Source organism: Aquarana catesbeiana, linkage group LG08 (genome assembly GCF_042186555.1).
Source record: "Aquarana catesbeiana isolate 2022-GZ linkage group LG08, ASM4218655v1, whole genome shotgun sequence".
In the NCBI taxonomy this organism is placed as follows: Eukaryota; Metazoa; Chordata; class Amphibia; order Anura; family Ranidae; genus Aquarana; species Aquarana catesbeiana.
The window spans coordinates 5,057,829-5,129,917 of record NC_133331.1 but is presented as its reverse complement, the minus strand read 5'-3'; the positions used below and the strand labels follow the sequence as shown (position 1 = coordinate 5,129,917).

The following is a 72,089-nucleotide window of genomic DNA, read 5'->3' as shown; positions in this document are numbered from 1 at the left end:
TTTTTGTTCTAAAAAAAATCCAATAAACTCAATTTTAGTCATACATTTAGGCCAAAATGTATTTGGCCACATGTCTTTGGTAAAAAAAATGTCAATAAGTGTATATTTATTGGTTTGCGCAAAAGTTATAGCGCCTACAAACTAGGGTACATTTTCTGGAATTTACACAGTCTTTAATTTATGACTGCCTATGTCATTTCTTGAGGTGCTAAAATGACAGGGCAGTACAAAACCCCCACAAATGACCCCATTTTGGAAAGTAGACACCCCAAGGAAATTGCTGAGAGGCATGTTGAGCCCATTGAATATTCATTTTTTTTGTCCCAAGTGATTAAATAATGAAAAAAAAAAAAAAAAAAAAAAAAAATTACAAAAAGTTGTCACTAAATGATATATTGCTCACACAGGCCATGGGCCTATGTGGAATTGCACCCCAAAATACATTTAGCTGCTTCTCCTGAGTATGGGGATACCACATGTGTGGGACTTTTTGGGAGCCTAGCCGCATACGGGGCCCCGAAAACCAATCACTGCCTTCAGGATTTCTAAGGGCGTACATTTTTGATTTTACTCCTCACTACCTATCACAGTTTTGAAGGCCATAAAATGCCCAGATGGCACAAACCCCCCCCAAATGACCCCATTTTGGAAAGTAGACACCCCAAGCTATTTGCTGAGAGGCATGTTGAGTCCATGGAATATTTTATATTTTGACACAAGTTGCGGGAAAGTGACAATTTATTTTTTTTTTTTTTTTTTTTTTGCACAAAGTTGTCACTAAATGATATATTGCTCACACAGGTCATGGGCATATGTGGAATTGCACCCCAAAATACATTCTGCTGCTTCTCTTGAGTACGGGGATACCACATGTGTGGGACTTTTTAGGAGCCTAGCCGCGTACGGGACCCCGAAAACCAATCACCGCCTTCAGGATTTCTAAGGGTGTACATTTTTGATTTCACTCTTCACTGCCTATCACAGTTTCGGAGGCCATGGAATGCCCAGGTGGCACAAAACCCCCCCAAATGACCCCATTTTGGAAAGTAGACACCCCAAGCTATTTGCTGAGAGGCATGGTGAGTATTTTGCAGCTCTCATTTGTTTTTGAAAATGAAGAAAGACAAAAAAAAAAATTTTTTTTTTCTTTTTTTAATTTTCAAAACTTTGTGACAAAAAGTGAGGTCTGCAAAATACTCACTATACCTCTCAGCAAATAGCTTGGGGTGTCTACTTTCCAAAATGGGGTCATTTGGGGGGGGTTTGTGCCACCTGGGCATTCCATGGCCTCCGAGACTGTGATAGGCAGTGAAGAGTGAAATCAAAAATTTACGCCCTTAGAAAGCCTGAAGGCGGTGCTTGGTTTTCGGGGTCCCATACGTGGCTAGGCTCCCAAAAAGTCTCACACATGTGGTATCCCCGTACTCAGGAGAAGCAACAGAATGTATTTTGGGGTGTAATTTCACATATTCCCATGGCATGTTTGAGCAATATATCATTTAGTGACAACTTTGTGCAAAAAAAAAAAAAAATAATAATAATTTGTCTCTTTCCCGCAACTTGTGTCACAATATAAAATATTCCATGGACTCGACATGCCTCTCAGCAAATAGCTTGGGGTGTCTACTTTCCAAAATGGGGTCATTTGGGGGGGTTTGAACTGTCCTGGCATTTTATGCACAACATTTAGAAGCTTATGTCACACATCACCCACTCTTCTAACCACTTGAAGACAAAGCCCTTTCTGACACTTTTTGATTACATGAAAAAATTATTTTTTTTTGCAAGAAAATTACTTTGAACCCCCACACATTATATATTTTTTTAAAGCAAATGCCCTACAGATTAAAATGGTGGGTGTTTAATTTTTTTTTTTCACACAGTATTTGCGCAGCGATTTTTCAAACGCATTTTTTGGGGAAAAAACACACTTTTTTACATTTTAATGCACTAAAACACACTATATTGCCCAAATGTTTGATGAAATAAAAAAGATGATCTTAGGCCGAGTACATGGATACCAAACATGACATGCTTTACAATTGCGCACAAACGTGCAGTGACAACAAAATAAATACATTTTTAAAAGCCTTTAAAAGCCTTTACAGGTTACCACTTTAGATTTACAGAGGAGGTCTACTGCTAAAATTACTGCCCTCGATCTGACCGTCGCGGTGATACCTCACATGCATGGTGCAATTGCTGTTTACATTTGACGCCAGACCGACGCTTGCGTTCGCCTTAGCGCGAGAGCAGGGGGGACAGGGGTGCTTTTTTTTTTTTTTTTTTTTTTTCTTTATTATTTTTTTGCTTTTTTATCTTATTTTAAAACTGTTCCTTTCATTTTTTTTTTTTTTAATCATTTTTATTGTTATCTCAGGGAATGTAAATATCCCCTATGATAGCAATAGGTAGTGACAGGTACTCTTTTTTGAAAAAATTGGGGTCTATTAGACCCTAGATTTCTCCTCTGCCCTCAAAGCATCTGACCACACCAAGATCGGTGTGATAAAATGCTTCCCCAATTTCCCAATGGCGCTATTTACATCCGGCGAAATCTAAGTCATAAAATGCTCGTAGCTTCCAGTTTCTTAGGCCATAGAGATGTTTGGAGCCACTCTGGTCTCTGATCAGGTCTATGGTCAGCTGGCTGAATCACCGGCTGCATTCTCAGGTTCCCTGTTGAGACAGGAGAGCCAGAGAAAAACACGGAAGACGGTGGGGGGGGGGGGGGCATTCTCTCCCACTGCTTGTAAAAGCAGTCTAGAGGCTAATTAGCCGCTAGGATTGCTTCTACATGAAAGCCGACTGCTGGCTGAAAAGAATGATACCAAGATGATACCTAAACCTGCAAGCATCATTCTGGTATAACCACTCAAAGTCGTGAATGCTGTACCTGAAGACAAAAATATGGTTAACAATAAAGCACAGTAAACGGTAAAGTATAAAAAATTGCAGACCTGAAAAGCAAACATGATAAAACATAATAACAATAAAACATTGCAGAATAGAATACAGTAAAAAAGAGCAGAACAATAGAGAGAATAGAGAGAGAGAGAATAGAGAGAGAACAATAAAACGACAACTATTATTTTTTATTTTATATTTTTGTTTGTTTTTTTTTTTTTTTTTTTTTACACTTTTTTTGTAACTGTAACTTTTATAACTGTAACCGGTTCCAGGTTCGGGTCTCTCAAAATGCGATGGCATCTTGGGAGACCCTGTGAAAGTGTGTCCTAGTCTGTGCAATGCTGTACCCTACGCTAATACTCAACTAGTGTATGGTAGCGTTCAAAACATTCACCAATGCAAAGACCAGGATTGTCAGGACAGGAGGGACAATAATAGCGGGTGTCACGCCTATATCCGCGCTTGCTGCAGACACAACATCTTTTTTGGGGGGGTTCGTCGGGTAGGGGTACTCGGGAGGACATAAAAATGCCTCTCATGCAGCCGACTGCATTTGGTTGGGGATGTGAATGGGGGAAGTACGGGCGCTGCAGAAGTGGTGGGTTCCCAATTAGGATTGGCGAATGCAGCAGGAAGGGCACTATGGGCATGACGGGCCTGTGTTTGTCTTCTTGGTGGCAGCGGGACACTATTTGTGCTTGCCACCTCACCAGCTTGAACTGCACTTATGGGACTCGCCACGTCACCAAGTGTTACTGCAGTGCTGGTTTGACTACGACCGGGGTGTACTAGGCCGCTGGCGCTTGCCAGTTCACCAAAACGCTACCAAAAAAACTGTTAACGATCGCAGGGATCAGGCCTGACTCTGCGAACGCTGCAGTTATGCATTTAGTGTTTTGTAAGTGACAGTGATCGATCGATCGATACTGCACTTGGGTGGGCTGGGCTGGGCCGGGCGGAGGGGTAAAACGCAGGTGCTAGCAGGTATCTGGGCTGATCCCGCTAACACTGCGTTTTTGGGAACCCTAAACTGCTGGGGACGCCAGTATAGATCTGATCGGATCAGATATTGATCAGTTCAGATACTATACCACTAAGGGAGGTGTACAGTGCGTGCGTGGGTGTTAGCGCTACTGGCACTAACCTGACGCTGCCTGGGGCTGGTGCTTGCCAGTTCACCAAAACGCTACAAAAAAAACTGTTAGCGATCGCAGGGATCAGGCCTGACTCTGCGAACGCTGCAGTTATGCGTTTAGTGTTTTGTAAGTGACAGTGATCGATCGATACTGCACTTGGGTGGGCTGGGCTGGGCCGGGCGGAGGGGTAAAACGCAGGTGCTAGCAGGTATCTGGGTTGATCCCGCTAACACTGCGTTTTTGGGAACCCTAAACTGCTGGGGACGCTAGTATAGATCTGATCGGATCAGATATTGATGCGTTCAGATACTATACCACTAAGGGAGGTGTACGGTGCGTGGGTGTTAGCGGTACTGGCACTAACCTGACGCTGCCTGGGGCTGGTGCTTGCCATTTCACCAAAATGCTACCAAAAAAACTGTTAGCGATCGCAGGGATCAGGCCTGACTCTGCGAACGCTGCAGTTATGCGTTTAGTGTTTTGTAAGGGACAGTGATCGATCGATACTGCACTTGGGTGGGCTGGGCCGAGCTGGGCGGAGGGGCAAAACGCAGGTGCTAGCAGGTATCTGGGCTGATCCCGCTAACACGGTGTTTTTGGGAACCCTAAACTGCTGGGGACGCTAGTATAGATCTGATCGGATCAGATATTGATGCGATCAGATACTATACCACTAAGGGAGGCGTATGCTGCGTGCGTGGGTGTTAGCGGTACTGACGCTAATCTGACGCTGCCTGGGGCGACGCATATCACCGCCGGACGATCAGGGGGCTAAATCTTTATTCGGTAATAAACGGCGGGTGCCCTGACACTATAAAAAATAAACAAACTAACCAGCGTCACACGTAACAGTTATACAGTGATCAGTGGTGAAAGGGTTAACTAGGGGGCAATCAAGGGGTTAAAACATTTATTAGATAGTATATGGGGGTCCCTGTCGCTATAAAACTCTGACGGCGAACCTAAATATTTACGTCCCTAACTAGCATCACCAGCGACACTAATACAGCGATCAGAAAAATGATCGCTTAGCGACACTGGTGACAGGGGGTGATCAAGGGGTTAAAACTTTATTAGGGGGGGTTAGGGGGGTACCCTAGACCTACAGGGGGCCTAACACTCACTGCCCTGACACTGTAACTGTCACAAACTGACACCAATACAGTAATCAGAAAAAAAAAAAAAAAAAAAAAAAAAAAACTGCTGGTGTCAGTTTGTGACAGGGGGGGGGGGGTGATTGGGGGGGGATCGGGGGGCGATCGGGGGGGGGATCGGGGTGTTTAGTGTGCCTGGCATGTTCTACTGTGTGTAGTGTGTTGGTGCACTTACATTGCAGTCTTCTCTCCTCGGCCCGGAACGGAAAATACCGAGCCGAGGAGAGATGACATCATTTCCTCTGCCTCTGTGTACAATACAGAGGCGGGGAAATGATCCCATTGGCTGAGAGCGATCGCGAGGGGGGGGCCACGAATGGATGGCCTCCCCCTCACCTCCGATCGCCGGGGGAGATTTGCCGACCGCCGCAGGCACCGGGGGGGGGTCCGATCGGACCCCCCACCCGCGGGCAGGCAAGGACGTACATATACGTCCTTTTGCCTGCCCGTGCCGCTCTGTCGACGTATATAGTCGTGCGGCGGTCGGCAAGTGGTTAACGATGTCCGCGTGTTCGAAACAAATTTCTTGATCATACATCACGGGACACAGAGTATTCATTACATAGTGGGTTAGATAGGCACCATCGGTGATTGGACACTGGTTAACCCCAATTAAGGAGAATTCCTCCCCTATATAACCCCTCCCATACGGGGAGGACCTCAGTTTTTTCACCAGTGTCTAAGGTGGTTGGTCACGTAAAACATGTGCTGTGAAGAAAGCTCCATTTTGGTCCCTGCGGGGGCTTAAAGGGCTATGCTGACCAGATCCATATCTCAGGCCGATATTTTGACTCCCAAGATGGTATGGTACCCGGGCCTCATCATCCGAAGAAGCGAGGTTTTGCCTGTAAGTCTCTCTTTGGAGGACTGGGCTCTGAGAAAACCAGGCTTGGTGTACTATTAAAACAGTGGCACGAAAGTTTCTGGCAGAGTCTTTTACAGGTCCAGGTAAAGAGGTTTCTCTGAGTAGGAACCCAAAAAACTCTGCAGGTTGGCACAACGCTACCCGCCGTGATGGGTGAAGGCTGGAAACTGTCTGTTCTTAGCAGTTCCTGCGGCGGGGACAGGTAAGAGAAGTTAATCCTATATATATATATATTTACATTATTACATTATATTACAAGTGGATTTTCTTCAATGAGTAGTTCATGTCTTACCTGATTTCCACCACTAGAGGGAGTAAAGAGCAAACTTACGTGCTTTTCAGACACACTCAGTGAAGCTGGTGTCCAATCGTTCCCTTCCTCCACTGCAGGTGTGCGGACGCCAGGTGGCTCATTTAAAAGCCCAGAGCGTTCAGAGCTCTGTAAACAGATGGACACAGAGTTTGGGAAGTGAGCATCTTAAAGTGGTCGGATCCAGGCTAACCTAAGACACCTACTCGGCATCAGGTTTGTGCAGTATTAAGCATATATGTATATTGTGAGACTTTTAGCACAACAGTGATTGCATATGTACTAGTACCTCTGCTTTGTAGCTTGGGACTATGTCTCCTCGTAAGAGGGTCTCGGGGGGAGGTAACAAAGGCACAACAAAGTCACCGCCTGTGTCTAGGGGTCCTAAAGATGCCTGCAGATTACCACCCCCCTTGCAAGACTGGAGCCAGCCTCACAGGATGAGTCATTGCCCCTGTCAGGTTTTGCAGCCTTTCCTAATGTTACAGCCCCAGCGTATGTCACAGAGGATTCCCTTAGGGCTACATTGGAGGGTTTTGAGGGAAGAATTATGAATTTTATTTCAGCTTCCTTAAAAGATAGTGGAAAAAGGGGTAGATCCCCTCCCTCTGCTGCACTTTCTCTTTCAGATGATTCTTCTGACAATGAGGAGAGATCCCTATCCAGAGATAGGGATCAAGAGCAGTCTGAGGATTCAGAGGAAGAGGAGAGAGCTTCTTCCTCTCAGGCGCTCAAGAAGCAGGTCCAGTATTATACTGAACTAGTGCGTTCCACATTTAAAATGCCCTCTGCTGAGGCCGCTACATCTTCTGTTTCTTCCCTGGGGGTCAGAAGGATCCCACAGACTGCGTTTTCCTTTCCAATTCATCCTTTAATGGATAAATTGTTGTATGAGGACTGGGGACATCCCGATAAACTGTTTACTCCTCCTAAAAGGTTTTCTATGCTTTATCCTCTGGAGGAAAGCTTCACCAAGAGGTGAGAGGTCCCATCCGTGGATGCGGCTGTCTCTTGTGTGAATAAAAACCTGACCCGTCCCTTGGACAATGCTCAGGTGTTTAAAGATCCAACTGATAAAAAGCTAGAAACTTTATTAAAAGCCTCTTTCTCCATGGCTGGCGCTGTAGTCCAACCTACAGTCGCAACTGTGGGTTTGTGTCAATTCCTCAAGGAACAGGTTAAGCAGATTCTTGGCCTCCTTCCCAGTGAGGAAGTGGAGAACTATGCAGACCTTCCACAGGTGCTGTGTTTTATGATTGATGCCATCCTGGATTCTGCCCAGCAAGCATCTCGTTTGTCTCTCCTGTTGGTACACATGCTCAGGTCCCTTTGGCTTAAAAGTTGGGCAGCAGAGCTTACATGCAAAAGATATTTAGCTGGCTTCCCATTCAAAGGGGAACGCCTATTTGGGGATGACCTAGATAATTTTATCTAAAAAATTACAGGTGGTAAATCTACACTCCTACCAGTTAAGAGGAGTAAACGTCCACCATTCAAATGGTCTCTTTCCCCTGGAACATCAGGCTCTAAGCAGTGGCGACGGCCTTCCCAATCTACTTTCCGAGGAAAGGCCCAGGGTCACATCCAAGGGCAGAAAAAGGCTTGGGGACAAAAGCCTGCCAAGCAGAGCCCCAAAACATCCCTGTGAAGGGGCGCCCCCACTCGGCCGAGTGGGGGGAAGGCTCCTACAGTTTTCAGGAGCCTGGCAGGAAGAGGTTCAAGACAAGTGGGTGGTCTCTTCAGTATCTCTAGGTTGCAAAATAGAGTTCCTAGAGCTTCCACCAGATCGTTTCCTAAGGTCAATAGTTCCCAAAGATTCAGTAAAGCGAGAACCACTACCACTGGCCTTAGATCGCTTACTATCCCAGGGAGTGATAGTAGAAATGAACCTAAAAGATCAGGGTTCAGGGTTCTACTCGAATCTCTTCACCGTTCCAAAGCCAAATGGAGATGTCAGACCCATCCTAGATCTAAAGGATCTGAATCAGTTTCTACACATTCGACCCTGCCGAATGCAGTCAATTTGTTCGGTGGTCTCCACCCTGCAGGGGGCAGAATTTATGGCATCAATAGATATCAAGGATGCATATCTTCATGTGCTGATTTTTCCCACTCACCAAAGATATCTAAGGTTCGCAGTAGACCAGCGCCATTTCCAGTTTGTGGCCCTTCCTTTCGGTCTCGCTACAGCTCCTTGAATTTTTACAAAAATTCTAGACCCTCTCTTAGCAAATCTAAGAGCTCAGGGCATAAATGTGGTAGCTTATCTAGACGATTTGCTACTCATAGAGCAATCGGTGGCACACCTGAACCGTGCTGTCTTTAAGACAGTAAGACATTTGGAAAGACTAGGCTGAATAATCAACCGAGAAAAGTCTTCTTTGCAACCTTCAACAAGGTTGGAGTATCTAGGCATGATCATAGACACCGCTCAAGGCAGGGTGTTTCTACCAGAGCCAAAGGTCAAGCCCGTAAGAGCTCTAGTCCGCTTAGTATTAAGCAAAAAGAGTCCATCCATTCGGCTATGTATGAGACTGTTAGGAAAGATGGTTGCCACTTTCGAGGCTGTTCCATTTGCCCAGTTTTACTCAAGGTCCCTGCAGAGAAGCATTCTCGCAGCTTGGAACAAAAAGACTCATGCCTTGGATCTTCCGATGTGCCTATCCCCAAGGATACGCAAAAGCCTCAATTGGTGGTTAAGAACCAAAAATCTTTTGAAAGGCAAAGCCTTTCTTCCACTACAATGGAAGATCATAACCACAGATGCCAGTCTGACAGGCTGGGGAGCAGTTCTGGAAGAAACATGCACGCAGGGAAGATGGTCTGCAACTGAGAGACGCTTGCCCATCAATATTCTAGAAATTCAGGCAATTTACTTGGCCCTCATGGACTGGTCTTACAGGCTACAGGGTCATCCTATTTGGATACAATCCGACAATGCCACGGCTGTGGCTTACATCAATCACCAAGGAGGCACCAGAAGTCTGGATGCCCAAAGGGAGGTGAATCGCATTCTTGCATGAGCAGAAAGCCATGTTCCCTGCCTGTCTGCGGTATTCATCCCAGGAGTGGAAAATTGGCAAGCGGATTTCTTAAGCCGCCGGCAATTATGCCCAGGAGAATGATCCCTACACCCCGACATATTCCAAACCATATGTCAAAGGTGGGGAACACCAGATGTGGATCTATTCGCATCCAGATTCAACAGGAAGCTGGACACATTTGTGTCCAGAACAAGGGATGTACTTGCTCAGGGGTCAGATGCTCTGACAATCCCATGGGATCAGTACAATCTAATGTATGCCTTCCCTCCGAACCCACTTCTTCCACGGTTCCTGGGAAGGGTCAAAAGGGAAGCAAAGTCGGTCCTTTTAGTAGCCCCAGCTTGGCCCAGATGACCTTCGTATGCAGAGATCGTAAAGATGGCAGTGGGCAGGCCTTGGGTCCTCCTATTCCAGCCAGATCTGCTCACATGGGGTCCGATTTGCCACCCTGCTTTACGAAGTCTAAATTTGACGGTTTGGCTGGTGAGACCCACATTTTAAAAGACCGTGGGCTCTCGGAGTCAGTCCTTTCCACTCTGGTCAATGCCAGAAAGCCGGCCTCCAGGCTTATTTACTACAAAATCTGGAAGGCATATGTTTCCTGGTGTGAACCCAGGGGATGGCATCCTAGAAGGTATAAGATTAGCAGAATCTTGACCTTTCTTCAGTCAGGCCTAGAAATGAGATTGGCTTTGAGCACTATCAAAGTCCAAATTTCGGCTTTGTCTGTATTTTTTCAGAAACCAATTGCTTCACATTCCCTTGTCCGGGCCTTTATTCAGGGGGCACTGCGGTTGAATCCACCAGTCAAACTTCCAGTATGCCCATGGGATTTGAATTAGGTGTTGTCGGCTTTACAGGGACAACTCTTTAAGCCACTGCACCTGGCTCCTTTAGCGCTTTTGACTAGAAAATTAGTCTTCTTGATAGCCATATCCTCTGCTAGGAGAGTATCAGAATTGGCAGCTTTTTCTTGTAAAGAGCCATATTTAATTATTCACAAGGACAGGATTGTTATGCGTCCTAATCGTTCCTTCTTACCTAAGGTGGTTTCAGGATTCCATTTGAATCAAGATGTAATCCTACCATCCTTTTTTCCAGATCCGCAGTCCGCGGAGGAAAAATCTTTGCACAATCTTGATGTGGTTAGAGCAGTCAGTGTCTATCTGCAGGCAACCGCTCAGATACGGAAAACTAATTGTTCGTTTATTCTGCCGGATGGCCATAAGAAAGGCCAAGCAGTGTCGAAATCCACTCTTTCTAGATGGATTAGACAGGTTATTTTTCAGGCTTATGATATAAAGAGGAAGACTCCTCCTTTTCATGTGAAAGCGCACTCAACAAGGGCTGATAGTGCTTCTTGGGCAGTGCATCACCAGGCCTCCATAGCTCAGATCTGTAAGGCTGCGACTTGGTCTTCAGTCCATACATTCACCAGATTCTATCAGGTGGATGTAAGAGGGCAAGAGGATACCGCCTTCGGGCGCAGTGTACTGCAGGCTGCAGTTTAGTTCCCCTGGTCCTTTTGCAGTCTATATTTTCTGATCTGTATCTCCCTCCCCTCAAATGAGCATTGCTTTGGGACATCCCACTATGTAATGAATACTCTGTGTCCCGTGATGTATGATCAAGAAAATATTATTTTTAAATACAGCTTACCTGTAAAATCCTTTTCGTGAGAATGCATTATGGACGCAGAGCTCCCGCCCTTCTATGGGTTTTACGTGGTTACCTATTGCTTTGCTACAAAACTGAGGTCCTCCCCGTATGGGAGGGGTTATATAGGGGAGGAATTCTCCTTAATTGGGGTTAACCAGTGTCCAATCACCGATGGTGCCTATCAAACCCACTATGTAATGAATACTCCATGTCCCGTGATGTACTCTCAAGAAAAGGATTTTACAGGTAAGCTGTATTTAAAAATTTAAAAATATTTTTTTGCCTGTTCGCATGTTCTGCTGCGAACCGAACAGGGGGGTGTTCGGCTTATCCCTAGTCACCAATGTAAGGGGGATTTACACTCACCACCAATTTAAAGGGGGCTTCTACATGGACCACCAATGTAAGGGTGGATTCGAAACTGTCCACAAATGCATGTTTGGCTTTTTTTAACAATTACCAATATAAAGAGGAGTTTCTACACTGGCCACCAATGCGCTATTCACATGCGCTAAAACTCGGGGTGTTGTGGCACCATGTTCTTTTGAAGAAGGGTTCCACCTCCAATTTGCTTACCTTTGCAGAACAGGCTGATGTTAGGCTGAATGACCACAGTTGTAGGCAGGACTTTCAAGCATGCCCCTTTATCTCCCCAGTGGGCAGCATTCAGCAGAAGTGATGGAAGATATGACTTCAGGGGGACATGATATACATATGATTGCCGCCTCTATTTACATATCAATGCCGTGGTCTGCGGCTATTTACATATCAATGCAGGTTATTTACATGTAAACACAGGGTCTGCAGGTGAGTCATCTGTACACGGCAATAGGGAAGAGCTGGGCAGCAGCAACAGAACTTTAGCCTGAGATATCAGGACACAGCACGGGACTAAAACTTCAAGGCATAAGGGAATTTAAACTGGGATAGTTGGCAAGTATGAGGCAGCTGCTTTGGGCCCAACAACAATGATGGGGCCATGGGCAGCTGCCCATTTTGCCCTGCCTTAAAAACGGTCCTGGACAGGGCCATAGTCTAGCAGACACTGTCGTACTGGATGTGGTCTTCCCCAGGGAGGGGGTAAAGCTGTGCCTGAGAAAGGAACACCACGCAGGAACTTTAAGCTGGAGGATCCCAAGAAGTTGAAGGATAGCTGGGACCTCGTCTGTTTGGTGTCCCATCCAGGAGTTTATTGCTACTTTATCTACTCTACAGCTTGGACCTTAAATTCACAAGATGGCGATTACCTTAAAATTTCTTTACCTGTGAAAACTGAGAGAATGCAGTGACGTCAGGGGTATCATTTGCCCTAAACCTCAGTCAAAGCTGCTAAATAAATTCTCCATAAGCAACATTGTGGAAGTCATTCAATGGATCACCAGTGGTGGGTCAGTGAATGCTTTGGAACTGCTTTGGAACTGATGGAACTGTTCATCCCTAGACAGCCTAGGTGGACCCAAACAGACTCAGTGGATCCTTTGTGGGTGAGCGCTACATTGAAAAACTCAAATACCTTCCAAATTTGTATTGTTCTCTGTATTCCCATATTTCCTGTTTAGTCTGACAAATGGCAAAGACAGACAGGAAGTGAAGAGCAATCCACCCAATGGGGGCACAGACATCAACTAAACCTGACCGAGATCCTATGGGGAAAGGATTGGATAAGGAGTGATATGATAAGTCTGTGGAGAAAGATGAAACCCCCACATACATTAACAAATTAAAGATTTTCAAAAGCCGGACAAATTCACAGGAAGAGACACATTTTCTAATGAAAACAAAGTGTGACTGCAATTATATGTCATCATTTCCTCTGATCTGCTATATAAATACCGGCATATGAAATCTATCTATGCCACCATTGCTTAACCACCTCCTGCCCGCGCTATACCCGAATGATGGCTCCAGCATGGGGCCTTAATTGCCGGCAGAGCGTCAATAGACGTCCTCCCGCACATGAGCTGCCTGCACGCCCTGTGATCACAGAGTCAATGAGACTCGGCTGATCACAGATCTGAGTACGAGGCCGATCCCCTTTATACAATATGCAAACAAAAGAATCTGCACTTTTTTTTCCCTCACGCTGACAGCGTCTTTGGGTGTTTATTGTGCCCATGAAACCTATACCAAAAACATTCTTCCAGATGAAATGATTGAACACCCTCAAAGCTAGGCAGCCTCGAAGTCCTGCAGAGATTCCACATCCCATAAAAACTTAATCAGTGACATCAGCATCAGGGACTTCATAGCTGGTAATCCAGGACTGATTCATTTTTATAAAAGTCAAACGGTCCACAGAGTCTGTGGACAGACGCGTTCTATGATCAATAACGAAACCTCCTGAAGCACTGAATGCCCGTTCTGAAAGCACACTGGATGCAGGGCAGCCCAACAACTCAATAGCATATTGGGCAAGTTCTGGCCAGTGGTCAATTCTCATGACACAGTAAGCCAGTGGATCGTCAGCCGGAAAGCTCTCCATCTCTGTTTTGGCCCCGAGGTAATCGTCCACCATGTGATGCAGACGCTGCCGATGGGATGTGGAAGCTGATAGCCCTGGGCGGCGAGGACTAAAAAAATTCCGAAATGCCTCACTTAGGTTGATGCCTTCTCCAACGCTCCTTTCTTGACCAACGGAAGATTCAAAAGGACATTTTCCACCACACTGTAATCTACTAGAGTCAGGAAAAACGTTCAATAAAATCCTTTTTAATGTATCCTCAAGAGATTTTATCCTCTGCATACTCTGTGGGGACGGGATGAGTTCAGAGACCTTCCCCTTATAACGGTGGTCAAGGAGGGTTGCCAACCAGTAATCATCCTTCTCCTTTATGCCACATATTCTTGGGTCCTTTGGCAGGCTTTGAAGCATGAGGTTGCCCATGCTCCTCGGGGTCACTCAGGATGAGAGCATCTGGAACTTCCTCCTCCAAGCCACGTACTACTCCCAAGGGTCCTGGGGTTGGAAAGCCACCGCTTACAGATTGATGCATGTCTTCCTCTTCTTCACAGCCTATGAAAGTGCCAGAATCCTCCTCCTCATCCTCCTCCCCTCTCCCCTCCTGTGTGTTCTGTGACATAGAAATGATGGTATCTGCATAAAGTGGGCCTTGAGAGGAAAGGAAGTCCTCCTCTTCTACCTGCTGCTCTGCCTCCAGTGCCCTGTCCATAATGCCACGCAGAGTCTGCTCCAGCAGGAACACAACAGAGATTGTGTCACTGATGCATGCACTGTCACTGTTCACCATCCTTGTAGCCTCCCCAAATGGTGACAATACAGTGCATGCATCCTTAATAATCAGCCATTGGTGGAAAAAAAGCAGAGGTGGCCTGAGCCTGTCGTCGTGCCGTACTGACACAAATACTCGTTGACGGCCCTCTGCTGCATGTATAGCCACTGCAGCATTCCCAAAAATGAGTTCCACCTGGTGGGCATGCCACAAATCAGGCGGTCTATGGGCAGGTGGAATTCCCGCTGAATTTCAGCCAACCGAGCACTGGCTGTGTATGACCGCCTGAAATGGCTACATGCTCTTCTGGCCTGCTTTAGTACATCTTGCAATCCAGGGTATGTACTTAGGAAACGCTGCACCACCAAATTGAGGACATGTGGCAGGCATGGCACATGTGTCAACTTTCCCTGTCTAAGGGCAGACAGGAGGTTTGAGCCACTATCAGACACCACCATTCCTGGCTCCTGCTGGTGTGGTGTGGTGTGAACCACCTCTGGGCCTGTTGTCCTTGCAGAGCTGCAAGAATCTCTGCTCCGGTGTGGTTACTGTCCCCTAAACACCAGCTGAAGCACTGCATGGCACCTTTTAGCCTGACTCTGGGAAAAGCCCTTTGAACGCTTAGGGGGTACCTGATGTTCATAGGACAATTCTGTAGAGGAGGGCATGGAGGTGGTGGAGGAGGAGGAGGAGGAGGGGGTAGAGCTCACAGGTCTGGCATCATCACCACCGTCTGTATGGCGGCATGGGGCACAACAAGCTGCAGCACTGAGCCCTGTCCTGTATCCTTTCGAGTTGCAAGCAGCGTTACCCAGTGTGCGGTGAATGAAATATATCATCCCTGCCCATGTGTCAGTAGTAAGGTGAATTTTATGGCTGACTGCCTTGCCCAACGATGCCAGAACATTCCCTTCCATGTGATGGTAGAGAGATGGAACGGTCTTACGTGAAAAGTAGTATCGACTGGTAGCCTGCCACTGTGGTACAGCACATTGTGCAAATTCACAGAAGGGGGCAGAAAGGCAGAAGTTGGAGAGCCAACAGCTTTGACAAGCTTGCAATCAGGCGCTGGGCATGTGGGTGGCAGGGACTGTATTTTTTTTTTCCGCTGCAGAAGATGGGGCAGAGAAATTTGCTGGCTACAGTCTACAGGTGGTGGTGTGCTGCTGGTAGATGAGCTGCTAGGACCTTGGACACTCTGTGCTATAGAATCATCCCTGTCAGTGGAGGCTGCTGAAAGGTAATGACTTGGTATCGCAGAGGCAGACTGAAGTGGGTAAGGAGGAGGAGGGACAGATTTGTGCCCCTTTTGTGTGGCTTTTAGGTGCTCTTGTCAACGGGCTGAGCGGTTGGACGTTAAATGCCTTGTTAGGCATGTGGAACCCAAATGGTTGGTGTTTTTGCCACGTTTGATGTGCCTGTGACACAGTTTGCAGATAGCAACAGTGCGATCTGCTGCAGATGTGCTGAAAAAGGCCTAGACAGCTGAGCTGTGGGAGGTGGGCCAGGAGATAACAGCTGCAGAATGTGATGGAATAGGGTGGCTGCTCTCTACTGTTTCTTGATGCTGACCTCCTTGGGGTTGTGCTGCCTCACCTTCAGTTTCCTCCTCTGCTCTATCTGGCACCCAAGTCCCATCAGTGACCTCATCATCATCATCATCATAATCTCCATCTCCTCCATCTTCATCATTACCACTGGAGACAACTTGGCAATTATAGATAGGCTTTATGTTCGGGTCGAACATGAGTTCGACTCGAATATTGGCTGTTTGCCCGTTTGCCGAACAGCGAACAATTTGGGGTGTTCGCGGCAAATTCGAAAGCCGCGGAACACCCTTTAAAAGTCTATGGGAGAAATCAAAAGTGCTAATTCTCTTGTGTTTTTTAAACTTTTTGACACTTTTTTTGTGAAATGGTAGGGGTACATTTGTACCCCATTACCAATTCACAAAGGGGGGGCCGGGATCTGGGGGTCCCTTTGTTAAAGGGGGCTTCCAGATTCCGATAAGCCCCCCGGCCGCAGACCCCCACAACCCCTGGGCAAGGGTTGTGGGGATGAGGCCCTTCTCCCCATCAACATGGTTTCAAGGTGCTTTGGGGGCTACACCAAAGCACCCTCCCAATGTTGAGGGCATGTGGCCTGGTACGATTCAGGAGAGGTGGCGCTCTCTCCTACCCCCCTATTATACTGCGGCCTGCCAGGTTGTGTGCTCAGACAAGGGTCTGGTATGGATTTTTGGGGGGACCCCACGCCATTTTTAAAAAAAAAATTGGCACGGGGTTCCCCTTAAAATGCATACCAGACCTGAAGGGCCTGGTATGGAACTTAGGGGGACCTGTTGTAGAATCTCATATTAGCCAATGTATTTCATATTATTCATATTGATTTGCTATTGATTTTTTATCAATATAATTATTCAATAAGTAAAGCATCAATTATTAATCTTTAATAATGTATACTGTGTTTTCCAGATTTAGAAAGTCTTAATTTTTAAGTGTTGAACTTTAAATGACCTCTGCTTTATGACAAGTACTTGTACACAGGTGTTCTCGAAAATTTATTAAGATAGTCTACTGGGTGAAAGTTCATTAGGATAGATTCAAGTAATATGGAATTGTCTCAAGTCTGAAATGCATATAAATCAGACAGATAAAGATAAGAAAACAGGTGGTTTAGAAATAGTTAAAGTTATGTACAGTACATTAAATTAAGTTTGACAGGGTCAAACAAATATCTGCTTGTGCCCTCATTAAAACTGTTAAAATACATACATATAGTGAAACATATAACACATCTGGTGGGGTTATTGAAAGTTCATTTTCCCAAATGTCATAAATCTGTAATTCTTGAACTTAGTTAAATCTTATCAAGATGAGAAGAGTTTGATAACTAAGCTGAGTGCCAGACTGCCTCTACACAGGTGTTTTTAATTGGACAAAACCAGTTATAAATCACTTTAATGAACATATAGGAATTTTGGGAATAATTAAGTTTATCTGGTTGTAGAACAGGTGTCAGATTTATGGTTAGTTACATTGACGTAGATCTTAGCGACCAAGCATATGTAAGAGAGATGGTTGAGATAAGACTTATAAAAGGGTATATAAAAGCAAGCTCTACAATTGTTAGACAGACAAATCAGATAGGAGCTCATAAGGCTGAACTCTGTGTATGCTGCCCTATTGCACGGGTCATAGAGGTCAGAACCAATGGGCAAGTATCTGTCCATAACTTGTCTCCTCATACGAGTCAGAGAAGACTTCTTAACTTGTTCCAGAATGTGGTCTCAGGTGAATTTCCCTCACGAACTTGGTCGAGCTGGAACCCAGAACTCTGAGGGGACCAGACCACCGGCCGATCGACTGGTCCCTATCAGGTGACGGGTTCCCAAGTAGTGACAGAAAAGACCCATTCTGGTTCAAGGTGAGAACAATTCACAACTGTTTTAATTTGGTTAGAGGATATAAATACCTATATCTAATCTGATTGCATTGTAAGAAACTGCATAAATTAGACCTGTATCTTGTAATACTTTGAACATAAACCTGTATGTTATCAGCTGTTAATAAACCTGCATTGCTGAAGTTCTGCCTGGTTCGATACTTTACTATTCTACTTCAGACCCCCACGCATTTTTTTTTTAAATTTTGGTTCGGGGTTCCTCTGTGGGTAAATTCCATGCCTTTTTATCAATGAACATTTATGTGTATTGCTGAATTCACTATAGCCGGCGCTAGCGATAGTAGTTTTACATGACTTTTTTTCCCTTTAGAAATGTCATTTTGCTGTCAGACTGTTCTAAACACGGGAAACATGTGCCCCTTTACAGGCATACTATAGACACCCCCCAGGTACGAAATTTAAAGGAATATTACACTTCTATTGTTTCACTTTGAGCATTATTAAAATCACTGCTCCCGAAAAAATGGCCGTTTTTAAAACTTTTTTTTGCATTGATACATGTCCCCTGGGGCAGGACCCAGGTCCCCAAACACTTTTTATGACAATACCATGCATTTAAGCCTTTAAAATTAACAAATTTGATTATTCATGTTCGTGTCCCATAGACTTTAACGGTGTTCGCGTGTTCAAAATAATTTTTTGCCTGTTCGCATGTTCTGGATGCAAACCGAACCGGGGGGTGTTCGGCTCATGCCTATTGGCAATACGCTGCGGCTTGGAGAACATGAATGCCAATTTGTCAACCAGTGTTCCTCCCTCTCTCTAGGCTCATGTTCCTGTTATCCTCAACCTCAGAACCAGCATCTGAATCCAGTAATGGCTGGGCATCATCAAGGAGCAAGTGGCTGATGCTGTGGTCAAATAACTCTGCTGACTCCTTAATGGCTGATGTTAGAGCTATGGCAGAAATAAATGTGGACAAGGAGGCAGGTGTATCCACTCTGGCAACTGCAGGGGACTTCACACTTGTCACTTGCATGCTGTGGCTGGATAGCACGGGCAAACCCACTAAACAGAGGAAATTATGCCCTGCCTGAGGACTGACCACCACGTCCACCTTTGCCTGTGGACACATTTGTTGCTGGCCCCCTTACAGTGCCAAGGGAACGTCTGCCTCTCCTTGTTGTTCTCCCAGACATTATTGGGAGGGAGGGGGCGGTGCTTATAAGCAAATGTAAAGGAGAAGTTGAAATCTGTATGTAGATGCACTTTATTAAATGTAAAGAGGTGTTTAGTGCCCTTTAATTTGAGTACTCACACTACACAGACACACTCCATGGATACAATATAATATACTGCAATATAATGCACCAATTGTACAATGACGCACAGAACTATATGGCGTTAAACTGGCAGTAACGCACAAAACTATATGACGTTAAACTTGTAGTAGTGCACACAGAACTATATGGCGTTAAACTGGCAGTAACGCATGCAAAACTATATAGCATTAAACTGGCAGTAATGCACGCAATGTGATATGGCGTTAAACTGGCAGTAATGCACGCAATACAATATGACGTTTAACTGGCAGTAACGCACACAGAAGTAAATGGCGTTAAACTGGCAGTAACGCACAAAACTATATGGCGTTAAACTTGTAGTAATGCACACAGAACTATATGGCGTTAAACTGGCAATAACACATGCAAAACTATATGGCGTCAAACTGGCAGTAATGCACGCAATACGATATGGCGTTAAACTGGCAGTAATGCACGCAATACAATATGGCATTAAACTGGCAGTAACGCACGCAAAACTATATGGTGTTAAACTGGCAGTAACGCGCGCAAAACTATATGGCGTTAAACTGGCAGTAACGCACGCAATACAATATGGAGTTAAACTGGCAGTAACGCACGCAAAACTTTATGGTGTTAAACTGGCAGTAACGCACGCAATACAATATGGTGTTAAACTGGCAGTAATGCACGAAATACAATATGGCGTTAAACTGGCAGTAACCCATGCAAAACTATATGGTGTTCAACTTGTAGTAACGCACATAGAACTATATGGTGTTAAACTGTCAGTAACGCATGGAAAACTATATGGCGTTAAACTGGCAGTAATGCACGCAATACGATATGGCGTTAAACTGGCAGTAACGCACGCAATACAATATGGCGTTAAACTGGCAGTAATGCACGCAATACAATATGGCATTAAACTGGCAGTAACGCACGCAAAACTATATGGCCTTAAACTGGCAGTAACGCACGCAATACGATATGGCATTAAACTGGCAGTAACGCAATCAAATAGACGGTGTTAAACCGTCACTACACTGAAGCTATCTGAACTGTCCCTACTCTAGCTATATACTAATGTCAAGATTACTGACACGGTCTCACTACACTACACTAAAACTATCTGAGCTGTCCCTACTCTAGCTGCACACTATGAAAAGCTGAATGATGGTCCTCCTCACTACACTCACACTATCCCTAGACTGACATTAAACTAATATTCTACACTGACAATTGAAGCAAATTAGAACAGTATAGCACACTAACTAATAGCACTGAACAGAGCTCTCTTCTATCTCTCTCCACACCAAAATCACACTGAAAATGGCTGCCATTGACAGAATACTTTTATACTGTGGGGCGGGAATGAGCCATGATTGGATAAAGTCATGATGACAGTGTCCAATCATGACTCTGACAGTGCTCTGTGCCCTGATTGGCTGAAGCTTTCACTGCCGCAATGTCTTGTGGTCAGTTCGGGGGGGCCGAACAAACTGTCGAACGACCCATTTGTTCAGCTGTTAAATGAACGTCCAAACAGTGAAAGTTCGGCCCGGGCATAAATTCGGGCCGAACTTTCACTGTTTGGACGTTCGCCCATCCCTAGTGTAGAACACTTTATGTTCCACAAAAGTTCCCGATCTTTTTGCAGGGTCAGGTACATTTTTCACCAATCTATCCCTCAGAGTGGGAGCTCTTTGGTAGACAAACCCTGGCCTGGCTGGTAAGAGTTTGGCCAGAGTGTTGTCTTGTAGAAGAATAGGCCATTTTTTAATATTATATTTCAAATTCCTTGTATTGTCTGTGATAATCGGAAACTAACACCATACTGAATTCATTCTCTTTTTTTGGTTTATCCTTCAAAATCTCCCTCCTGTTCATTGCTTCCAATTGCTTTCCTACTCACTATATTTTCTTTATATCCGTTTGCCACAAATCTCTCTGTCAACAGCTCTGCCTGTTTTGTGTATTCCTTTATATCCTTACAATTTCTGCAGATCCGCATGAAATGGCCCTTGGGTATACCTCCTCGCCATCTGGGATGGTGGCAACTATATGTGGGGATATACCCATTGCGTTCCATATCTATAAAAAAAGTGCGTGTATATAGTTGGTCTGCTTGTCTATATACCACTAAATCCAGGAAGTTGACTTGCTCAGAATTCCATCCTCCGGAAAAGAAGATATGATATCGATTTCGGTTGATCTCCTCTAAGAAGCCTTTCAAGACTTCCTCTGTTCCCCTCCACAGGATAATTACATCATCGATATACCTTTTATATAATGCTATGCCTGGCCTAAATTTGTCATAGATTTCTTCTTGTTCCCACTTAAGAAAATGTTTGCCACACTAGGTGCATACTTTGCACCCATTGCTATGCCTTTATGTTGGCAAAAGTACGATTTATCGTGCCAAAAGTAATTGCTCTTCATGGACAGTTCTAAGGCTTTGATAATAAATTTCTGCTGTGGACCTTCTAGTTCTGATGATCCTTTTAGGACACATTCCACGGCCTCCAAGGCATCATCTTGTCTAATATTTGTGTAGAGGGAATCTACGTCTATTGTGGCGAGAATCATCATCATCTGGAATATGCAGTTCAGTTTTGGGCTCCAATTCACAAAAAGGATATCGGGGAACTGGAGAAAGTGCAGAGAAGGGCAACCAAACTGATAAGAGGCATGGAGGAGCTCAGCTATGAGGAAAGATTAGAGGAACTGACCTCTTGAGAACAGGAGATTAAGGGGGGATATGATCAACATGTATAAATACATAAGGGGGGATATGATCACCATGTATAAATACATAAGGGGGATATGATCTCCATGTATAAATACATAAGGGGGATATGATCACCATGTATAAATACATAAGGGGGATGTGATCTCCATGTATAAATACAGAAAGGGGATATGATCACCATGTATAAATACATAAGGGGGATATGATCTCCATGTATAAATACAGAAAGGGGGATATGATCTCCATCTATAAATACATAAGGGGGATATGATCTCCATGTATAAATACATAAGGGGGGATATGATCTCCATGTATAAATACATAAGGGGGGATATGATCACCATGTATAAATACATAAGGGGGATATGATCTCCATGTATAAATACATAAGGGGGATATGATCTCCATGTATAAATACATAAGGGGGATATGATCACCATGTATAAATACATAAGGGGGATATGATCTCCATGTATAAATACATAAGGGGGATATGATCTCCATGTATAAATACATAAGGGGGATATGATCACCATGTATAAATACATAAGGGGTGATGAGATCACCATGATACACAAGGTGGATATGATCACCATGTATAAATACATAAGGGGATATGATCACTAGGGATAGGCCGAACACCCCCCGGTTCGGTTCGCATCCAGAACATGCGAACAGACTAAAAGTTTGCGCGAACATTTAAACACCATTAAAGTCTATGGGACTCGAACGTGAGAAATTAAAAGTGCGAATTTTAAAGGCTAATATGCAAGTTATTGTCCTAAAGAGTGTTTAGGGACCTGGGTCCTGCCCCAGGGGACATGTATCAATACAAAAGAAAGTTTTAAAAACGGCCGTTTTTCCGGGAGCATTGATTTTAATGATGCTTAAAGTGAAAAAATAAAAGTGAAATATTCCTTTAAATATCGTACCTGGGGGTGTCCATAGTATGCCTGTAAAGGGGCACATGTTTCCTGTGTTTAGAACAGTCTGACAGCGAAAGGACATTTCTAAAGGAAAAAAAGACATGTAAAACTGCTTGCGGCTTTAATGTAATGTCGGGTCCCGGCAATATGGATGAAAATCAGTGAGACAAATGGCATGGGTACCCCCAAGTCCATTACCAGGCCCTTTGGATCTTGTATGGATTTTAAGGGGAACCCCGCTCCCAAATTTAAAAAAGAAAGGCGTTGGGCCCCCAGGCCCTATATACTCTGAACAGCAGTATACAGGCGGTGCAAACAAGACAGGGACTGTAGGTTTGTTCTTATGTAGAATCTGTTTGTAATTGTGAACTGGTACATTTTGTAAGTGTAGATCCAGCTAAAAAATCTATTTTAAAGCTTTTTGGAAAACATAGGGAAGAGTTATCACCCCTGTAACATTGGTTTTGCTGTCTGTGCCCCTGTTCAGAAGATTTCACCTCACTTTCTATCCCAATGAAAATTGGATTTTGAAAATTTGGGTTTTTTAAGGGAAACAAGGATTGGTGATAAATCAGAGGGGGAGACACCTTTTTCTCATATTAACTCTCACAGGAGAGATTTTCCCTTCCTAGGGGTAGATTTCCTCTGACTTCCTGTTGTCTCCCTCCGTTTGTAAGTAGGAGTCGTTTGTACGTAGGAGTCTTTTGTAAGTCGGATGTTTGAAAGTAGGGGCCTGCTCTATATACTCTGCAGAAAATTGGGCCTTAGGTGTTGGTGGTTCCAGAACACTGGAAGCCCTCACAGTTACCCTTCCTGGGCGCTGGAACAGGCTCTGCTGTGAAATATTAGATTTAAAAATTGTAAATACGCGATCCTGTTAAACAGGGGCAGACAAATTGGGCTTTAGGCACTGGTGCTGGTGCCACAACACTGCAACCCCTCACAGATACTCTAGTTGAGTGCAGGAACGAGCCCTACTACAAAATATTACAGCAAAAATTGTAATTACGTGCCCCTATTAAATAGGGACAGAAAAATTGGGCTTTAGGCGCTGGTGGTCGTGCCCAGAACCAAAAATATTCTTAAAAGTTATCAACATCAACATTGCGGAGGAATAGGATAGTCACTTGGCATAACAGGATAGTCAGTCAGCATCAGCATAGGCAGTCTTCAAGGGATCTCACATTCATAAAAAAATTATTCGGTTACGTCAGCATCAGGTGCTTGGTAGCTAGTGATCCAAGACTGATTCATTTTTATGAAGGTTAGCCGATCAACTGAGTTGGTGGACAGACGCACTCTGTGATCGGTTACAAAGCCTACAGCGGCACTGAATGTGCGTTCTAAAAGAACGCTGGATGCAGGACAGGCCAGTAGCTCAATTGCAAATTGTGCAAGCTCTGGCCAGTGATCCATCCTCAAGACCCAGTAACCCAGTGGATTTTCGGTTGTAAAGGTCTCCAAGTCTGATCTTATCAAGATCATAGGTATTCAAGCACTATGTACAACAGACTCTGGCGATGGTTGCTGGAACTGATCATACCTTGGGGCAGCATACTAAAAAATTGTCTAAACGCATTGGTCAGGCAGCCACCTTCTCCACCACTTCTGTGACTGACCGAAGCCTCAGCAACGCGTTGTCCAGGACCAGGAATTTGTACCCTCCCAGGCTCTGGAAATGCGTTGCACAAACCTTTCTGCAAAGCCTCCCAAAGATGTTTCATCCTCTGCTCCCTCTGCGACGGCTAGATAAGTTCCGCCACCCTTCCCTTGTAACATGGATCAAGAAGGGTTGCCAGCCAGTAGTGATCCCTCTCCTTGATCACAAAAATCTGAGGGTCCTTTCGCAGGCTTTGCACGATCAGGGAGGCCATGCAGCGAAGGTTTGCTGAGGCATTCGACCTGGAGTCCTCTGGGTCACTAAGGACGACCTGATCCGCAGCCACCTCCTCCCAGCCACGTACAAGTCCATGGGTTTCTGGGGACTGTACACAATCCCTTGAAGACTGCTGCTGATGTTGAGTGCTAGGCTCCACCTCCATGCTGACACAATTCTCATCCTCCTCCTCCTCTTCCTGTGAGATCGGTGGGCCCGCAGGAATACTGTCTGGATAAAGGGGGCCTTGAGAGGTAAGGAAGTCCTCCTCTTCCTCCCTCTGTTCTGCCTCAAGTGCCCTGTCCATTATTCCACGCACCGTGTGCTCCCACAGGTAGACAAGAAGGACAGTATCACTGATGCATGCACTGTCACTGCTCACCATCCTCGTGGCCTCCTCAAATGGTGACAGGACAATGCATGCATCCTTGATCATGAGCCACTGGCATGGCAAAAAAAGCCAAGCTCCCCTGACCCTGTCCTGGTGCCATACTCGCACAGGTACTTGTTGATGGCCCTCTGCTGTGTGTGCAGCCGCTGCAGCATTGCCAACTTTGAGTTCCACCTGGTGGGCATGTCACAGATGAGGCGGTTCTTGGGCAGGTTGCATTCCTTTTGAAGGTCAGCCAACCGAGCACTGGCATTATATGACCGGCAGAAATGTCCACAGACTTTCCTGGCCTGCCTCAGGATATCCTGTAAGCCCGGGTACCTGCAAAAGAACCGCTGCACCCCAAATTAAGGATGTGAGCCAAACAGGGCACATGGGTGAAGTGTCCCTTTTGGAGGGTGAAAAGGAGGTTGGTGCCATTGTCGCAAACCACCGTCCCTGGCTGAAGCTGGCGTGGCGTCAACCACCTCTGAGCCTGCCCCTGCAGAGCTGACAGAATCTCTGCCTCAGCATGGCTCCTGTCACCTAAGCAGACCAACTCAAGCACCACATGGCATCTTTTTGCCTGAGTGCTTGTGTAGCCTCTAGAATGCCTACAGAGCACCGCTGGTTCTGAGGACAAATCTGCACAGGAAGAGGCCATAGAGGAAGAAGAAGAGGAGGGGAGAGGTGTGGCAGAATCACCACTACCAGCATTTTGGAGGCGTGGTGGCAGAACAAGCTCCAACAATACTGCACCCTGTCCTGCATCCTTCCCAGCTGCCAGCAGGGTTACCCAGTGCTCCGTGAAAGAAAGGTAATGTTCTTGTCCATGCCTGCTGGACCATGAGTCAGTGGTAATATGCACCTTACCGCTGACCGCCCTGTCCAATGAGGCCAAGACATTGCCTTCCACATGTCGGTAGAGAGCCTGAATTGCCTTAAGAGAAAAAAATTGGCATTTGGGAACCTGCCCCTGAGGTACCGCACATTCCACAAATTCTCGAAAGGGGGCAGAGTCTACCAGCTGAAATAGCAGCAGTGCTAGCAATTTAGCCAAACTGGCATTCAGCCACTGAGCATGTGGATGGCTGGGACGGAATTTCTTTCGCCGGTTTAGCAACTGGGGTAGGGATATTTGCCTGCTACAATCGGACATTGGTGTAGCGATAGCAGATTGCCCGCAAGTACTTGGCACACCTAATTCTACACCTTCATTCCTGTCAGTGCTGGTTTCTGAGAAGACTGAAGGTATAGTGGGGTTGGAGATCCCAGCTGATGAGGAGCAAGGAGAGGTCCTTGTTCTTTGGTGTGGGTCTTTTAAGTACTGTTTAAGTACTGTTGCCAATGGACTGCATGGGAGGTCGACATATGCCTGGTCAAGCATGTGGTGCCCAAGTGGCTGCTACTTTGGCCACGCTTGATACGCTTCAGATATATTTCGCAAACAGCAACAGTGCGATCTGCTGCACACGTCTTAAAAAAGGCCCACACCAAAGAACTTTTGGAAAAACGTGTCAGCAGCGCCCTGCACATGCGGAGCTCTGCGGTGTGATGCAGTCGGTTGGCTGCCCTTAAGCTGGCCCCTGGAGGGGATCCTGCCTCATTGGAGATGTGCTTCCTCCTCTCTTCTATCCGGCACCCACGTAGAGTCAGTGATCTCATCGTCCCCTCCCTCCTTGCCACTGGAGCAAACCTGGCAGTATGCTGCAGCTGGGGGTACATGACGGCCAGTTTCGTGTCCTTCTTGGGCACCCCCAATTCTCTCTGGGCTCACGTTACTGCCTTCATCCTCAACCTGGGTAACATCATCAGAGCCTTCAAAACGCTGTGCATCCTCCTGCAGCATGTACCCTACACTGTGGTCGAACAGTTCAGGGGAATCCTCAGGGCATGAATGTGGGGCTAGGGAAGGAGTGACTGATGACATTGAGCCGATGGAAGAGGCCGCTTTGGCAGCTGCATTGGCAGACAAAGTACCCTGAGCCTGGGTGACAGAGGATGAGGAGGATGAGGACGGCTTGGTCATCCATTCTACCAACTCTTCTTCATGTTGTGGCTCAACACGCCCAGCTGCCGAAAAAAAGGACAAGCGTGCAACACGGCCACGTGCTGAGGATGCACCGTGTCCATGACCAGCACTGTTTGCTGTAGACAAAGAGGATGCTTACCCTCTTTTAGTGGCCTGTAGGCGTCTGCCTCTCCTTGGTGGCCTTCCAGATATACTGTACAATTAGATTAGCAAAACAATGCCTGTACTAAAAACAGTACACCAGGCATGGCCTACAGTAAGGTAAAGGCTTGGCTGGACTACAATGCAGTGGATATATATTTTATGAACTGCAGCTCAGTGAGTCACCTGCCTGGCTGAAAGTGCCTTTGATCACGCACTCGAGCAATGGCCTAGTCAGGTATAGGCTTGGCTAGACTAAATATATACAAGCCTGTATATATATATATTAAATGCACTGCAGCTCAGTGAGTCACCTGCCTGGCTGAAGTATATTAGAAACCATACACCAGGAATGGTCTGCAGTGAGATGAAGCTAAACTGTATAATATATATATATATATATATATATATATATATATATATACAAATCCGGGATGTATATATATACTAAATACACTGCAGCTAACTGTCTCGTCCTCCTGCCTGAAGTATATTAGCAACAGTACACCAGGAACGGTATACAGTGTATATATATATATATATATATATATATATATATATACATAGCCGGGATGTATATATATATATATACTAAATACACTGCAGCTATCTAACTGTCTCACCTGCCTGCCTGAAGTATATTAGCAGCAGAACTCCAGGAATTGCCTGCCTGCTCAAACTAAATGAAATGACACTCTCTCTGTCTCTCTCTGAACAAACGCCACCAACACACTACATGAGGCTGACGTGCGGGCAGCCTTATATAGTGTGGGGGCGTGTACTTAACCTCCTGAGCCATAGTTGGCCACAGGCACCCTGCCTGTGGCCAATTATGGCTCTCTTCGCTGACAGCACTGTGATTGGCCAAAGCATGCGGGTCATAGTGCATGCTTGGCCAATCATCAGTCAGCAATGCACTGCGATGACGCAGTGCATTATGGGCCATGACATGCTGATCGAATTTAGTGCGAACGGCCAATAATGTTCGAAATTTGGCGAACAAGCGAACGGCCGATGTTCGAGTTGAACTCATGTTCGACTCGAACAGACAGCCCATCCCGAATGATCACCATGTATAAATACATAAGGGGGGATATGATCTCCATGTATAAATACATAAGGGGGATATGATCTCCATGTATAAATACATAAGGGGGGATATGATCTCCATGTATAAATACATAAGGGGGATATGATCTCCATGTATAAATACATAAGGGGGATATGATCTCCATGTATAAATACATAAGGGGGGATATGATCTCCATGTATAAATATATAAGGGGGATATGATCTCCATGTATAAATACATACGGGGGGATATGATCTCCATGTATAAATACATAAGGGGGATATGATCTCCATGTATAAATACATAAGGGGGATATGATCTCCATGTATAAATACATAAGGGGGGATATGATCTCCATGTATAAATACATAAGGGGGATATGATTTCCATGTATAAATACATAAGGGGGGATATGATCTCCATGTATAAATACATAAGGGGGGATATGATCTCCATGTATAAATACATAAGGGGGGGATATGATCACCATGTATAAATACATAAAAGACTAAATAATATACATTGATTTGGGTTATTTTCACCCAAGAAATGTAGCAGAATATAATACATATTATATAAGAGAATATATTTATGAAGAAAGATTATTTATTTGCAAAATTTTAAAACAGAAACAAAAATAAACACATTTTTTTTTCAAAATTTTCAGTCTTTTTTTTATTTATTTAGCAAAAAATAAAAACCTCAGCAGTGATTTAATACCACCAAAAGAAAGCTCTATTTGTGTGAAAAATAAAAAGGATAAAAATGTCATATGGGTACAGTGTTACATGACCGAGCAATTGTCATTCAAAATGTGACAGCGCTGAAAATTGGCCTGGGCCGGACGGGGGTGAAAGTGACCGGTATTGACGGGGTTAAAAATGTGCTGAGGACTCTCTTTTATTGTGTTGTGTATTGGCGTGCGCACATGTACCCGCAGATCAAAGCTGCCGCCATTTTTTTTTTTTTTTTATGGGATTCGGTGCAGACACATCACCGGGAGTCTTCAGGTGTCTTGTAAAGGAGATGTCTGGACTTCTGGTGTGTTGCTTCCTCTAGGTGAGCCTGCTCTCTGTTTGTGAATTGCTATATATGTCCCATAGTTGGGAACTCAGATAGTTTAGGGTATGGGACCACACTTACCAGAGGTGCCTTCATGCTGCAGTGCGGCTTCTACATGTACAGTATTTACAAATGTATGCAACAATATCCTCTGTTTTGAATCCGAGTGACTGAAATAGATTATTATTATATTATTATTATATTATTATTATCAGGGAATTTTTCTCACAGAATAGGTGTAGGTTCTGCCAACTTCTGAGTCATCACTTGTCTCCGCCCCCTTCCCACCTCCGAGCAATGTCCCTTAGTTCCACCCACTACCCACCTCTCAGTACCGCCCCTTTTGGAGAATATGCAACCAAGTATTAACCACTTAAGGACCGAGCCTCTTTCTGAGATTTGGTGTTTACAAGTTAAAAACATCTTTTTTTGCTAGAAAATTACTTAGAACCCCCAAACATATATATATTTTTTCTAACATCCTAGAGAATAAAATGGCGGTCGTTGCAATACTTTATGTCACACCGTATTTGCGCAGTGGTCCTACAAGCACACTTTTTTTGGGAAAAATACACTTTTTTAATTAAAAAGTAGGACAACAGTAAAGTTAGCCCAATTTTTTTTATATTGTGACAGATAATGGTACGCCGAGTAAATTGATACCCAACATGTCACGCTTCAAAATTGCGCCCGCTCCTGGAATGGCGACAAGCTTTTACCCTTAAAAATCTCCATAGGCGACGTTTAAAAAATTCTACAGGTTGCATGTTTTGAGTTACAGAGGAGGTCTAGGGCTATAATTATTGCTCTCACTCTAACGATCGCGGCAATACCTCACATGTGTGGTTTAAACACCTTTTTCATATGCGGGCGCTACTCAATTATGCGTTCGCTTCTGCGCACGAGTTTGGTGGGACGGGGCGCGTTTACATTTTTATTTTATTTTTTCTTATTTATTTTACCTTTTATTTTTTATTTTTACACTGTTCTTTAAAAAAAAAATGTGTCAAGGAATGTAATAGAAAAAAAACATGACAAGACCTTTTAACCGCTTCCCGACCTGTATATTGCACTTTAAGAGGCGGCTTGCGGGCGTGCCCCCCAGGAAGCTCCGTGACCGTGATCGCGGGTCCCGCAGACCGGATGTCCGTGGGGATAGCCACGATCATCTCACGGTGACGAAGAATGGGGGGATGCTAATGCAAACAAGCATCTCCCCGTTCTACCTAGTGACACTGTCACTGATCTCTGCTCCCTGTAATCGGGAGTGGTGATCAGTGATATTTCACCCACAGCCGCTCCCCCCCACAGTTAGAATCACTCCCTAGGACACACTTAACCCCTACAGCGCCACCTAGAGGTTAACCCCTTCACTGCCAGTGACATTTTTACAGTAATCAATGCAATTTTTTAACACTGATCGCTGTATTAATGCCAATGGTCCCAAAAATGTATCAAAATTGTCCGATGTGTCCGCCATAATGTCACAGTCACGATAAAAATCGCCGCCATTACTAGTAAAAAAAAAAAAATTTATAAAAATGCCATAAAACTATCCCCTATTTTGTAGACGCTATAACTTTTGCGCAAACCAATCAATATACGCTTATTGCGATTTTTTTACCAAAAATAGGTAGAAGAATACGTATCGGCCTAAACTGAGGAACAAATAGAAACACTGGACTAGGTAATGGGATTATTGCGGTGCCAAAAATACAACAGTACAAATACTAAAATTAATTCAATTTATTACAAAAATCATTTAAAAAGAAAGGTACATTTCATAAAGAGTATAAATTACAAAATGGAGCATATGCAGATGTTTACAACCAGTGGATGGAAAGAATCGAACAAATAATCCCTACTAGTTTCGCCAATACATTGGCTTCCTCAGGGGATATAACAGGTTGTAATTCTATAAAAAGAAAATTTCATATTAGTATAACAAAATGTACTAGTTATAATGAAAGACAGCGTCGTGCAGGCTACTAACACGGATGCAGGGAGACTAGACAAATACTGAGGAAGCCAATGTATTGGCAAAACTAGTAGGGATTATTTGTTCGATTCTTTCCATCCACTGGTTGTAAACATCTGCAAAAATGTTATGTGGTCTTTGACCGATGACATAGTAAATGTTAAATTAAAGTCATTTTTATTTATTCTTGATAGATACTGCTCGAGCACATTCATAGGTCCATCCCAGTTGACAAGAATGTCGTCTATGTAGCGATACCACCCCAAAATCTGGGTGGTGTATTGGGTAAGGTCGTCATCTAAAAAAATGGTTTCCTCCCACTCCCCCAGGTACAGGTTGGCATACAATGGGGCACAACGGGTCCCCATCGCTACCCCCTGCACCTGGAGGTAGTGAGAGCCATTGAAAGTAAAGACGTTATGGGTAAGGATGTACTCGAGCAGTGAAACAATGAATTAGTTATATGTAGGGTCAGTGTCTGGGTTTGATTGAAGAATGTGTCGAATGGCTGCTAGTCCCCCGGTCGTGTGGGATCGAACTATATAATGTTTCTACATCAGTTGTTACCAGATAAGCTTGATCTGGCACATATAGTTGATCCAATATTTTTAGAAGGTGATTTGTGTCTTGTACATATGAAGGTAACGAAACCACAAAGGGTCTTAGATATTCATCTACTGCTTTACTTGCGTTGTCACTAATAGACCCAATGCCAGAAATAATTGGTCTGCCTGGAGGGTCTTGAAGGTTTTTATGTATTTTTGGCAGTATATAAAACGTAGGGGTTTTGGGAAAATTCTTTCTGATAAAGGTCCAAGTAGATTTATTGATGGTGTAATTTAGAAAGGCAGAGTCTACCAACATATAAAATTCTTTGTTATATTTGTTTATAATGGTTGCAGGCATGCGACGGTACCAATTGGGATTATTCAAAATTTTCTCACAGATATTTATGTAGTGTTCATTATTTAGAACAACTACGTTTCCACCCTTGTCTGAGGATTTTATAGTGATTTTAGTGTTAGCTGCTAATGATGGCCCTCTCCCGCCGCCGATAAAAGTGATCTTGCAGCGAATCCGCCACAGAGACCACTTTTATCTGAAAGAGGACCGCCCGCTCAAGAAGAGGATAACGGGGTTATGGCAGCTAGCTGCTGCAACGATATTCCTCTGCAAAGTAGCGACGTAAAATGATGGCGGGCGGTCCGTAAGTGGTTAATTGTGATGCTAAGTAATTTATATGGAATGTGCTAATAATAACAAGAAAACCAGTAAAATAGATCCCCTGCAACCGACAATAATAGACCCCCTCTCTCAGCAACAATAGAAACCTTCAGCAACAATAGATCCCCAAGCAACAATAGATCCGAACAGCAAAAATAAATTCCCCCAGCAACAATAGATCCAGCAAATACAGAACCCCTCAACAGCAACAATAGATCTACCAACTCCTACAGTACACTTTCTCAGCAACAATAGATCCCCCACAACAATATAGCCCACCAGCAAGAACAGATCAACTCCAGCAACTATAGACCCCCACTGGCAACAATAGATCTCCTATCAGCCAGTATGAATAAATCTTCTAGCAGCCAGCAACAGTAGACCCCTTCCTAAACTTTCAATCCCTCCCAGCAACCATGAAACCCCAAACAACAAAAAAAAGCCCCCCCAGCAACCATAGACATCCCCAGCAACAATAGACCCCCTCCCCCCGCAACAATAGATGCCCCCAATAACAATAGATCCCCAAACAGCCAACTTTAATAGCACTTTAAGACACCCCAGTACCCCTTGTCATTACATACATTTAGTGCAGGAGGTGCCGGAACTGCGTTCCCCCACGTTCCTGCTGAAAAAAAGCTCTATTTGTTATTATTATTATTATTATTATTATTATTATTTTGGTGGGTAGTATAAATGTATATAAACACTGTATATGTCATTGTTACTTTACATCTGTAGAAGCCAGTTTCCTGACTGTCATGTTTATCCTCTTGCTTCAGTATTATGTGTCCCATGTCCTGAACAAGTAAAGAAATACAGATTTCTGACTTTACAGATACAAAGACTTGTTCCAACTTGGTGATCTGTGGACAGATTGGACAACTTGGAGGGGGGGAGGGGGGTGCACATATACTGATAACACCTATCACCCCAAATGGTCAATAAGCACTAAGCCCTGACGCCATGTGACTTATTCAAGACATACATTATGGCCGCCCTAACACGCAATGATAAGATGTTGAGAAGGCAGTTAATTACAATCACTAATAAAGCTAAAAACGCTAAAATATCTACAAAATCATTTCATACATTATATCGGGGGGCTTTCTTCTTCTTCTGTGGTGCGCTGGTCCTCATTGCCTGGTGGGGATAATACGTTCTCCCTAAATATATTTTGCATGATCTCGCCAATAGACTGTCTCAGCTTCTGCTTCATATCTTTGCCCATGAAGACGTAGAGTATTGGATTGATGCAACTATTGAACATGGCCAGAGCAATTGAGACAAGGTGCAGGATGCCCAGTACCTCATTGTCAGTGTATAGATGGATTACTCCTATGATGTGGTAGGGGGCCCAGGTGATGAAAAACACGACAATAACACTTATTGACATCTTGATGGTTTTTCTACTTACTTCAGAAAATCTGATATCTTTTACTGCAAAAGCCAGATGAATGTAACAGATACAAATGATAATAAGAGGGATCAGAAATCCAAACATTGCAAGTGTAAGATTGAAGGGCTCTCTTATGTGAGGTTCTGAATAGCAGGAGATCCTGTTATGAGAGGTGTCATATATTTTGTAGAAGGCCTCAGGCAGACACATCACACAGGACAACATCCAAATAGCCAAGCATATCATCCACGCCATTTTGATTGTTCGGTGATTTCGGGCCCACACGGGATGGACAACCAGAATCCATCGGTCAACGCTGATAGCCACCAGGGTGAAGACACTGGTACACATGTTAAAGAGGAGGATGAAAGATAACATCTTGCAGAGGACAGGACCGTACAGCCATTCTTGGTAGAAGGACTGCACTACACCGAATGGAAGACACAAGCAGCACATGATATCGGCCAGAGCAAGGTTCCCAAACCAAACAGTGGTCACGGTCCGCTCCATCTTCACTCCAGTAACCCAAAGCACCAGAGCATTTCCGGGAACACCCAAGAGAGTAATGATAGATAAAACCAGGATTGTGAACACATACATCTTGTTTACCTGTAAAGACATCAAGAGTTACTTCATCTGTCTGATTATTACTCAATTCAGGGCTTTTTGTCTGCCATTCCGGCACCTATGGAAGCCTCTTCACCTGGACAGTACGGGTTTTGAATGGGGTTTCCCTTGCCGGTGTCTCCCTCCCCTGCCTGCGCTGTTCGGCGCTCTGCACGAGTCCCCGGCGCTGTGTGAGTTTTGCGGGGCGGTGTTGTGTAAAGGACACAGTGTTGAGATGGGAGTGAGGAACACCTACTACCAAACGCATGTAGGCATAGGACACGCCCCCTGCCACACCCCCTTAAAGGAGAATTAACCCCAAAAAAGGCTTATCAAATCCACAAGGGCTTTTTTTTACCACTAATATTCCTTTATATTGGCTATTAAAAATGTACAAATGCAGCAATTTAGAATTTGGATGAAAGGTTTAGCACTGGGAAACACTTTTTGAAAGATAAAAAGTGCATTTTATATACAACTCTATAGATCAGACCAAAATGAGGGACAAATGAGGAGGAAAGAGGGACAGAGGGACATTGCTCCAAATCAGGGAGTGCCCTCGAAATCAGGGACAGTTGGGAGCTATGGAGTATGTGACCTGTCCGGAGTGCGGTTTGCACAGGCAGAGCCTTCCTGCCACGCAAGCTAAGGGACACGACCGCTGGGTGAGTGCAGAGCTGAGGGTCCATCCTTTCCTTCTCATTGCTTTACTTTCCTGAAGTTCACAGTCCACAAGCTTTCCAGTGTGGGACTTGTCATGCTGGTCTTTCCAGGGACATGGCTGCTGATTGAAGATCGCAGTCTAGTACCCTCTGCAGTCCCATCCTGGCATATTTACCATATTGTCCTGAGCTCACTCAGTAGCCTTTTTTTTATATTTTCTTCTCTATTTGTGAGGTGCCTGTGTATTGCTTTGGATTTTTTTGGGTTGTTTTTGGTAATTAAAAGGAGCTTAAAAGTGTTGTAGAATTCACAGTGCCGCGTTGTGAACAATTTGTATGGGGTTGGGTTCAGTAGAGCTGATTCAGGTTTTTTGATGGAGGTACACTGCCCTACTGACACCACCCACTGTCCAACTGAGTCTGTCCACTGCTCTACTGTCACATCCACTGCTCTACTGACATCGTCCACTGCCCTACTGACACCGTCCACTGCCCTAATGGCATCATCCACTGCCCTACTGTCACGTCCTCTGCCCTACTGACACCGTCCACTGCCCTACTGACACCGTCCACTGCTCTACTGGCACCATCCACTGCGCTACTGACACCATCCACTGCTCTACTGACACCGTCCACTGCCTTACTGTCACATTCACTGTTCTACTGGCATCATCCACTGCCTTACTGTCACATTCACTGCCTTACTGACACCACCCACTGTCCAACTGATTCTGTCCACTGCTCTACTGTCACATCCACTGCTCTACTGGCACCATCCACTGCTCTACTGACATCGTCCACTGCCCTACTGACACCGTCCACTGCCCTAATGGCATCATCCACTGCCCTACTGTCACGTCCTCTGCCCTACTGACACCGTCCACTGCCCTACTGACACCGTCCACTGCTCTACTGGCACCATCCACTGCGCTACTGACACCATCCACTGCTCTACTGACACCGTCCACTGCCTTACTGTCACATTCACTGTTCTACTGGCATCATCCACTGCCTTACTGTCACATTCACTGCCTTACTGACACCACCCACTGTCCAACTGATTCTGTCCACTGCTCTACTGTCACATCCACTGTTCTACTGGCATCATCCACTGCCTTACTGTCACATTCACTGCTTTACTGACACCACCCACTGTCCAACTGAGTCTGTCCACTGCTCTACTGACACCGTCCACTGCCCTACTGACACCGTCCACTGCTCTACTGACACCGTCCACTGCCCTACTGGCATGATCCACTGCCCTACTGTCACGTCCTCTGCCCTACTGACACCGTCCACTGTACTACTGTCACGTCCACTGCTCTACTGGCACCATCCACTGCTCTACTGGCACCATCCACTGCTCTACTGACATCATCCACTGCCCTACTGACACCGTCCACTGCCCTACTGGCATCATCCACTGCCCTACTGTCACGTCCTCTGCCCTACTGACACCGTCCACTGTACTACTGTCACGTCCACTGCTCTACTGGCACCATCCACTGCTCTACTGGCACCATCCACTGCCCTACTGACACCGTCCACTGCTCTACTGACACCGTCCACTGCTCTACTGGCACCATCCACTGCCCTACTGACACCATCCACTGCTCTACTGACACCGTCCACTGCCCTAATGTCACGTCCTCTGCCCTACTGTCATATCCACTGCTCTACTGACACCGACCACTGCCCTACTGACACCGTCCACTGCTCTACTGACACCATCCACTGTCCTACTGACACCGTCCACTGCCCTACTGTCACGTCCACTGCTCTACTGGCACCATCCACTGCCCTACTGACACCGTCCACTGCCCTACTGTCACATTCACTGCTGTACTGGCATCATCCGCTGCCCTACTGTCACGTCCTCTGCCCTATTGTCACATCCACTGCTCTACTGACACCGACTACTACCCTACTGACACCATCCACTGCCCTCCTGACACCGTCCACTGCCCTCCTGACACCGTCCACTGCCCTAATGTCACGTCCTCTGCCCTACTGTCATATCCACTGCTCTACTGACACCGACCACTGCCCTACTGACACCGTCCACTGCTCTACTGACACCATCCACTGTCCTACTGACACCGTCCACTGCCCTACTGTCACGTCCACTGCTCTACTGGCACCATCCACTGCCCTACTGACACCGTCGACTGCCCTACTGTCACATTCACTGCTGTACTGGCATCATCCGCTGCCCTACTGTCACGTCCTCTGCCCTACTGTCACGTCCACTGCCCTATTGTCACATCCACTGCTCTACTGACACCGACTACTACCCTACTGACACCATCCACTGCCCTACTGACACCGTCAACTGCCCTCCTGACACCGTCCACTGCCCTAATGTCACATCCTCTGCCCTACTGTCATATCCACTGCTCTACTGACACCGACCACTGCCCTACTGACACCGTCCACTGCTCTACTAACACCATCCACTGCCCTACTGACACCGTCCACTGCCCTCCTGACACCATCCACTGCCTTACTGACACCATCCACTGCCCTCCTGACACCATCCACTGCCCTCCTGACACCATCCACTGCCCCCCTGACACCGTCCTCTGTTCTACTGACACCGTCCACTGCCCTCCTGACACCATCCACTGCCCTACTGACACCGTCCACTGCTCTACTGACAACGTCCTCTGCCCTCCTGACAGCATCCACTGCCTAACTGACACCATCCACTGCCCTCCTGACCCTGTCCACTGCCCTACTGACACCATCCACTGCCCTCCTGACACCATTCACTGCCCTCCTGACACCATCCTCTGCCCTATTGACACTATCCACTGCCCTACTGACACCATCCTCTGCCCTCCTGACACCATCCACTGCCCTACTGACACTATCCACTGCCCTACTGACACCATCCACTGCCCTCCTGACACCATCCTCTGCCCTCCTGACACCATCCACTGCCTTACTGACACTGTCCACTGCCCTCCTGGCACCATGCACTGCCCCACTGACACCATCCACTGCCCTCCTGACACCATCCTCTGCCCTCCTGACACCATCCACTGCCCTACTGACACCATCCACTGCCCTACTGACACCGTCCACTGCCCTCCTGACACCGTCCACTGCCCTACTGACACCGTCCACTGCCCTCCTGACACCGTCCACTGCCCTACTGACACCGTCCACTGCCCTACTGACACCGTCCATATAGGAGAACTGGGAAGGGGGTTTGCTTTGTACAGAGGTAAGAGCTGCAGAGGGCAGGTTGCGCAAAATGAGAGCTGTTGAGGGTGGGGGAGGTTGTGCAGAGGTGAGAGCTGTAGGGAAGCTGGGGGTGCAGAGGTGAAACATGTGGGGGGGCAAAGGTGAGAGCTGTGGATTGGGCTGAGCTTTCGATGGGGGTGCAGAAGGGGAGCAGAGATAATATGGATGGGGGTGCAGAAGGGGAGCAGAGATAATATGGATGGGGGTGCAGAGGTGAGGTGTGGACTGGGGGTGTAAGCTGTAGTTAGAGGGGTGCAGAGGTGAGATGATGATGGGGGGGGGGTGAGTTGTGGATAGGGGTGCAGAGTGGAACTGTGGACAGGGGAAAGAAGAGGTGAGCTGTGGATGAGGGTTGCAGAGGTTAGGTGTAGATGGGGGACACAGAGGTAAACAAAGAGATAAGCAGAAGTGAGGATTTGATGGTTACTTTTGGGGGGATACTTCAGGGGGAAGACCAGGGAAATTTGTTGGGGGACAGTAAAGCATACAGAGTTAGTGACCAAGAGAACATAATGTATGGCACAGTGTGCAGGGTCCAGTGCTGGGAATTTTGTAACACCTTGTACATTACATACTCAGAACCGCTATACTCTGTGCTGTATGTTACATATTAAAGGCCTCTGGATGGTACTCCTTATTAATGCTGTACTCTGCACAATGGGTTTTGCATTACATACTCCTGAGCCCTGCACTCTGTATGATGGACTTCATATTACATACACTTACATACACCACCGCTCTCCGTGTGCTGGGCTCTATGTTACATATTCCTGACCCCTGCACTCTGTACACAGGGCTCCATATTTCTGAGAACAAGGGACGCTTTGCATCAAATGTAAGTACTATCTTGTTTGCTGATTTATTACTTTTTTGCGCCTTGTGTGATATGTACAGCTCACAACTGCACAATACACACTCCTGAGCCCTGTGTGCTATGAAGTCCTGAGTCCTGTACATTGTGTGTTACACATTCCTGAACCATGTGTGAAACGCAGTTCTAAGCCTTCACTTATTACAATTATATGGCGCCGCTGTACTTCTCTCCTCTAAGGAAGGTTTGTCTGGGGGTGGGGTTTGGGTGTGGTTGGGGGGTGGAGTTTTGGTGTGGTTGTGGGCGGAGATTTAGGCAGGGAGGGTGAGTTCCTGCACCTATTTTCTGAGAAAAAAAGCCCTGTGTACAGGAGAGGAGTGTGGAGGGTATGACAGTGTGCAGTATGTACAGGAGAGGAGTGTGGGGGGTATGACAGTGGGTGGTATGTACAGGAGAGGAGTGTGGAGGGTATGACAGTGGGCAGTATGTACAGGAGAGGAGTGTGGAGGGTATGACAGTGGGCTGTATGTACAGGAGAGGAGTGTGGAGGGTATGACAGTGGGCAGTATGTACAGAAGAGGAGTGTGGAGGGTATGAGAGTGGGCAGTATGTACAGGAGAGGAGTGTGGAGGGTATGACAGTGGGCGGTATGTACAGGAGAGGAGTGTGGAGGGTATGAGAGTGGGCAGTATGTACAGGAGAGGAGTGTGGAGGGTATGACAGTGGGCAGTATGTACAGGAGAGGAGTGTGGAGGGTATGACAGTGGTCAGTATGTACAGAAGAGGATTGTGGAGGGTATGAGAGTGGGCAGTATGTACAGGAGAGGAGTGTAGAGGGTATGACAGTGGACAGTATGTATAGGAGAGAAGTGTGGAGGGTATGACAGTGGTCAGTATGTACAGAAGAGGAGTGTGGAGGGTATGACAGTGGGCAGCATGTACAGGAGAGGAGTGTGGAGGGTATGACAGTGGACAGTATGTATAGGAGAGAAGTGTGGAGGGTATGACAGTGGTCAGTATGTACAGAAGAGGAGTGTGGAGGGTATGAGAGTGGACAGTATGTACAGGAGAGGAGTGTGGAGGGTATGACAGTGGGCGGTATGTACAGGAGAGGAGTGTGGAGGGTATGACAGTGGTCAGTATGTACAGAAGAGGAGTGTGGAGGGTATGACAGTGGGCAGCATGTACAGGAGAGGAGTGTGGAGGGTATGACAGTGGACAGTATGTATAGGAGAGAAGTGTGGAGGGTATGACAGTGGTCAGTATGTACAGAAGAGGAGTGTGGAGGGTATGAGAGTGGACAGTATGTACAGGAGAGGAGTGTGGAGGGTATGACAGTGGGCGGTATGTACAGGAGAGGAGTGTGGAGGGTATGACAGTGGGCAGTATGTACAGGAGAGGAGTGTGGAGGGTATGACAGCGGGCGGTATGTACAGGAGAGGAGTGTGGGGGGTACAACATCAAGCAGTATATAAAGGAGAGGAGTGTGGAGAGTATGACAGTGGTCAGATCGTGCAGGAGAGGAGTATAGAGAATATGCCCATGGACAGTGGGTGCAGGAGAGAAGTGGGGGGGGGTATGGCAGTGGACAGTTTGTACAGGAGGAGAGTGTGGGGGGAGGGGGATATGACAGTGGGAAATACCTAACTGTTCTACACAAGCTTGGTGCACCCTCTGTATTTTCTACTACAAGAAATAACATTAATGCCGTGTACACACGATCGGAATTTCGGCCCGCAAAAGACCGATGAGAGTTTTTTGTCGGAAAATGCGATCGTGTGTATGCTCCATTGGACTTTTGCTGGCCAAATTCCAGCAAGCAAAAGATTGAGAGCATGTTCTTAATTTTTTGGTCGGAAAAAGTTCCCATCCGAAAATGCGATCATCTGTGGCAATTCCGACGCGCAAAATTCCTACGCATGCTCGGAAACAAATCGACACATGCTCAGAAGCATTGAACTTCATTTTCTCAGCTCGTCATAGTATTGTACGTCACTGCATTCTTGACGGTTGTAAGTTCAATGAACTTTTGACGGGACTTCCCTGTGGCATTCCCCGTGACATCACAAGGAAGTCCCGTCAAGTCACCGTGCGTCAGAGGCAGGCGGGGTCACCAGGTGGCCCGCCCCCCGTTATTTAAGAACCGTCAGACGAGGAGACGCCGTCACACAGCGGGAGCCTCCCTCCATGCCAGCATGGGTGCGGAGCGGCCCGGAGAAGAAAATGAAGAAGAGAAGAAAAGAAGAAGAGAAGAAGATGAAGAGAAGAGCGGGAGCCTCCCCCCATGCCATGGGTGCGTAGCGGCCCGAGGAGAAGAAGATAGAAGACACCGCGGAGGAGATGCTGGACGAGAAAGCCAGAGGAAGAACCAGAAGAGCCAGGAGAACCAGAAGAAGAAGAAGATAAAGGAAGAAAGAAGAAGCATTTAAATAAAGGAATTGTCAAAAACTGTCTCTTGTCATTTTTAACATTTTTGACAGTTTTTTAGTGAAATGGTAGGGGTAAGTACACCCTTACCATTTCACACAGGGGTGGGGCCGGGATCTGGGGGTCCCCTTGTTAAAGGGGGCTTCTAGATTCCGATAAGCCCCCCCGCCCGCAGACCCCCACAACCACCGGCCAGGGTTGTGGAGATGAGGCCCTTGTCCTCATCAACATGGGGACAAGGTGTTTTGGGGGGCTACCCCAAAGCACCCTCCCAATGTTGAGGGCATGTGGCCTGGTACGGTTCAGGAGGGGTGGCTGCACTCTTGTCCCCTCCTCTTTTCCTGCGGCCTGCCAGGTTGCGTGCTCGGATAAGGGTCTGGTATGGATTTTTGGGGGGACCCCAAGCCGTTTTTTTTTTTTTTTTTTTAGCGTGGGGTTCCCCTTAAAATCCATACCAGACCTGAAGGGTCTGGTATGGAATTTAGGGGGAACCCCACGTCATTTTTTTTTTTAATTTTGGCCGGGGTTCCCCTTAATATCCATACCAGACCTGAAGGGCCTGGTATGGAATTTAGGGGGACTTCCACGTCATTTTTTTTTTTTTTCATTTTGGTTCGGGGTTCCCCTGTGGGGAATTCCCATGCAGTTTTTATCAATGAACTTCTATGTGTATTGTCGGCAATGCAATAGCCGCGGGTAGTTTTAAATGGGTTTTTTCCTTCGAAATGTCATTTTGCTGTCAGACTGTTCTAAACACAGGAAACATGCGCCCCTTTACAGGCATACTATAGACACCCCCCAGCTACGAAATTTAAAGGGATATTACACTTTTATTGTTTGACTTTAAACATTATTAAAATCACTGCTCCTGAAAAAACAGCTGTTTTTAAAACTTTTTTTTGCATTGATCCATGTCCCCTGGGGCAGGACCCGGGTCCCCAAACACTTTTTATGACAATAACTTGCATATAAGCCTTTAAAATTAGCACTTTTGATTATTCATGTTCGTGTCCCATAGACTTTAACGGTGTTCGCGTGTTCGAACAAACTTTTTTCCTGTTCACATGTTCTGGTGCGAACCGAATAGGGGGGTGTTCGGCTCATCCCTAGCCACCACAGCCCTCTCCTGCACCCACTTTTCATTACATGCCCCAAATTCCTCTTTTGCACCCACCCTCATTGTCATACTCTCTACACTCCTCTCCTGTACATACTTTCCATTGTCATACATGCCAGGGTCCTCTCACCTTTCATACTTTTATGTCATCTTCTTATATCTCTTGCCTCTTCTCTCTGCCTGTCTACCTTTATATCTAACCCCCATTTATTCTCCTTTTGTCTTCCTCATTCTCCTTCCTCCTCTTTCCCATTTCAATTTCACTTTTTTCCTCTCACTCTTCTCAATGACTTCTCCATGGTCGGTCTTACCTCTACTAGTCTGCAGCAGATGGAGAGAAGAACCTTCCACCTCCTCGGAATATTTCAGAGTAACAAATGATGATTAAAATGTATTCTTCCCTTAACTTACACAACTATTATGGTAACATACCGACTTCCTTCCTGCAGGTTTTTTGTGAAATCGTTTTTTAAGCAGGTAAGAAGCCGTCCCTAAACTAAAATGCCATCAGTGGGTATTTGTCCCTTTCAAGTTTTCTTTATTTTTGTTTTTTATCCTTGCTGTAGACGGGAAATGTACAATTTTAAGTAGAGGAAAGCTGGCAATTGGTTCTTCTACCTTTTAGCAGCAATGACCGCAAGTTAATATTTCCATCTGCTGATGTGAGGATTACAAGGAGAAGAACATTTTGGGGTATATTTATTATTCTTGTTTCCCAAGATTTTGGGAACTCCTGAAAATGGGTTCCCCATGATATCACTGCCCATACTGGATATTATTCCAGATATGGGCAATAAAAATCTTAAGTTGTAAAGCGCTACGTAAACTGTTGGCGCTATATAAATCCTCTATAATAATAATGTCTAGCACTTTTGCCTTGTAACTCTGGGGTCCTGGATTTAACTTCCGACCAGGACACTATCTGCATGGAGTTTGCATATTCCTCCTCTGCTCGCGTGAGATTCCTCCAGGTCCTCCCATATCCTCCAAGAATCCAAAGACATGCTGGCAGCTTAACAGGCTTCTATCTAAATTTTTCCTAGTATGTGAGTGTATGAGATGTAGGAACCTTGGATTGTAATCTCCTTGAGGGCAGGGACCGATGTGAATGTACAATATGTAAAGCGCTGTGTAAATTGTTGGCACTAGATAATTTCCTGTGATAAAAATAACAGATTGTCAATATTCAGACTAATACCAAATATTGGCAGTGATGTCATTGGGAACCCACTTCACTAAAATTTTCTGGATACTTAAAACCGCTCCATTGGTTGGAAATCCCCCAATGCTCAAGCAGTTAGATGGGGGGTGGGGGAGGAGCTATACTGTCTTTTATTCTGACCTTCAAATGATGGGGGGATACTGTGACCTTCAAACAATGGTGGAATGCCATAGGACACAATCTGGACATCGCTGGACCCTGGGGAATTTTTTAGCTAGAAACAGAACAGTAATGGTAGGGTGTCTCTTCTTGTTTCAATTTCTTACCCACACAAACTGGCGAACTGGATAGGGGGTCCAAGGGACTGCCAAGCTGGAGTTCCTCTTTAACTTCGGCTGGATCATCCTATAGCCCCACCAACTGCTTATATGATACTCCTGCCTGCACATCCTGCTGATTCCATCCAGTTGGCATCTCTGGAATGAAGTTCTTCCAGGAACCTCCTCTGGCACTCATGTACCTCCTATACCACATGACCATCTGTCTCACATCCCATCCAGGGGCAGTTGGCCAAGAGATACAAGAGAGGCTGCCCTCCTCATCCCAATCTCCCATCAGATACATGACATCCTGTATGAGTGAGAGAGAGGCAGTCCTCTCTCCATCGATCTGTAAACATTTTTAACATGGACGGCCTTTCTCTGCCGAACCTAACACTTAAAAAACATGTTTGCAAACCCTCAGAGCTTGTTTCAATATAAAGAATAGCACTAGTAGGGATGACTCTTTAAATTTAGTGCTGCTAGACTGTAATCAGCCTAAATTGAAATTATAGCTCTGTTTTCACTTGGTCCTCCCTAAATTCTGTGTTATTGTTTGGTTCTGCCTGCTCCTGGGGTGTTTTCCTTTCCATAGTGCAAAGAGATTCAGCAAGGATGAGTTATGAATATTGACGTCCTCCTGGTCGGCTGCTAGATGGTTTATTGGCAGTGGAACCAGCTGGAAGAGGGTATGAATATTTATGATCCTGCCTGGGGGGGGGGGGGGATGTTGGATTTCTTGTCTTCCTAGAATAAAGATACTTGATTTGTTGTAGCCGTATTAGTGCAATTGTGACAGAGAAAATTGAGTACTGTCCGTGATACTTTTTTTATTTGCACTAACATACAATTTTTCAGGACAAGCTTTCGGGGTATGTCCCCTTCTTCAAGGTCCAAGCAGTACTGATTCACACATTTTTAAGCAGAATGTTAAAAAAAAAAAAAAAAAAAAAAAAAAAAAGAAAACAAAACACATACAAATCAATGGTAATAAAGAAATAAAGATAGCAGCAGAGTTAGTGAGATAAGACAGAGGGAGAGCAAGGGGGGGATGCAAGGGGGGATGCTAGTCACAGAGCGGTCGTAAAACTTTAGCATAATGTGTAAGGAAACCAATGTCTAAATTCAGGCCATTATTCTTTGTGTCAAAAAGAAGTATCATTCTTAGTTCAAACGTTTTCCTTTCCTGGATAGTTCTGAAATTCCCTTTAAGAACTAAGACATTGAGGTCTTCTATAGTGTGGTCCGATTGTGAGAAATGATGTCCCACAGGTGTGCATAAACTGTCTTCTTTATGTTCTTTGATGGTATGTCTGTGCAAATTCATCCTCACTTGCAACTTCTGTCCTGTTTCACCAACATAAGATCCTTTGCTGCACCTTTTGCATTGGATGAGGTACACAACATTACTTGAGGTACAGCTGTAAGATCCCATGATATAGAAGGTCCCATTTGTGTGTGTAACACTTTTGGATAGATTTATCTGGTTGCATAGTTTGCAGCGTTTTTTATTGCAGGGTTTGCAACCATTATTTTTGACTTCATAATCAGAGTGAAGTTTCCTGCTGATTAGTTTGTGTCTGAGGTTGGGTGGTTGTCTGAAAGCCAATAATGGGGGTTGTTGGAATATTCCTTTCAGAGTTTCATCCTCTGTTATAATGGGTTGTAAATCTTTGATTATCTTTTTGATCCCTTCTAGTGCTGGGTTGTATGTGGTGACTAGAGGTACTCGGTTATTTGTTTTTTTCTCTGTGTATTGGAGGAGATTTTCTCTTCGGGTTTTCAAGGCTGTGTTTATGCTGTTGTTGATGGTTTTGTCTTTGTAACCTTTCTTATGGAAGGAGTCTGCCAGTGTTCTGAGATGTTTATCTCTGTCTTCTGGGTCTGAACAAATTCGGTGGTATCTGATGGCCTGGCTGTGTATGATGGCCCGTTTGGTGTGTTGGGGGTGAAAACTGGAACTATGAAGATAGCTGCATCGGTCAGTCGGTTTTCTGTATATTGACGTGTGTAGCTTGTCATCCCTGATGTATACTGTAGTGTCCAGGAAGTTGACATGTATGTTCGAATAGTCCATTTTTAGTTTGATAGATGGGTGAAAAGTGTTGATCAATGAAAAGAATTGGTTTAGATTTTCTTCACCTTCAGTCCATATCATGAATATATCATCAATATAGCGATAATATCTGTATGGCTTTTGTTGTATGCTGTTCAGAAATTTGTCCTCCAGGTCAGCCATAAATAAATTTGCATATTGGGGTGCCATTTTGCTTCCCATAGCAGTACCCATACACTGGAGATAGATGTCATTATTGAAAGTGAAGTAGTTGTGTGTAAGAATGAATTCAATGAGCCGTGTCACATCCTCAGCAGTGTATTTGTGGTCTGGTGAGGATGATAAGAATCTGTGACATGCCGCCAACCCATCCTTGTGAGGGATGTTACTGTACAGAGATTCTACATCCATAGTGACTAGAAGAGTATTAGGTGGTAATTGTTGTATATTGTTAAGCTTGTTCAGAAAATCAGTGGTGTCTTGCAGGAAACTTGCAGTGTTCATGACTAAAGGTTTTAACATGTTTTCTACAAGGCCTGAGATATGTTCAGTAAGTGTATTCATACCTGTTATAATGGGTCTGCCTGGATTTCCTGGCTTGTGGATCTTGGGCAGCATGTAGAAGTCTCCCATTTCTGGATTATCCGGAATTGCATTGATGAGTTCTGAATGTAGGTGGCTTGGCATTGTCGCAATGAGACTTTTTAATTGCTTAGTAAAATCCTGGGTCGGATCAACCATTACCATTGATTTGTATGTGTTTTGTTTTCTTTTTTTTTTTTTTTTTTTTTTTTTTTAACATTCTGCTTAAAAATGTGTGAATCAGTACTGCTTGGACCTTGAAGAAGGGGACATACCCCGAAAGCTTGTCCTGAAAAATTGTATGTTAGTGCAAATAAAAAAAGTATCACGGACAGTACTCAATTTTCTCTAGAATAAAGATAAAACAAAGGGTGCAGAAGCCTAGTGCATTGTCCACAGCACATTATTAAAGGATAAAAGAGTGCATACTCACAAAAGCAATGAATATAACATTATTGTACGTAGGCTCCAGAACCAAAAGGTCTTCAACACAATGAAAGTTTTTGCTCTGAAGACACATCAGCTGGTTTACAATGTTTGTATTTGTATTTCCTTGTGTTGAAGACCTTTTGGTGGTGGAGTTTATGTACATAGTAATGTAAAGTACTTGCTTTTGTGAGTATGCACTCTTTTATCCTTTAAGAAAGTGCTGTGAAGAGTGCACTAAGCCTTGACTAGGGTAGTTCAGATAACTTACTGCCCCAACTCAGTTATGTACCTACCCAACCTTTGCCTTCCTTTCCCATTAATGACACGGACACTGTGTTGGATTTAAATGGCCACTTGGCCTTTTATTAACTCGAAAACATATTTAACCATAAACATTATATGAAAGATGATTGCAGATCCTTGACAACGCCAAACCCAAACTTTTTGGAATCTGCAGGACCTCTAAGTTAGATTCTGTCCGTAGCCGCACCACTGCCTCAGGGACTTACTAACTGACCACAGACCCCTACCATCTTACTACCCGGTAGTCTAGACTGAACTAGACAAACCAGGAGGACTCCATACCTGAGATGGGTCCAACCGTATTTATCAACAATACCTCAATTTTTCCGTCTTCGTCAAGGACCGCAATCGCCAAACATTTTGCCTGAAGCACCACCAAACTTTTCCTCTGGGACAGGAGGGTGAGACTTTCCACACCGACTTGTCTTCAGCAACTGAGCCTTCTACGTCCTCCCTTCCTAACACTCCAGCTCCTCCTTATCCTGCACTAACTCCTCCAATCTCGTGGAATGGCGACAAACTTTTACCCTTAAAAATCTCCATAGGCGACATTTAAAACTAGTCCCCTTAGGAGCTATGGCAGAAGTAATGTTTTGATGTCGCTTCCGCCCTGCAGTGGTATGGAGACGGGTGGGGGCCATCTTCCCCTCACTCGTCTCCATGCCTAACAGGAAGAAGGATCTGATTGCCTCCGCCGCTACCGCCACAGAGACCACTTTTATCTGAAAGTGGACCGCCCGCTCAAGAAGAGGATATCGGGCTTATGGCAGCTAGCTGCTGCAACGATATTCCTCTTCAAAGTAGCGACGTAAAACGGCGGCGGGCGGTCCGTAAGTGGTTAATTTGTGATGCTAATTAATTTATATGGAATGTGCTAATAACAAGAAAACCAGTAAAATAGATCCCCTGCACCCAACAACAGTAGACCCCCTCTCTCAGCAACAATAGAAACCTTCAGCAACAATAGATCCCCAAGCAACAGTAGATCCGAACAGCAAAAATAAATTCCCCCAGTAACAATAGACTGCCCCAGCAATAATAGATCAATTTCAGCAAATATAGAACCCCCAACATCAACAATAGATCTACCAACACCTACAATACACTTTCTCAGCAACAATAGACCCTCCAGCAACAATAGATCTCCCGCAACAATATAGCCCACCAGCAGGAACAGATTAACTCCAGCAACTATAGACCCCCACTTGCAACAATAGATCTCCTATCAGCCAGTATGAATAATTCTTCTAGCAGCCAGCAACAGTAGACCCCTTCCTAAATTGTCGATCCCTCCCAGCAACCATGAAACCCCAAACAATGAAAAAAGCCCCCCAGAAAGCATAGACTTCCCCAGCAACAATAGATGCCCCCAATAACAATAAATCCCCAAGAAGCCAGCTTTAATAGCCCTTTAGGACACCCCAGCACCCCTTGTCATTACATACATTTAGTGCAGGGGGTGCCGGAACTGCGTTCTCCCACGTTCCTGCTGAAAAAAGCCCTATTTATTATTATTATTATTATTATTATTATTATTATTATTATTTTGGTGGGTAGCATAAATGTATATAAACACTGTATATGTCATTGTTACTTTACATCTGCAGAAGCCAGTTTCCTGGCTGTCATGTTTACCCTCTTGCTTCAGTACTGTGTGTCCCATGTCCTGAACAAGTAAAGAAATAAAGATTTCTGACTTTACAGATACAAAGACTTGTTCCAGCTTAGTGATTGGTGGACAGATTGGACAACTTGGAGGGGGGGGGGGAGGGGGGTGCACATATACTGATAACACCTATCACCCCAAATGGTCAATAAGCACTAAGCCCTGATGCCATGTGACTTATTCAAGACATACAGTATGGCCGCCCTAACACGCAATGATACGATTTTGATCAGGCAGTTAATTACAATCACTAATAAAGCTAAAAATGCTAAAATATCTACAAATCCATTTCATACATTATATAGGGAGGCTTTCTTCTGTGGTGTGCTGGTCCTCATTGCCTGGTGGGGATAATACGTTCTCCCTAAATATATTTTGCATGAGCTCGCCAATAGACTGTCTCAGCTTCTGCTTCATATCTTTCCCCATGAAGACGTAGAGTATTGGGTTGATGCAACTATTGAATATGGCCAGAGCATGTGAGACAAGGTGCAGGATGTCCAGTACGTCATTTTTAGTGTATATCAGGATTACTCCGATGGTGTGGTAGGGGGCCCAGGTGATGAAAAACACGACAATAACACTTATTGACATCTTGATGGTTTTTCTACTTACTTCAGAAAATCTGATATTTTTTACTGCAAAAGCCAGATGAATGTAACAGATACAAATGATAATAAGAGGGATCAGAAATCCAAACATTGCACATGTAAGATAGAAGGACTCTCTTATGTGAGGTTCTGAATCACACAAGGTCTCGTTATCAAAGGTGTGATATCTCTTGTAGATGGCGACAGGAAGACACATCACACAGGACAACATCCAAATAGCCAAGCATATCATCCACGCCATTTTGATTCTTCTGTGATTTCGGGCCCACACGGGATGGACAACCAGAATCCATCGGTCAACGCTGATAGCCACCAGGGTGAAGACACTGGTGTACATGTTAATGATGACGATGGAAAATAACATCTTGCAGAGGACAGGACCGTACAGCCAGTCTGGGTAGAAGGACTGCACTACACCGAAAGGAACACACAAGCAGCACATGATATCAGCCAGAGCAAGGTTCCCAAACCAAATGGTAGTCACGGTCCGCTCCATCTTCACTCCGGTAATCCAAAGCACCAGAGCATTGCCGGGGACACCCACGAGAGTAGTGAGAGATAAAACCAGGATTGTGAACATCAGCTCAGGGTTGTAATATATGGCTAGCTCCATTTCACTGCTGACATTGAACATCTTGTTTACCTGTAAAGACACCAAGAGTTACTTCATCTGTCTGATTATTAATCAATTCAGGGCTTTTTGTCTGCCATTCCGGCACCTATGGAAGCCCTCTTCACCTGGACAGTACGGGTTTTGAATGGGGTTTCCCGTGCCGGTGTCTCCCTCCCCTGCCTGCGCTGTTCAGCGCTCTGCCCGAGTCCCCGGCGCTGTGTGAGTTTTGCGGGGCGGTGTTGTGTAAAGCACACAGTGTTGAGATGGGAATGAGGGACACCTACTACCAAACATATAAGACACGCCCCCTGCCACACCCCCATAAAGGAGAATTAACCCCAAAAAAGGTTAATCAAATCCACAAGGGCTTTTTTTTTACCACTTCTATTCTTTTATACTGGCTTTTAAAATTTACAAATGCAGCAATTTAGAATTTGGATGAAAGGTTTAGCACTGGGAAACACTTTTTGAAAGATAAAAAGTGCATTTTATATACAACTATATAGATCAGACCAAAATGGTGGACAAATTATGAGGAGAGAGGGACATGGGGGACATTGCTCCAAATCCGGGACAGTCCCTCGAAATCCGGGACAGTTGGGAGCTATGGAGTATGTGACCTGTCCGGAGTGCGGTTTGCACAGACAGAGCCTGCAGTGGCGTATCTAAGGCATGGCAGCCATGGCAAGGGCACCATGGGGGGAGGGGCGGCAAAAAGTATAAGCATGAAAAAAAAACCCCACCCCTCCTCCCAGACTAATATAGCTCCCGGAGCTGTGCCCACCCCACTGGATCGCAGCCAGTGTTCTATCAGATAGCCGGCTGTTGGGCTCGGCTTAGGCTGAGGGAGGCTCTGTCAGCAGGGAGGGGTGGTGCAGGGAGCTCCACTGACGCTCTGACCCTGCCCTGCCCCGCCCCATGTACTCTGTATGTGCTCGGAGTGCTGAGATCGCCTCTCCTGGACCACGAATATTGCCACCCCCATACTGAAAAAGCCCCACCCCTACCACCATAAGCCCCACCCCTACAGTGGAAAGCTCCACCTCCGGACCTCTGAGAGCGGGAGGTGAGCCTGGCTGGCCAGGTAGATCTTTCTGCCTATAGACTAACTGTTACTAAACCCTCCCTGACAATTAGGGATGAGCTTCGTGTTCGAGTCGAACCCATATTCGACTTGAACATCGTCTGTTCGCCCTTTGGCCGAATTGCGAACAATATGGGCCGTTCGCGCCAAATTCGTGTGGCGCGTCACGGCCCATAATTCACTGCGGCATAGCAGTGCATTGTTGGCTGATGATTGGCCAAGCATGCACTATGACCGCATGCTTGGCCAATCACAGCGCCGTCTGTAGAGAGAGCTGTAATTGGCCAAAACCAGGGTGGCTTTGGCCAATTATGGCTCAGGGGGTTTAGTACACGCCCCACACTATATAAGGCCACCTGCATGGCGGCCCTGTGTAGTGTGTTCCGGCGTTGAGGGACAGAGACAGAGAGACAGTGTCATTTGATTTAAGTTAGATAGATTAGGCAGGACAGTCAGTCAGTTAGCTGCACTTACAGTGTATTGTATATATATATGCATCCCAGGTGTTGTATATAAATATATATACACTGTATTCAGTTTAGCTAGATCCGTTCCTGTTATTATCTTCCTACTGACAGGCAGGCTTGTGTTGTTACAGTATTTACAGCTACCTGAAGAAAATTGCTGGTGTTCTTCTGATCCTATTAGTACCACAGTCAGGCAGCTAGACTATTTACAGTTAGTGTAGGGCGTCCTGCTCACAGTGTTCAGCTAAAGCTACAAGTTAGTTTAGTGTGACCTCTGCACAGTGTTCAGCTAAAGCTACAAGTTAGTGTAGTGCATCCTCTGAACAGTGTTCACCTAAAGGTACAAGTTAGTGTAGTGCGTCCTCCTCACAGTGTTCAGCTAAAGCTACAAGTTAGTGTAGTGCATCCTCTGAACAATGTTCACCTAAAGGTACAAGTTAGTGTAGTGCGTCCTCCTCACAGTGTTCAGCTAAAGCTACAAGTTAGTGTAGTGCATCCTCCTCACAGTGTTCAGCTAAAGCTACAAGTTAGTGTAGTGCGTCCTCCTCACAGTGTTCAGCTAAAGCTACAAGTTAGTGTAGTGCGTCCTCTGAACAGTGTTCAGCTAAAGCTACAAGTTAGTTTCGTGCGACCTCTGCACAGTGTTCAGCTAAAGCTACAAGTTAGTGTAGTGTGACCTCTGCACAGTGTTCAGCTAAAGCTACAAGTTAGTGTAGTGCACAGTGTTCAGCTAAAGCTACAAGTTAGTGTAGTGCGACCTCTGCACAGTGTTCAGCTATAGCTACTATATAGTGTAGTGCGTCCTCCTCACAGTGTTCAGCTAAAGCTTCAAGTTAGTGTAGTGCGTCCTCCTCACAGTGTTCAGCTAAAGCAACAAGTTAGTGTAGTGCGTCCTCTGCACAGTGTTCAGCTAAAGCTACAAGTTAGTGTAGTGCGTACTCTGAACAGTGTTCAGCTAAAGCTACAAGTTAGTGTAGTGCACAGTGTTCAGCTAAAGCTACAAGTTAGTGTAGTGCGTCCTCCTCACAGTGTTCAGATAAAGCTACAAGTTAGTGTAGTGCGTCCTCCTCACAGTGTTCAGCTAAAGCTACAAGTTTGTGTAGTGCGTCCTCCTCACAGTGTTCAGCTAAAGCTACAAGTTAGTGTAGTGCGTCCCCTTCACAGTGTTCAGCTAAAGCTTACAATGTATTGTATATGTATATATGCATCCCAGGTGTTGTATATAAATATATATACACTGTATTCAGTTTAGCTAGATCCGTTCTTGTTATTATCTTCCTACTGACAGGCAGGCTTGTGTTGTTACAGTATTTACAGCTACCTGAAGAAAATTGCTGGTGTTCTTCTGATCCTATTAGTACCACAGTCAGGCAGCTACACTATTTACAGTTAGTGTAGGGCGTCCTCCTCACAGTGTTCAGCTAAAGCTACAAGTTAGTGTAGTGCATCCTCCTCACAGTGTTCAGCTAAAGCTACAAGTTAGTGTAGTGCGTCCTCCTCACAGTGTTCAGCTAAAGCTACAAGTTAGTGTAGTGCGTCCTCTGAACAGTGTTCAGCTAAAGCTACAAGTTAGTTTAGTGCAACCTCTGCACAGTGTTCAGCTAAAGCTACAAGTTAGTGTAGTGTGACCTCTGCACAGTGTTCAGCTAAAGCTACAAGTTAGTGTAGTGCACAGTGTTCAGCTAAAGCTACAAGTTAGTGTAGTGCGACCTCTGCACAGTGTTCAGCTATAGCTACAAGTTAGTGTAGTGCGTCCTCTGAACAGTGTTCACCTAAAGGTACAAGTTAGTGTAGTGCATCCTCTGAACAGTGTTCAGCTAAAGCTACAAGTTAGTGTAGTGCATCCTCTGCACAGTGTTCAGCTAAAGCTACAAGTTAGTGTAGTGCGTCCCCTGAACAGTGTTCAGCTAAAGCTACAAGTTAGTGTAGTGCGTCCTCTGAACAGTGTTCAGCTAAAGCTACAAGTTAGTTTAGTGCGACCTCTGCACAGTGTTCAGCTAAAGCTACAAGTTAGTGTAGTGTGACCTCTGCACAGTGTTCAGCTAAAGCTACAAGTTAGTGTAGTGCACAGTGTTCAGCTAAAGCTACAAGTTAGTGTAGTGCGACCTCTGCACAGTGTTCAGCTATAGCTACTATATAGTGTAGTGCATCCTCCTCACAGTGTTCAGCTAAAGCTACAAGTTAGTGTAGTGCGTCCTCCTCACAGTGTTCAGCTAAAGCAACAAGTTAGTGTAGTGCGTCCTCTGCACAGTGTTCAGCTAAAGCTACAAGTTAGTGTAGTGCGTACTCTGAACAGTGTTCAGCTAAAGCTACAAGTTAGTGTAGTGCACAGTGTTCAGCTAAAGCTACAAGTTAGTGTAGTGCGTCCTCCTCACAGTGTTCAGATAAAGCTACAAGTTAGTGTAGTGCGTCCTCCTCACAGTGTTCAGCTAAAGCTACAAGTTTGTGTAGTGCGTCCTCCTCACAGTGTTCAGCTAAAGCTACAAGTTAGTGTAGTGCGTCCTCCTCACAGTGTTCAGCTAAAGCTACAAGTTAGTGTAGTGCATCCTCTGAACAGTGTTCAGCTAAAGCTACAAGTTAGTGTAGTGCGACCTATGCACAGTGTTCAGCTAAAGCTACAAGTTAGTGTAGTGCACAGTGTTCAGCTAAAGCTACAAGTTAGTGTAGTGCGACCTCTGCACAGTGTTCAGCTATAGCTACTATATAGTGTAGTGCATCCTCCTCACAGTGTTCAGCTAAAGCTACAAGTTAGTGTAGTGCGTCCTCCTCACAGTGTTCAGCTAAAGCAACAAGTTAGTGTAGTGCGTCCTCTGCACAGTGTTCAGCTAAAGCTACAAGTTAGTGTAGTGCGTACTCTGAACAGTGTTCAGCTAAAGCTACAAGTTAGTGTAGTGCACAGTGTTCAGCTAAAGCTACAAGTTAGTGTAGTGCGTCCTCCTCACAGTGTTCAGATAAAGCTACAAGTTAGTGTAGTGCGTCCTCCTCACAGTGTTCAGCTAAAGCTACAAGTTTGTGTAGTGCGTCCTCCTCACAGTGTTCAGCTAAAGCTACAAGTTAGTGTAGTGCGTCCTCCTCACAGTGTTCAGCTAAAGCTACAAGTTAGTGTAGTGCATCCTCTGAACAGTGTTCAGCTAAAGCTACAAGTTAGTGTAGTGCGACCTATGCACAGTGTTCAGCTAAAGCTACAAGTTAGTGTAGTGCGTCTTCCTCACAGTGTTCAGCTAAAGATACAAGTTAGTGCAGTGCGTCCTCTGCACAGTGTTCAGCTAAAGCTACAAGTTAGTGTAATGCGTCCTCTGAACAGTGTTCAGCTAAAGCTACAAGTTAGTGTAGTGCACAGTGTTCAGCTAAAGCTACAAGTTAGTGTAGTGCGTCCTCCTCACAGTGTTCAGCTAAAGCTACAAGTTAGTGTAGTGTGACCTCTGCACAGTGTTCAGCTAAAGCTACAAGTTAGTGTAGTGCGTTCTCTGAACAGTGTTCAGCTAAAGCTACAAGTTAGTGTAGTGCAACTTCTGCACAGTGTCCAGCTAAAGCTATCTGTAGAAGGTTGGAGGTGTTTTCCTGATCCTATCACTACCGCAGGCAGCTACATTATTTTAACATTAGTGTAGTCCGTCCTTTGCACAGTGTTCAGCTAAAGCTACCTGTAGAAGGTTAGTGGTGTTTTCCTGATCCTATCACTACCGCAGGCAGCTACATTATTTTAACGTTAGTGTAGTGCGTCCTCTTCACAGTGTTCAGCTAAAGCTACCTGTAGAAGGTTGGTGGTGTTTTCCTGATCCCATCACTACCGCAGGCAGCTACATTATTTTAATGGTAGTGTAGTGCGTCCTCTTCACAGTGTTCAGCTAAAGCTACCTGTAGAAGGTTGGTGGTGTTTTCCTGATCCTATCACTCCCGCAGGCAGCTACGTTATTTTAACGTTAGTGTAGTGCGTCCTCTTCACAGTGTTCAGCTAAAGGTACCTGTAGAAGGTTTGTGGGGTTTTCCTGATCCTATCACTACCGCAGGCAGCTACATTATTTTAACGTTAGTGTAGTGCGTCCTCTGAACAGTGTTCAGCTAAAGCTACAAGTTAGTGTAGTGCAGTGTTCAGCTAAAGCTACAAATTAGTGTAGTGCTTCCTCTGAACAGTGTTCAGCTAAAGCTACAAGTTAGTGTAGTGTGACCTCTGCACAGCGTTCAGCTAAAGCTACAAGTTAGTGTAGTGCGTCCTCTGAACAGTGTTCAGCTAAAGCTACAAGTTAGTGTAGTGCGACCTCTGCACAGTGTTCAGCTAAAGCTACCTGTAGAAGGTTGGTGGTGTTTTCCTGATCCTATCACTACCGCAGGCAGCTACATTATTTTAACGTTAGTGTAGTGCGTCCTCTTCACAGTGTTCAGCTAAAGCTACCTGTAGAAGGTTGGTGGTGTTTTCCTGATCCTATCACTACCGCAGGCAGCTACATTATTTTAACGTTGGTGTAGTGTGTCCTCTGCACAGTGGTCAGCTAAAGCTACAAGTTAGTGTAGTGCGACCTCTGCACAGTGTTCATCTAAAGCTACCTTTAGAAGATTGGTGGTGTTCTCATACTACAGGCAGGCAGTTGTTTTTGCTAGCTGCAGTATCAGTATATATATATATATATATATATATATATATATATATATATATATATATATCCCAGCTTAGTGCAGCTACATCTCACTGCTGGCCATTAGCATGTCTGGAAGGCCAACAAGGAGAGGCAGACAGTCACAAGCCAATAAAAGAGGGCAAGCAGGCTCTGTGTCTAGAGGCAACAGTGCTGGTCGTGGAGACGGTGCATCCTCATCAGTGTCATCGTGGGACACGCTTGGCCTTTTTTTCGGCAGCTGGCCGTGTTGAGCCGCAACATGCGGAAGACTTGGTTGAGTGGATGACCAAGCCGTCCTCATCCTCCTCATCCTCTCTCACCCATGCTCAGGGTACTTTGTCTGGCAAAGCAGCTGCCAAAGCGGCCTCTTCCCTCGGCTCAATAGCATCAGTGACTCCTTCCGTAGCCCTACCATGTCCTCCTGAGGAGTCCCTCGAACTGTTTGACCACAGTGTTGCGTACATGCTCCAGGAGGATGCCTAGCGTTTAGAAGGCTCTGATGATGATACTGAGCTAGATAAAGGCAGTAACATGAGCACGGACAGAGGGGGTGCCTAAGAAGGACAACAAGATGGCAGTCATGCTCCCCCTGCTGCAGCATACTGCCAGGTTTGCTCCAGTGATGAGGGGGGAGGGGATGATGAGGTCACTGACTCAACGTGGGTGTCTGATAGGAGAGAGGAGGAGGCACATTACCAACGAGGCAGGATGCCCTCCAGGGGCCAGCCTAAGGGCAGCACACTGACTGCATCACACTGCAAAGCTCCGCATGTGCAGGGCACTGCTGTCTCTGCGCGTTATTCCAAAAGTTCTTTGGTGTGTGCCTTTTTTGAGACGAGTGCATCAGATCGCACCGCTGCTATTTGCAACATATGTCTCAAGCGTATCTCACGTGGCCAAAACATCTCCCGCTTGGGCACCACATGCTTGACCAGACATATGTTGACCTGCCATGCAGTTCGTTGGCAAGCGTATCTAAAAGACCCACACCAAAGAACAAAGAGGACCTCTCCTTGCTCCTCATCACCTGAGATCTCCAACCCCACTATACCTTCAGTCCTCTCTGAGACCTGCACTGAGAGGAATGAAGGTGTAGAATTAGGTGTGTCACAGCCAAGTACTTGTGGACAATCTGCTTTTGTTACACCGAAGTCAGATTGTACCAGGCAAATTTCCCTACCCCAGCTGCTGCACCACCAAAAGAAGTTTGCTCCCAGCCATCCACATGCCCAGCGGTTGAATGCTAGCTTGGCAAAATTGCTAGCACTTCAACTGCTACCTTTTCAGTTGGTAGACTCTGCCCCCTTCCGTGAGTTTGTGGAATGTGCAGTTCCTCAGTGGCAGGTTCCCAAACGCCACTTTTTCTTACGGAAGGCGATTTCGGCTCTCTACCGCATGTGGAAGGCAATGTCCATGCCTCTCTGGACAGGGCGGTCAGCGGTAAGGTGCATATTACCGCTGACTCATGGTCCAGCAGGCATGGACAGGGACATTACTTAAGTTTCACGGTGCATTGGGTGACTCTTCTGGCAGCTGGGAAGGATGCAGGACAAGGTGCAGTAGTGTTGGAGGTTGTCCTGCCACCACACCTCCAAAATGCCACTACTAGTGATTCTGACACACCTCTCTCCTCCACCCCCTCCTCTTCTTCTTCCTCCATGGCCTCTTCCTGTGCTTTGTCTTCGGAACCAGCGGTGCTCCGTAGGCGTTCAAGGGGCTACTCAAGTATGCAGGCCAAAAGATGCCATGTGGTGCTTAAGCTGGTGTGCTTGGGGGACAGGAGCTCACGACTTTAACTTGGTGGTGCAGTGGTTCTTGGGCAGGTACCCGGGCTTACAGGATGTCCTGAGGCAGGCCAGGAAAGTCTGTGTGCATTTCCGCCGGTCATATAATGCCAGTACTCGGCTGGCTGACCTCCAAAAGGAATTTAACCTGCCCAAGAACCGCCTAATCTGTGACATGCCCACCAGGTGGAACTCAACGTTGGCCATGCTGCAGCGGCTGCACATGCAGCAGATTGCCATCAATGAGTACCTGTGCGAATATGGCACCAGGACAGGGTCAGGGGAGCTTGTTTTCTTTTCCCCACGCCGGTGGGCCATGATCAGGGATGCATGCACTGTCCTGTCACCATTTGAGGAGGCCACAAGGATGGTGAGCAGTGACAGTGCATGCATCAGTGACACTGTCCCCCTTGTCCACCTGTTGGAGCACACGCTGCGTGGAAAAATGGACAGGGCACTTGAGACAGAACAGAGGCAGGAAGAGGAGGACTTCCTTAGCTCTCAAGGTCCCCTTTATCCAGACAGTGTTCCTGCATGCCCGCCGATCACACAGGAAGAGGACGAGGAGGAGGAGGAGGATTGTGTCAGTATGGAGGTGGAGCCTGGCACTCAGGATCAGCAGCAGTGTTTAAGGGATCATTTACAGTCCCAAGAAACACATGGACTTGTACGTGGCTGGGAGGAGGTGGCTGCGGATCATGTCATCCTTAGTGACCCAGAGGACTCCAGACCGAATGCCTCAGCAATCCTACGCTGCATGGCCTCCCTGATCCTGCAAAGCCTGCGGAAGGATCCTCGTATTCATGGTATCAAGGGGGGGTATTGTTACTGGCTGGCAACCCTCCTTGATCCACGTTACAATGGTAAGGTTGCGGACCTTATCTTGCCGTCGCAGAGGGAGCAGAGGATGAAACATCTTCGGGAGGCCTTGCAGAAAGGTCTGTGCAACGCGTTCCCAGAGACTGGGAGATTACAAACTCCTGTTTCTGAACCACGTGTTGCTGAGGCTTCGGTCAGTCAAAGAAGGAGCGGTGGAGAAGGTGGCCGTCTGACCGATGCGTTCAGACAATTTTTTAGTCCGCAGCCCTAAGGTATGATCGGTTCCAGCAACCATCGCAAGTGTCTGTTTTACATGGTGCAGGAATACCTAGGGACAAGATCTGACTTGGACACCTTTCCCACCGAAAATCCTCTGGGTTACTGGGTCTTGAGGATGGATCACTGGCCAGAGCTTGCGGTCCGGTTGCAGGTTCTGGTGTGAACTGAACCGGGGGGGTGTTCGGCTCATCCCTACTGACAATGTTGTTTACCCTCCTGTATAGCTGTGCATTGCTGAAAGTTTAAATTTTAAAACTGGCTACTTGGTCATCTCCTGTAGTATGTCACATTCGCAGTCTCTGGTCATCTCCTGTAGTATGTCGCATTCGCAGTCTCTGGTCATCTCCTGTAGTATGTCACATTCGCAGTCTCTGGTCATCTCCTGTAGTATGTCCCATTCGCAGTCTCTGGTCATCTCCTGTAGTATGTCGCATTCGCAGTCTCTGGTCATCTCCTGTAGTATGTCACATTCGCAGTCTCTGGTCATCTCCTGTAGTATGTCGTATTCGCAGTCTCTGGTCATCTCCTGTAGTATGTCGCATTCGCAGTCTCTGGTCATCTCCTGTAGTATGTCGCATTCGCAGTCTCTGGTCATCTCCTGTAGTATGTCGCATTCGCAGTCTCTGGTCATCTCCTGTAGTATGTCGCATTCGCAGTCTCTGGTCATCTCCTGTAGTCGCATTCCCAGTCTCTGGTCATCTCCTGTAGTCACATTCGCAGTCTCTGGTCATCTCCTGTAGTCGCAGTCTCATTCGCAGTCTCTGGTCATCTCCTGTAGTATGTCGCATTCGCAGTCTCTGGTCATCTCCTGTAGTATGTCACATTCGCAGTCTCTGGTCATCTCCTGTAGTATGTCACATTCGCAGTCTCTGGTCATCTCCTGTAGTCACATTTGCAGTCTCTGGTCATCTCCTGTAGTATGTCGCATTTGCTGTCTGGTCATCTCCTGTAGTATGTCACATTCGCAGTCTCTGGTAATCTCCTGTAGTTGCATTCGCAGTCTCTGGTCATCTCCTGTAGTCGCATTCGCAGTCTCTGGTCATCTCCTGTAGAATGTCACATTCGCAGTCTCTGGTCATCTCCTGTAGTCGCATTCGCAGTCTCTGGTCATCTCCTGTAGTCGCATTCGCAGTCTCTGGTCATCTCCTGTAGTATGTCGCATTCGCAGTCTCTGGTCATCTCCTGTAGTATGTCGCATTCGCAGTCTCTGGTCATCTCCTGTAGTATGTTGCATTCACAGTCTCTGGTCATCTCCTGTAGTATGTCGCATTCGCAGTCTCTGGTCATCTCCTGTAGTATGTTGCATTCGCAGTCTCTGGTCATCTGTAGTATGTCACAGTCACAGTCTATGGTCATCTCCTGTAGTCGCATTCGCAGTCTCTGTTCATCTCCTGTAGTATGTCACATTCGCAGTCTCTGGTCATCTTCTGTAGTTACATTCACAGTCTCTGGTCATCTCCTGTAGTTACATTCGCAGTCTCTGGTCATCTCCTGTAGTCACAATCGCAGTCTCTGGTTGTCTCCTGTAGTCGCAATCGCAGTCTCTGGTCATCTCCTGTAGTATGTCGCATTCGCGGTCTCTGGTCATCTCCTGTAGTATGTCGCATTCGCAGTCTCTGGTCATCTCCTGTAGTATGTCACATTCAGTCTCTGGTCATCTCCTGTAGTTACATTCGCAGTCTCTGGTCATCTCCTGTAGTTACATTCGCAGTCTCTGGTCATCTCTTGTAGTCACATTCACCGTCTCTGGTCATCTCCTGTAGTCACATTCGCAGTCTCTGGTCATCTCCTGTAGTATGTCGCATTCGCAGTCTCTGGTCATCTCTTGTAGTATGTCGCATTTGCAGTCTCTGGTCATCTCCTGTAGTATGTTGCATTCACAGTCTCTGGTCATCTCCTGTAGTATGTCGCATTCGCATTCTCTGGTCATCTCCTGTAGTTGCATTCGCAGTCTCTGGTCATCTCCTGTAGTATGTTGCATTCGCAGTCTCTGGTCATCTCCTGAAGTTGCATTCACAGTCTCTGGTCATCTCCTGTAGTATGTCCCATTCGCAGTCTCTGGTCATCTCCTGTAGTATGTCACATTCACAGTCTCTGGTCATCTCCTGTAGTTACATTCGCAGTCTCTGGTCATCTCCTGTAGTTACATTCGCAGTCTCTGGTCATCTCTTGTAGTCGCATTTGAAGTCTCTGGTCATCTCCTGTAGTCGCATTCGCAGTCTCTGGTCATCTCCTGTAGTATGCTGCATTTGCAGTCTCTGGTCATCTCCTGTAGTCGCATTCGCAGTCTCTGGTCATCTCCTGTAGTATGTCGCATTCGCAGTCTCTGGTCATCTTCTGTAGTATGTAGCATTCGCTGTCTGGTCATCTCCTGTAGTATGTCGCATTCGCAGTCTCTGGTCATCTCCTGTAGTATGTTGCATTCGCAGTCTCTGGTCATCTCCTGTAGTATGTCGCATTCACAGTCTTGTCATCTCCTGTAGTATGTCGCATTCGCAGTCTCTGGTCATCTCCTGTAGTATGTTGCATTCGCAGTCTCTGGTCATCTCCTGTAGTATGTCGCATTCGCAGTCTCTGGTCATCTCCTGTAGTATGTCGCATTCGCAGTCTCTGGTCATCTCCTGTAGTATGTCGCATTCGCAGTCTCTGGTCATCTCCTGTAGTATGTAGCATTCGCTGTCTGGTCATCTCCTGTAGTATGTCGCATTCGCAGTCTCTGGTCATCTCCTGTAGTATGTCGCATTCGCAGTCTCTGGTCATCTCCTGTAGTATGTCGCATTCGCAGTCTCTGGTCATCTCCTGTAGTATGTCGCATTCGCAGTCTCTGGTCATCTCCTGTAGTATGTCGCATTCACAGTCTGGTCATCTGTAGTCGCATTCACAGTCTTGTCATCTCCTGTAGTATGTCGCATTCGCAGTCTCTGGTCATCTCCTGTAGTATGTCGCATTCGCAGTCTCTGGTCATCTCCTGTAGTCACATTCACAGTCTCTGGTCATCTCCTGTAGTTGCATTTGCAGTCTCTGGTCATCTCCTGTAATATGTCGCATTCGCAGTCTCTGGTCATTTCCTGTAGTATGTCACATGCGCAATCTCTGGTCATCTCCTGTAGTCGCATTCGCAGTCTCTGGTAATCTCCTGTAGTCACAATCGCAGTCTCTGGTCATCTCCTGTAGTATGTCCCATTCGCAGTCTCTGGTCATCTCCTGTAGTATGTCACATTCACAGTCTCTGGTCATCTCCTGTAGTTACATTCGCAGTCTCTGGTCATCTCCTGTAGTTACATTCGCAGTCTCTGGTCATCTCTTGTAGTCGCATTTGAAGTCTCTGGTCATCTCCTGTAGTCGCATTCGCAGTCTCTGGTCATCTCCTGTAGTATGTCGCATTAGCAGTCTCTGGTCATCTTCTGTAGTCGAATTTGCAGTCTCTAGTCATCTCCTGTAGTATGCTGCATTTGCAGTCTCTGGTCATCTCCTGTAGTCGCATTCGCAGTCTCTGGTCATCTCCTGTAGTATGTCGCATTCGCAGTCTCTGGTCATCTTCTGTAGTATGTCGCATTCGCAGTCTCTGGTCATCTCCTGTAGTATGTAGCATTCGCTGTCTGGTCATCTCCTGTAGTATGTCGCATTCGCAGTCTCTGGTCATCTCCTGTAGTATGTCGCATTCGCAGTCTCTGGTCATCTCCCATAGTATGTCGCATTCGCAGTCTCTGGTCATCTCCTGTAGTATGTCGCATTCACAGTCTCTGGTCATCTCCTGTAGTCCCATTCACGGTCTCTGGTCATCTCCTGTAGTCCCATTCGCAGTCTCTGGTCATCTCCTGTAGTATGTCGCATTCGCAGTCTCTGGTCATCTCCTGTAGTATGTCGCATTCGCAGTCTCTGGTCATCTCCTGTAGTATGTTGCATTCGCAGTCTCTGGTCATCTCCTGTAGTATGTCGCATTCGCAGTCTCTGGTCATCTCTTGTAGTATGTCGCATTCGCAGTCTCTGGTCATCTCCTGTAGTATGTCGCATTCGCAGTCTCTGGTCATCTCCTGTAGTATGTCGCATTCGCAGTCTCTGGTCATCTCCTGTAGTATGTCGCATTCACAGTCTGGTCATCTGTAGTCGCATTCACAGTCTTGTCATCTCCTGTAGTATGTCGCATTCGCAGTCTCTGGTCATCTCCTGTAGTATGTCACATTCGCAGTCTCTGGTCATCTCCTGTAGTCACATTCACAGTCTCTGGTCATCTCCTGTAGTTGCATTTGCAGTCTCTGGTCATCTCCTGTAATATGTCGCATTCGCAGTCTCTGGTCATTTCCTGTAGTATGTCACATGCGCAATCTCTGGTCATCTCCTGTAGTCGCATTCGCAGTCTCTGGTAATCTCCTGTAGTCACAATCGCAGTCTCTGGTCATCTCCTGTAGTATGTCGCATTCGCAGTCTCTGGTCATCTCCTGTAGTCGCATTTGCAGTCTCTGGTCATCTCCTGTAGTATGTCGCATTCGCAGTCTCTGGTCATCTCCTGTAGTATGTCACATTCGCAGTCTCTGGTCATCTCCTGTAGTTACATTCGCAGTCTCTGGTCATCTCCTGTAGTCGCATTCGCAGTCTGTGGTCATCTCCTGTAGTATGTCGCATTCGCAGTCTGTGGTCATCTCCTGTAGTATGTCGCATTCGCAGTCTGTGGTCATCTCCTGTAGTATGTCGCATTCGCTGTCTGGTCATCTCCTGTAGTATGTAGCATTCGCTGTCTGGTCATCTCCTGTAGTATGTCGCATTCGCAGTCTCTAGTCATCTCCTGTAGTTACATTCGCAGTCTCTGGTCATCTCTTGTAGTCGAATTCGCAGTCTCTGGTCATCTCCTGTAGTATGTCGCATTCGCAGTCTGGTCATCTCCTGTAGTATGTCGCATTCGCAGTCTCTGGTCATCTCCTGTAGTATGTTGCATTCGCAGTCTCTGGTCATCTCCTGTAGTATGTCGCATTCGCAGTCTCTGGTCATCTCCTGTAGTATGTCGCATTCGCAGTCTCTGGTCATCTCCTGTAGTATGTCGCATTCGCAGTCTCTGGTCATCTCCTGTAGTATGTAGCATTCGCTGTCTGGTCATCTCCTGTAGTATGTTGCATTCACAGTCTCTGGTCATCTCCTGTAGTCCCATTCACAGTCTCTGGTCATCTCCTGTAGTCCCATTCACAGTCTCTGGTCATCTCCTGTAGTCGCATTCGCAGTCTCTGGTCATCTCCTGTAGTATGTCGCATTCACAGTCTCTGGTCATCTCCTGTAGTCCCATTCACAGTCTCTGGTCATCTCCTGTAGTCCCATTCACAGTCTCTGGTCATCTCCTGTAGTCCCATTCGCAGTCTCTGGTCATCTCCTGTAGTCGCATCTACAGTCTATTTAAAAGTAGTACCTGCTGTTGCACAAATCACTTTATTACACTTTTATTTTGGATATTTATGGCTATGCATATTTATTTAATCCATATTGAGCACTATATTTGATTGGCTGCTTCTGCTTGGCACACACGCACAATCAAATAGTGCTCAATATGGATTAAATAAATAGATATCATAAAGTTTAATAAAGTGATTTGTGCAACAAGCTCCTTAACCAGTCCACATTCAGTGAAAGTTCATGTAGTGCAAACTCTGAATATAGAATGTTTAATGACCAGGGGCGAACTGACAGGCAGTTTATGTAGTACTAATCTATAATTTGTTCATTGAAAGATAAAAGAGCTTGACTTGTAGTTTTGTTAGCTGTTTTTTTTTTTGTTTTGACAGGGACGCAGTTTGCGTTCTTGCCATAGGCGCCATTTTCACTAGATACGCCTCTGAGCCTGCCTGCCACGCAAGCTAAGGGACACGACCGCTGGGTGAGTGCAGAGCTGAGGGTCCTTCCTTTCCTCCTCATTGCTTTACTTTCCTGAAGTTCACAGTCCACAAGCTTTCCAGTGTGGGACTTGTCATGCTGGTCTTTCCAGGGACATGGCTGCTGATTGAAGATCGCAGTCTAGTACCCTCTGCAGTCCCATCCTGGCATATTTACTATATTGTCCTGAGCTCACTCAGTAGCCTTTATCTGATATTTTCTTCTCTATTTGTGGGGTGCCTGTGGATTGCTTTGGATTTTTTGGGATTTTTTTTTGATAATTAAAAGGAGCTTAAAAGTGTTGTAGAATGCACAGTGCCACTTTGTTAACAGTTTGTAAGGGGTCGGGTTCAGTAGAGCTGATTCCGGTTTTTGGATGGAGGTACACTGCCCTACTGACATCACCCACTGTCCAACTGATGCCGTCCTCTGCCCTACTGTCACATCCACTGCTCTACTGACACAGTCCACTGCCCTACTGACACCATCCACTGCTCTACTGACACCATCCACTGCCCTACTGACCCCGTCCACTGCTCTACTGACACCGTCCACTGCTCTACTGACACCGTCCACTGCCCTACTGACACCATCCACTGCCCTACTGACCCCGTCCACTGCTCTACTGACACCATCCACTGCCCTACTGACCCCGTCCACTGCTCTACTGACACCGTCCACTGCCCTACTGACACCGTCCACTGCCCTACTGACACCGTCCTCTGCCCTCCTGACACCATCCACTGCCCTACTGACACCATCCACTGCCCTACTGACACCCTCCACTGCCCTACTGACACCATCCACTGCTCTACTGACACCATCCACTGCCCTACTGACACCGTCCTCTGCCCTCCTGACACCATCCACTGCTCTCCTGACACCGTCCACTGCCCTCCTGACACCATCCACTGCCCTACTGACACCATCCACTGCCCTACTGACACCATCCACTGCCCTACTGACACCGTCCACTGCCCTCCTGACACCGTCCACTGCCCTACTGACACCGTCCACTGCTCTACTGACACCGTCCACTGCCCTACTGACACTGTCCACTGCTCTGCTGACACCATCCACTGCCCTCCTGACACCGTCCACTGCCCTACTGACACTGTCCACTGCTCTGCTGACACCATCCACTACCCTCCTGACACCGTCCACTGCCCCACTGACACCGTCCACTGCCCTCCTGACACCATCCACTACCCTCCTGACACCGTCCACTGCCCTACTGACACTGCCCACTGCTCTGCTGACACCATCCACTGCCCTCCTGACATCATCCACTGCCCTACTGACACCGTCCACTGCCCTACTGACACCGTCCACTGCCCTACTGACACTGCCCACTGCTCTGCTGACACCATCCACTGCCCTCCTGACATCATCCACTGCCCTACTGACACCGTCCACTGCCCTACTGACACCGTCCACTGCCCTCCTGACATCATCCACTGCCCTACTGACACCGTCCACTGCCCTCCTGACATCATCCTCTGCCCTACTGACACCGTCCACTGCCCTACTGACACCGTCCACTGCTCTACTGACACCATCCACTGCCCTCCTGACACCGTCCATTGCCCTACTGACACCGTCCACTGCCCTACTGACACCATCCTCTGCCCTCCTGACACCGTCCACTGCCCTACTGACACCGTCCACTGCCCTCCTGACACCGTCCCCTGCCCTCCTGACACCATCCACTGCCCTACTGACATCATCCACTGCCCTACTGACACCGTCTACTGCCCTACTGACACCATCCACTGCCCTCCTGACATCATCTACTGCCCTACTGACACTGTCCACTGCCCTCCTGACACCATCCACTGCTCTACTGACACCGTCCACTGCCCTCCTGACACTGTCCACTGCTCTGCTGACACCATCCACTGCCCTCCTGACAACGTCCACTGCCCTACTGACACCGTCCACTGCCCTCCTGACACCATCCACTGCTCTACTGACACCATCCACTGCCCTACTGACACTGTCCACTGCTCTGCTGACACCATCCACTGCCCTCCTGACACCATCCACTGCCCTACTGACACTGTCCACTGCCCTCCTGACATCATCCACTGCCCTACTGACACCGTCCACTGCCCTACTGACACCGTCCACTGCCCTCCTGACACCATCCACTGCCCTACTGACACTGTCCACTGCTCTACTGACACAATTTGTCCAGAGAGGAGAACTGGGAAGGGGTTTGCTTTGTACAGAGGTAAGAGCTGCAGAGGGCAGAAGGAAGGCAGGTTGTGTAAAGTGAGAGATGTGGAGAGGGTGGGCGGGGGGGCAGTTTGTGCAAAATGAGAGCTGTTGAGGGTGGGGGAAGTTGTGCAGAGGTGAGAGCTGTAGGGGAAGCTGGGGGTGCAGAGGTGAAACATGTGGGGGGTTGGCAAAGGTGAGAGCTGTGGATTGGGCTTTCAATGGGGTTGCAGAAGGGGAGCAGAGATAATATGGATGGGGGTGCAGAAGGGGAGCAGAGATAATATGGATGGGGGTGCAGAAGGAGAGCAGAGATTATATGGATGGGGGTGCAGAAGGAGAGCAGAGATAATATGGATGGGGGTGCAGAAGGGGAGCAGAGATAATATGGATGGGGGTGCAGAAGGGGAGCAGAGATAATATGGATGGGGGTGCAGAAGGGGAGCAGAGATAATATGGATGGGGGTGCAGAAGGGGAGCAGAGATAATATAGATGGGGGTGCAGAGGTGAGGTGTGGACTGGGGGTGTATGCTGTAGTTAGAGGGGTGCAGAGGTGAGATGATGATGGGAGGGCAAAGGTGAGTTGTGGATAGGGGTGCAGAGTGGAGCTGTGGACAGGGGAAAGAAGAGGTGAGCTGTGGATGAGGGTTGCAGAGGTTAGGTGTAGAGGCCTCTGGATGGTACTCCCTATTACATAGTTATTACTTATTACATAATTACATAGTTACTATGTATGTAACTATGTAACTATGTATTTATAATAAAGGCCTCTGGATGGTACTCCTTATTAATGCTGTACTCTGCACAATGGGTTTTGCATTACATACTCCTGAGCCCTGTACTCTGTATGATGGACTGCATATTACATACACTTTACCACCGCTCTCTGTGTGCTGGGCTCTATGTTACATATTCCTGACCCCTGCACTCTGTACACAGGGCTCCATATTTCTGAGAACAAGGGACGCTTTGCATTAAATGTAAGTACTATTTTGTTTGCTGATTTTTTTTTTTTTATTTTTTTTTGCGCCCTGTGTGATATGTACAGCTCACAACTGCACAATACACACTCCTGAGCCCTGTGTGCTATGAAGTCCTGAGTCCTGTACATTGTGTGTTACACATTCCTGAACCATGTGTGATACGCAGTTCTAAGCTTTCACTTATTACAATTATATGGCGCCGCTGTACTTCTCTCCTCTAAGGAAGGTGTGTCTGGGGGTGGGGTTTGGGCGTGGTTGGGGGGGTGGAGTTTGGATGTGGTTGTGGGCGGGGGTTTGGGTGGGGAGGGTGAGTTCCTGCACCTATTTTCTGAGAAAAAAAGCCCTATGTACAGGAGAGGAGTGTGGAGGGTATGACAGTGGGCATTATGTACAGGAGAGGAGTGTGGAGGGTATGACAGTGGGCAGTATGTACAGGAGAGGAGTATGGAGGGTATGACAGTGGACAGAATGTACAGGAGAGGAGTGTGGAGGGTATGACAGTGGGCAGTATGTACAGGAGAGGAGTGTGGAGGGTATGACAGTGGGCAGTATATACAGGAGAGGAGTGTGGAGGGTATGACAGTGGGCAGTATGTACAGGAGAGGAGTGTGGAGGGTATGACAGTGGGCAGTATGTAGAGGAAAGGAGTGTGGAGGATATGACAGTGGGCGGTATGTACAGGAGAAGAGTGTGGAGGGTATGACAGTGGGCAGTATGTACAGGAGAGGAGTGTGGAGGGTATGACAGTGGGCAGTATGTACAGGAGAGGAGTGTGGATGGTATGAGAGTGGGCAGTTGTAGCGCTGGTAGATTTTTATCTACCGCTGATAGGTAAATTTAGTGGGTCGCTTATTATAGGAAGTTAGATTTGCCTCTGTTCCAGCTTGGCTGACGTTGCATGCAGTTCCACATTGTGCCGGTGGGTGTCGTTGTCACCATCGGCAGGTGTTGAAAAAGTAACGTGTTGAAGTGAATGAGTGCTCCTCTGTCCCGGGGACAACTCGGTGGAGATGGTCCTCCGAGTTGCATTCTGGGAGAGGGTATTTATGGGACAGACACCATGTTTAGGGGTTCATTTTCAGCCACCTGCTGGCCCTCCAGGCCGACAGGTATGCGTTAGGAATACCACCTTGTGGTCCTCCGTTCTGGAGGCCCGCATCGCTGTGTAGGTGGGCCCAGAAGCCTGTCTGGGGCCTACCACAGCAGCAGAGGAATGGTCCTGAGCTGTCTATCCTGAGTGAAGAAGCTGGACAACCGAGAAGATCCCAGGGGAGGACCCGTCATGGAAGGATCATGCAGAGTGCTGGTCTGGAGAGGGGCCTGGTGACTCGGTAAAAAAGTAATCTTACAGTATAGTACTGCCAGGTTGGCTTAAAGCTTCAAGTACTGTATCTGACATTCATCACAAACCAATACATACTGTGGCAGAGGATCGTACAGGTTTTATTCCAGATAAGTCTGTGGCAGAGACTTTTGTTCATGCTACGTGCTGGCTGCTATCCAGACGGGTAAAGATTGAATCCTATGAAAGGGGGACTATTCAATTACAAGTGTTCAATTACAAAGAATGTTCTGAAGAAATACAACAGAAAGGTATTTGAGCTTCCCTGCAGCTTTCCTACTGCCTCTTTCCTGCTGCTTCCCTTGTTTGTTTTATTAAAAGCATTGGAAAACCCACTCAAGTGTTTGGTGCTTATATCGTCCAGGGGTAAACTCAACGGAACCCTAGACCCGGTGACGGTGAAACAGAGGTGTCGAGAGTGAAGGTAACAAGACCGCTTAAACCAGCAGCTCCACCGAGAGATATTGCTACATGTGGGGGCTCGTCCGGGATTTGTTAGCCGTCAATTCTCACAACCTAGGGAGGTGTTTCACCGGGAGTTTACGGTGAGAGCTGGACTTTATTTTCTCAGGGGAGGAAGAGGTTAAAAAGTTGCAGGACTTTATTTCTGAGTGCGTAGGCGGCGGGTGCCAGTAAAAGCCCGGGAGCTACGTGATCAGAAGAACAAGTGGGAGGAGCCTACCCTACTTGATACCGCGTGGGACGCGTGTATGTGTTTGGCGCCAGAGAAGAAGAGAGGCCTCGTGATCGTGCTGAAAAGATCATAGTGTGGCCATGTCTTTTTCGGCGATGCAGTCAATTATGGGACCAAGAATGTTCCCAGCGAGCACTGTGTCGAGTACTGTGTTGACTGGAACCCTGCTTACAGATACCGGTATTCGTCTGAAGCCACAGGGGAGGTTTGTTCTCTACACCGTTGGAGATATCGAAGGGCTGGGCATGATTTGCCACAAATGTGAGGAACTGGCCGTACATCTCCGTCCATTTGGTCGCTGCCCGCAGTGTGGAGAATATTTGTTTGTGGTGGAGCAACCTACCATGTCACCCCGTGCTTATCGTATGGACTGGGCTACAGGTGTCGCCACATTAGAAGCTGCTACTCCTGCTGGAAGAGCACGGCAGGCCGTGACTTTGCCTGTTGCTACAGAGAATGTTCCGGAGAGAGACACTGCTGTTACTGATTCATCAGCGGGCATTACTTTGATTTCCGCATCCACTACACCTATCCCTGCTGTACCTGTCCAGAAGAAGGTGGGATATGTGAAGGCTTCTCGTGGCCGTGGTCGAGGCCTACCCCAGAGACTACCCGAACCGGATCCAACAAAGTCCATGTCAGGAACGGGTGAGCAATTGTTGCTGAAAAACAGATCTTTACCAAAACTTGCACGTTTGCAGAGAATGTTGAACAAGCGTGTAGCTACGGAATATGGTTTGGAGTTTCCATATGTCCCTCAGGACATAATGCAAGTGATTGAAGCTAACCGGGAGCTTTGGTACAGTGAAGCTGTTTGGAACTAATTGTCTGTGCCTAAGCCTTTCCGGAAAACTGGTTGTTCTGTTGCTATGGATGAACGTTACAGTGGATGTTTTATGCACTGGAATTATGGCTGGCACATTCATGCTGACAAAGTGGTCATTTGCAGACCCGAAAAAGATGACGTTGTGTATTTCATCACTACAGTGGATAAACTGGGAAAGACACTGACATTGCCAGATCCCCGGTTTTATTGGTAATTATGGACAAAAGAACTGTTAGTTAGTTAGTGTCAGTGCATAGAGATCTTTGTGGTCAAGATCTGAATACTCATCTCAGTGTTTTAAATCCAAGGACGACTTTTTTGCTAGCTGGGTTCCTCATTGAAAAAGTGTGATTTACCTAAACAAAAAAAAAACAAAAAAAATATAGGGATGGACTTCTAAAGTTTATTTAGTTTGTTTCTTTAAAAGGAGGAGAAATACGGGAAGAAAGTGTCATTCTTCTGCAGGAATGAGACTTTGCTCCCAAACTGTTGTTGAGGATATTGTACATATTTAGTGTGTGTTTAATATGTTTTCCTTTTCAGGAACCATTGGATCCTCTATCAAGCTGTTAGGCTTTTCAGCTAAAATAGATAGTGAGGTTATGTACAGTCATAGGATGGTTTTGTTTGTGGATGTGAACATATTGTTTTACAATTG

General features: G+C 46.3%; 2 protein-coding genes across 2 annotated transcripts; both read right to left on the bottom strand.

Moving 5' to 3' along the window:
• Nucleotides 1-33,543: 33,543 nt before the first annotated feature.
• LOC141105501 (C3a anaphylatoxin chemotactic receptor-like) lies at nt 33,544-34,449 on the bottom strand. The gene has a single exon (XM_073595358.1). The coding sequence runs from the start codon at nt 34,447-34,449 to the stop codon at nt 33,544-33,546; it is 906 nt and encodes a 301-aa protein (XP_073451459.1).
• A 15,087-nt stretch (nt 34,450-49,536) lies between these two features.
• LOC141105198 (C3a anaphylatoxin chemotactic receptor-like) lies at nt 49,537-50,484 on the bottom strand. The gene has a single exon (XM_073595087.1). It carries the CDS (start codon nt 50,482-50,484, stop codon nt 49,537-49,539), a length of 948 nt encoding a protein of 315 aa, XP_073451188.1.
• Between the last annotated feature and the right edge of the window lie 21,605 nt (nt 50,485-72,089).

Coding starts and splice junctions, on each gene's coding strand:
- LOC141105501 (XM_073595358.1), bottom strand. CDS start 34,449: ATGTATGTGTTCACAATCCTGGTTTTATCTATCATTACTCTCTTGGGT.
- LOC141105198 (XM_073595087.1), bottom strand. CDS start 50,484: ATGTTCAATGTCAGCAGTGAAATGGAGCTAGCCATATATTACAACCCT.